Here is a 69,940-nt window from a genome sequence, read left to right on the forward strand (position 1 = left end):
GCCTTGAACTCACAGAGATCTGCCAGCCTCTGCCTCCCAAGTGCTGGAATTAAAGGCATGTACCACCACTGCCCAATTTATATGACTTTTCTTTTAATACAACCTTATAGTTCGGCATAGAAGCCTTGGATCCCATCCCCAGTACTCCAAAACAAGTCAATAGTAAATAGGCAGGTTTTTGTTGTTGTTGTTGGGAGTGAGGGCTTAGGGATGGGATAGGGAACTTTGTCTCTTGGGGGAGCATTTGCTTAATATATGCAAGACTTTGGGTCCCATTCCTATCTCTCCAGGGGAGGAAGGGGCAGAAGTCAAGGCTTGTTTAGTGTTTTTCCTACTAAGATTCTCTCAAAGGAGCTGCAAAGATAGATCAGCAGTTAAGAGCACAGACTGCTTTTCTAGAGGACCTGGGTTCAATTCCCAGCACCCACATGGCAGCTCACAACTGTCTGTAACTCCAGGATCCAACACCTTCTCACAGAATACATACAGGCAAAAACACCATTAAAAAAATAGGAATTAAAAAAACAGGTTCTCTCTAAGTGATGTCATAGTGTTGGTTAGGGCTACAATGACATTTCAGGCTTGACCAGGAAAGCAGTCACTTTCAAGTTCTTTACATTTATAAAATGTATATAGAATGGAGTACTTCAGTTTTGTATTTAATGTTCAATAAGAGTACCCCTTGGTCTAGCCAGCCAGTCTCTAACCTTTGCCACTTAAGATGCCCCAAGTCGCCAGGTATAGTGGTGTATGCCTTTGATTCCAGTACTCAGGAGATGGAGGCAGGTGGATCGCTATGAGTCTGAGGCCAGCCTGGTCTGAAAATCAAGTTCCAGGACAGCCAGAGCTGTTACACAGAGAAAGCCTGCCTGAGGGGTGATGGGGGGTAGGTGCCTCAAGTGGCTGCTTGCTTACCAAAAGCAGCAGAGCAGTTAAGAGTCTCCTCAATAGATGGTTATTTCATCTTATCTTTAACATACAACTATGCTACATATAACCTTGACAGGAGTGGATTATATAATGAAAGCTGTGAAACACCAAGAAGTGGAAGAAAAAGAAGCCATCTCTAGTGTGTGTCCATTGTATTGTTGTTTAATCCTCAGGTCCATAAAGAAACGTATGTTTTTGTGGGTGACTTGAGGCAGAGTGTCACTGTGCAGCCCTGGCTGGCCTTGCACTTACTGTGTAGCCCCAGCTGGCCTTAGACTTATAGCATAGTCCTCCTGCCCCAGGCTTTCATAAAGGATTTGGGATGTCATCTATGATCCTGGGAACATACAGACATAATCAATGGATTAGATACATCCTAGGCCATACAGATAGATCTTTCTTTTCCCTGCTTCCCCCCCCCCCCTTTGGCAGGGTCTTGCTTGCATATAGCTCAGGCTAGGCTAAAACTGGATATCCTCCAGCCTCAGCTTCCCAAGTGATGGGATTATAGGAATGTTCCAGTGGTGTTGGCTCTTTTTTTCAGTTTATTTATTTATTTATTGTTACTTTTTTTTGAGTTAGGGTCTCAGTGTGTAGCCATGACTGACCGGAAATTCTCTGTGTAGACCAAGGTGGCCTTGAACTCATAGAGCTCTTCCTGCTTCTGCCCCCTGAGTGCTAGACTGAAAGGGGTTTACCACCGTGCCTCGCTTTCCTTCACTTTTCATTTATGCCATGTCACCATACTTTGTTGTAATTCTCCTTTAATTTTTTTTTCTTTAGTTTCAATTTTAAATGAAAGAAAAAGAGAGAAATTCTTTCTGGAACAATGTATGGACACAAATCTATGTATTTATGGAAAAACAAGTAAATACAGACGGAAATTAGAACAGAATTTGTGAGAGATTAAAAGAGACACTGTTTGAAGAGACAGATGGGGAAAGGGGGCTGGAGAGAGCTGAAGCTACATGAGAACAAAATAAATACAGCCATGGAGGGGTGAGGGTACTGGAAAGAGACGGGAATGGAAGGAGCATTTAGTGAGCTCCTACCTAATATCAATCCTATAGAACTTGGTGTCATTTTGAGGTTGCAGTTGCTGGTAGTAGCTTCATTTGGGCATGAGGCTAATTCATAGCAATATGAACTGAGCTGCCCATGGCCTTGTCACCTGGATTGAACTCATTTCTCTGTGAACATCATGGTCCACAGTATGCAGCCAGTAATTGTTTATCCATCAAATAGAGTATAGTCTGTTCTTTCCCCCAAGGACAGAGAACAGACCCTTATTTCAGCCCACTGAGTCAATTTTCCTTGTCTGGTAATTCGACAGCAAGGTCTATTGCCCTAGCAACTGCCCTTCGACTGCCATGGCAACCGCCAGTGCAGACTTCAGTTCTGGGCTTTGCACCTTGGACATCTCCATGACGATGTGCAGGATGAAGAGAAGGCCAGAGCCCCAATTCTGCGCCTGCGTAGAGTGACAGGAGGGGGTGAACAGGAGGGGGCCAGGCTCCTGGATGTGCGCAGCCGCAGAGCTCTACGGCTGTGCCCACTAGTCCCAGCGCTGAGCACTTGACAGCCAGTCAGTCCGCCTGTCCGGAGCCCGGCTCGTTGGGGCAGCATGGCGGGGTCGCCGCTGCTCAGCGGGCCGAGGGCCGGGGGCGTCGGCCTTTTGGTGCTGCTGCTCTTGGGCCTTCTGAGGCTGCCCCCTGCTCTGTCAGCGAGGTCCATAAAGGTGCGACTCCAGTCAGCAGGGGATGGGGGTGGGGAGGAGGGTGGGGGAAAGTGTTGGTGCGGCATTCTTGCAGGTATGTGCATAGAGATTGGCAAGAGTGCCCTGGGGTGCAACTGACAGTCCACACTTAGGCCAAGCGCAGGTTCTGGGTGTGAGGGTACTGGGTGCGCACCCTGACTGTCCCTCAGCATGTGGGGCCTGGTATGACCTCGACCCGCGGTGGCCTATGGCGCTGTACATGGGAGTAGGTAGGGCATATTCAGAAAAGATGTCCGTGTCTTTGGTTTAACTGCCCCTGAACGTCCTGCAATACTGGAGATTCTTATGTTTGACGTTTTTGTGGGCCTGATTGCTTTCTCAGTGATACCATGTGCACATTTGTGAACCCTTATGTGTAATGACGTAGTATATGGGCGTATCTTCCTGTGTACTTATGTGCTTCTGTGTTCGGATTTTTTTTTTTTTTTTCATTTTGGAAGACGTGGTCCCTCTACCTCAGGTTACATATTTCGTGGTGGCTTGGGTTGGGTTTTTCCATGTGTGTCCACGAGATGGTTTCCTTCTTGCTTCTTTGTGGAGCTGTGTCATTGCAGGGAAAGAAGCCATGATGTCTCTGTTCTGCACTGTGTTTTTAAAAACGATGCCTCTCCTTGCACCTGGGTGGCTCAGAGAGCATAGCAACACATCATTTCTCCAACAAGGGATGTGCATACAGGCACAAAACAACCACTTCTATGTACTTTCTTGCAGCAGATATGGCAGTGTTGGGTTGCATGTGTAACATTTCAAGGGCTCCATGTGTGGGGGTGGGGTGGGAGGATTGCTGGGGTGTGATTTCCCCAGGGGCTGAGGGTGGGGTGGTGGATGCTGACCAAAGGGAAATGGATGGAGCACCTTGCTCCTCTACCTCTTCAAAGCTGTCTGAATCACAGAAAAAGATTTTTAAAATCCTTATCTGTTTAACATATATGTGAGTTATAGAGAATAATGGTAAAATAATCACCTTAGCATAGCCACTGTTGAGCTTAAGAAATAAAGTATGACCAATACTAGGAATCCTTGACTAGTCTTACCCTCTGTTTTCCCTCACATTGATTCCATTTATTTGTAGCTAATCTTTAAACAATCCATTGTTTAGTTTCTGCTTTTGGAACATAATAGATATGGAATCAAGCTAGGCATCTGCTTCCTGGTGGTTTCACCAAGAAGTCCTTGGTGTTTAATAGTCTTAGGCTATCTACAGTGGGATTCTAGAATTTGCTTTTGTGTGTGTGTGTGTATGTGCATGTGGTTTTGAATCGAGGCCTTCATGCTAGCCCCCAGAACCTTTTTTTTTTTTGTTCTGCTTTGGTGAGAGGTTCATTTATTGATGCACATCATATCCTATGAGTTATCATGGGTATACTAGTATGTCATAGTATATTTACAGGAATTCCCTGTAAATTCATTCCCCCTACTTTTATGCTATTATAAAATACTACTGTGATGGTTCTAGACATTTTATGTTCAGTAGGCTTTGAACACCCTAGGAGTGGACCATAAAAAATTGTTCCTTTTAGACATGGGCAATTTCCCTTTCAAAATGATTTTTGAATTTTGTTTTGTTTTTCCTGACACAGTTTCTCTGTGTAGCCCTAGCTCTCCTGAACTTTATTTGTAGACCAGGCTGGTCTCGAACTCAGAAATTTGCCTGCTGGGCATGTGCCACCATGCCCGGCTTATTTTTGCAAATTTGATTTCCAATAGCAAAGTATTCTATTTGGGGTTCTATGGGGACCTTAAAGACGATAGGAATTTTGGAGGGGCCCAATAAATGTGGTGGTCATTTAAAACCCATGGAGCCCCACCCCTACTTGGGCGACTCTGGCTAGAGAGACGATGACAATATCCTCACCACCACCCCCTTCATCTTTTCGCAGGAGCCCCGCAGTCTGAGCGCAGCATCCGCGCCCTTGGCTGAGACTGGCACTCCCCGCCGCTTGCGTCGGGCTGTGCCCCGAGGAGAGGCGGCTGGTGCGGTGCAGGAGCTGGCGCGGGCGCTGGCGCACCTGCTGGAGGCCGAGAGACAGGAACGCGCGCGTGCCGAAGCACAGGAGGCAGAGGACCAGCAGGCGCGTGTCCTGGCGCAGCTGCTGCGTGTCTGGGGCTCCCCGCGTGCCTCGGACCCACCCTTGGCCCCGGACGATGACCCGGACGCTCCTGCTGCACAGCTCGCACGCGCTCTGCTCCGTGCTCGCCTAGATCCCGCAGCCCTCGCGGCTCAGCTTGTCCCTGCGCCTGCCACTGCACTGCGCCCCCGGCCCCCAGTGTATGACGATGGCCCCACTGGCCCAGATGTCGAGGACGCCGGTGACGAGACTCCTGACGTGGACCCGGAGCTGCTGAGGTGCCCGTTGGGGCCAGGGGGAGGGAGGGCAAGGGCTGCGGGACCTGCTTCATAGATGGGAACCGAGATCACTAAAGCGCTGTGCGAGCATGAGAAGTGAAGTCCTAGATCCCGGGTACAGGGGACAGGCACCCATATACCTCCTCTCTGCCTGGAGAGGTCTTTGGGGAAGGCATTTCTGGGATGGAAGGTGGGGACCTCTGACTTCCTCTGAAAGTAGTGAGTACCCCAGGCTTCAATGGAGGTTGCAAGCCATATGGTGTCACAAACTTGTGTTGTCCGGGCTGGGGACTACAGAGGTGATGCCTAGCCTCATCCTCACTGCATTCCACTTCATCATGCAGGTACTTGCTGGGACGGATCCTCACCGGAAGTTCGGAACCAGAAGCTGCTGCAGCCCCGCGCCGCCTCCGCCGAGCTGCGGACCAGGATTTGGCTCCTGAGGCGCCTCCCGAGAGTGTGCTGGGGGCACTGCTACGCGTGAAACGCTTGGACAACTCTTCGCCCCAGGCGCCCGCACGCCGCCTTCTGCCTCCCTAAGCGCTGCCGCATCCCACACGCCCTGGAACCCAGGAGCGCCCCCAGCAACCCTGACTTCCTGCCAGCACGTCCACAGCCTCCTACCTGGCTACCCTAAGACCCCCCCATTCCCTGAACCCTCAATAAACGCAATCTATAGCAGCTCTTTGAGTGGCGTGTTCTAGGGGGCAGTAGGTTAGGTGAGAGGTGGCTGTCTATTTGGGTTCTCTACAGACAAGGAGCCCATGCCTAGTGTGTGTGCTTTACTTGCCAGCAAAAAAGCACCTACAGACAATAGCTGTGTCATTGCAGTACTGACCTTCTAGGCTTCACTGAAGTGGGGTTCCCTGGGAGGCTGAGGTCACTTTCAGAGTCTGCCAGGGGTCCATGGCATTAAAAGTCAAGCAGCTATGACTACACTTGTTGCCCACCAGGACTAGGGGCTTCTTGTCCTAGTATCCAAAACAAAGTGGGGCAGTTTCTCAAGTAATCTTCCTCTAAAGTCATTGAATGAAAATTCAAGCAACATTCTCCCACCCACATAACACTTGGTATGAAAGCTGGGTATAGTATACACACCTATAATCCCAGCACTTGAGAGGTGGAGACAGGAAGGAGTTCAATGTCACCCTGGGCTACATGAGGACCTGTCTCAGATCAAAACAATCCTTGGCATGGTGGCACATAGCTTTTATCCGAGGATTGAAGAGGCATGGGCAGAGGCAAGTAGTTCTCGGAGTTCCAGTCAGGGCTACATAGTAAACCTGTCTCAAAACAAACAAGCAACCCCAAAAAGACTTAGTATGAACAACATTTATTCCATTTTTGCATAGAGCTTCATAAAACACAGCCAATGCTGGACACCCCATTGTTCCCACCTAACTCCTCACCAAATGAGAATAAAAAGGTGTCCATGGTAACTGTTATTTGGTGGGGGAGGGGACACATGCCAAGAGAATTGTCATCTTGACATGACAAGAGAAGGGTCAATTTGCTTGACTAAGATCTTCAGGCTACAGAGCAGCCACAGCTACACACAGCTTTGTGGTGTCGGGTCTTCTCCCTGCTTGGCTCAGCCACAGCCTCCTGGGCCCTCTGAATCTCATGGACAAGCAGAGCAAAGGCTTCCTCTACACCTTGCCGTGTCTTGGCTGAGGTCTTCACGAAGGGGGCTCCCCACTTGTGAGCCAGGATTGCTGCAGCAGTGTGAGCATCTCCAGCAGTCGTCGCTAGGTCACACTTGTTGCCCACGAGTACCAGGGGCTGCTTCTGATTCGGGCTCCAGGTGGACCATATCTGCTGCAGTTGGTCCAGAGATGACGGGTCATCAAGAGCAAAGACTCCCAGCACGCCATCGCCAGCTGCTAAGCACTGGTCACGAAGGGCCCTGTGGATATCCTGCCCGGCTGTGTCCAGCACATTCAGTATGTAGCCACCATTGTCCAGGGCCACCTCCTTCCAGTAGGAATCCTGGATAGTGGGGTCGTGGTCTTTCACGAAGCAGTGGTGGGTCATCTGGATAGTGAGAGCACTTTTACCAACACCACTTGCACCCACCACCACTGCCTTGTACTCAGGAAGCTGCCTGCCAGCATCTTTGCATTGTGCCCACGCCTCATGGCTTTCCTCTGGAGATCTGGTGCACTGTGTGTTGAGGCTCAGGTCCAGGATGCTAGACTTGGTTGGCAACGCCATTCCCCAACAGTCAGCTCAAGAAGGGCTGTAAACAGCAGGTGCTGAGAGTGAGGAGAGAATGCTAGGTCAGGTGAGACTGGTTGGAAGAAAGGAGACCCCCAGCTGCCATTGAATCAACATACCTAAGAACACCATGCTGTTTTCTCCTTGTTTGGGGGTGGGGTGAGGCAGGGTCTTAACATCTAGTGCAAGCTAGCTTGGAACTCGTCCCACAGGTCGTGCTAACCTCCAAGTTTCAGCAATCCTCCTGCTCATTAGAAGCAAAATTGCCTTTTATCTCTGAAGGAAGGAAAGAAGCATGGCATGGTGGGACACACCTATAATTCTAGCACTGGGAGGGCAGAAACAGGATTGCTGAAACTTGGAGGTTAGCCTCTTTGGTTCAGCTACTCCTTCAATACCGAGTGGGGATGTTTCTTTTTCATATATATCTAATTTTAAAATTGCATTTATCTTGTGCATGGAGGTGTTAGATTGGGATCGATGGAAATGACGTAACCCTTGCAGGGATGGGGTTGTGCATGTATGCTATAGCATTTGTGTGGAGGTCAAAGGACAATCTATGGGAGTAGGTGCTTTTTCTGCAGGAAAGGTGTTTGATAGCAAACACCTTTATCTCTGAGCCATCTGGCCTGCCCTGGGATTTTTCAAGCACTCCTACTACTGATATTAACATGCATCCCAGGAAGTCCACCCAGTTAAAAAGTGAGACCCTTGTATAACCATCACTATAGTTTGAATTTGAAAATGTTTAAAAAATCTTGAACATCTTTATCTTCTGGAAAAGAATCTCTATATCCCTTAGCAGTCTCTCTCCATTGCACAAGGAGAGGGTGATTTGGTTTGGTGATCTTTAAACTCCAGCTTGTCACAGCAGTGCCTATCTGGTGATTGGCTGGATTCCCATCCACTACGTTCTAAAAGAACATCTCAATGCAGAAAGATAATAAATCAGGGCTGGAGAGCTATAGCACAGTTGGTTTAGTTCTCACATAGCATACATGGAGCCCTGACAGCAATTCTCATAAAAAACAGTCTGGTAGCTCACACCTATAATATCCCAGTATTCAGGAGGTGGAGGAATGATCACAAGTTCAGAATCAGCCTCGGTTCCATAACACATTGTGAACCAGGCCCTATTTCAAAGAAAAGAAAAAAAAAAGGCAAACCAAATCACATAGTCTAATAACCTATATTTTGAGGCAGAGACATAGATATACACAGAAAGTAAAACAAGACTGAGGATGTGGGTCAGTTGGTAGAATGCTCACCTAGCATCCATGAAGTTCTAGATTTGATCCTCAGTACAACATAAAATCAGGCAGAGGACCAGCAAGACATCTCAGTGGGTGCTAACGCTTGCTGGGAAAGCCTAGCAAGCTGAATTATTTCACTGGACCCCACAGTGACCGACACACAGCTTTAGTCCAGCACTTAGGAAGCAGAGGTAGGTGAATTTCCATGAGTTCCAGACCAGCCAGGACTCCACTGGGAGACCTTGACTCAAAAAAGCAAAATCACCACCCTTAACAACAAAAAAACTTCAAAACAGCAACACCCCCAACAAAAACATTAACCGCTGTGAACAATACTTTCGATATTTTCTCATATTTCACACTGTTGTCTATAACCTCACGTTGTTTGGCACCAGATAAGTTGTTAACTATTGTTAGGTATTTCATTATTTAATATTAGCTAATTAATTAAAAAAAATCTTCCTGTATGCCAAGCATTGACATGGCACAGAACAATACAGACTGAACTACCGGGGCCTTGGAGAAAGTCTACTGAAAAGAGAGACAATAAATATGATAAGTAAGGAAATTATCTTCATAGTAGAAGAGGTTAGGCACACAGCAGGTGCTCAATTTGTGTTAGCTATTAATAGCAAGTCATTAACTCACTGAATGCACCTCCATATCCGGTTGGGGAAGGGCCCTCCAAGAGTGCACCATAATGGTGGTTACCACACTTTTCACTAGAAACCAGGAGGAGTGGCAGTTTGGGGGCAGGTGGTGGGTTCCAGGGATCCCTGGCAGATTCTTTAGAGTTTGGGGAAGTAAGGAGGGATGGGGGTTGGGGGAAGGGCTTACCCACAAAGGGATGAAAGTTAAGAAGAAAACTGAGCAGAGAACAGAGCTTTGGAGTATGCCAGAGTCTGGGGACCCAGCCAGGAAAAAGTTTGTAGAGACTCGGTGAGAGAAAGAACCAGGATGGCCGGAGAAGGAGAAGAACCCAGGGCTGGGGTAGTGGAGGCGGCGGTGGCAGCCGAACAGGTGGAAAGGAGAGGACAGGTTCTGGTTTATTCTGAAGGTGGAACTGAACAGCTCTCTTTTTAAGATTAAAAAGACAGGAGATCGGGAAAGAATGACTCTTAAATGTGGGACTGCAGTAGCTGCAAATCTAGGGGTGCTGTGATCAGAGGTGGGGATAAATACGAGAAGGGTGCCTCCCGAAGGTACTGGCAATTACCACAGTGGAGTTAGGAGCTGCGGGGAGGCCGAGAGAGTCCCCAATATGGCCACTCAACCTAATCTTTGCGATACCCCAGGAAGGCTGGGGCTATAGTCTCCACGTCTTATTTTCACAAGGGACACAGAAAAAGAATAAGGGGATTGGCCCCAATCCCCTCAGCAGGGACGGTAGAGACATCACAGATTGGGGCTTCAGCTTTCTGCTCAAGTTACAGAACTCCTAACTGTGTAGAGTGCTGCTGGAGCATCCCCAAAGAGCTCTGGGGACCCTGTGGTCACCGGCCTGAATCAGTCTTCTGGACTTGCATCTCCCACCCAGGAAGGCAGGAGCCCCAGGAAGGCGAGCAGAAGCAGGCTGGGCATACGGGGTCAAAGAGAGAGGGAAGGGTACGGAGTTGCTCCAAATAAGAGAGCTTGTGGCCCCTTCTCGGGGTTAGCTTGGACAACTCGCCTGGTCCCTGCCTGCACTTTTCCATGTTAAGAGTCAGGTGTGGTGTAAAGCTCGGGGTTGGGGAAAGGCGACCCTAATCTATCCCTAAGTTCCTCCACTTCTGACTCAAGTTAGTCTGGTGGCGGTGGCGTCCCAACTGCTCCTTTCTCCTCCTCCTATACCTCGAGAAACAGCCCTGCTTCCCGCTCACGCACGGTAGGCACTGGACTAAGGTGAAGGGAGTGCGAGGCTCGCTCCCAGGACAAGGCAAGGATGGGGAAGAGGCCCCTGGAACCCTGCGCCAAAAGATGCCTGGCTCAGGAATGCCAGGGTCCAGCTTACCTGTGTCCCCGGAGTGGCGGTCTGCTGAGGGGCAGCAAGCAGCTCTGACTGGACACTCTGGGGGTTAGGATGCTCCCTACCCCCAGCAGCGGCAGAGGGCGGGGATGTGGGCTTGCCCCCTCCCACCTGCCCGACCCCTGACCCCCTGCCTTCCTTCTCCGCCATCGCACAATGTGGAGAGCAAATGTGGGCGGGACCTCCACCTGCCCCTCTTTACACAGTACCCCCCTTCGGCCCGCCCCTCCCTCGCCTGAATTGCTTGCTTTAGGGTTGGTTCAGCTTGGGCCATTTGTGTGTGTATAGTGCTGTGTCAGGATTTGACCTGGAAGACCACATTTTGGAAACCACTTTGAGTATTTTTTTGACCCACAGAACTTGTACAACTTCAGCTGGGTTTGTAGGTAGCTCTGGATGGAAGGTTGTGTTTGTCCTGAAGGGAAACAACTGCAGGGGAAAGGCTATTTCATGAGGACAGAAGAAACCTGATCTGAGGCACAAGTGCAAGTTATAAATCCCTCAGACTCTCTTGCAGCTATGACAATCATAGTCTAGAATTCTAAGCAAGTAAGGTGGGGGCATTTGTAATACTTCCCCAAAGGGACTGGACTGGCTTGAGACAAAGCTCAGTTGGTAGTGCTTGCTAGGCAGGCAGGCACTGCCTTAAAGGTATCAAGTAGCACCCTGCTGTCACTCCAGCATCAGGGAGGTAGAAACAGAAGGCTCAAAAGTGCAAGGTCAGGACTGGAGAGATGGCTCAGTGGTTAAAAGCACTGACTGCTATTCCAGAGGATCTGGGTTCAATTCCCAAGCACCCACAGGACAGCTCAAATCCACCTGTAACTCCAGTTGCAGGGATCTGCCACCCTCTTCTGGCCTCTGTGGCACCAGACATGTACATGGTGTGGAGACACACATGCAGATAAAACACTCATACAAATAAAATTTAAGTGGGATGTGCAGGGCCTGGAGAGAGGTCTCAGTGGCTAAGAGCACTGACTGCTAAGTTTGATTTCTAGCACCCATATGCAGCTCACAACTATCTATAACACTGGTTCCAGACGACCTGACAACCATGGCAAAACACCCTGAATTTTATGAGTTATATGAGACCCTACCTAAAAGGAGTGGAGGCAAAGCTGCTCTTTTCTCTTTGACAAGGTAAGTCTAGGAACAAAATCCCTAAACATCAGTCAGAGGAGTTTTCAGAAGTGGAAAAAAAACTCCAGAAAAGTCGTACAGTCATCCAACTCTGGTAAATGGCACTGCACTCTTCCCCCCAGGATGCCAACCATAACCACTACATCCAAGTTAAAATTGAGGCTTACCCTCACCAAGCAAGTCAATGAGATAAGACGGGTAAACAGGCCCAATGAGGCTACTTCCTGACAGTTTTCATGTCCTCTTACCCTAGAGGTCAGCCGTGACAGGCTGAGACCCTTTGTCTTTTGTTTTCGGTCCTAGAACTTTGCTATGTAGACCAGGCTGGCCTCCCAAGTGTGGGGATAAAAGGTATGTGCCACCATGCCTCGCAAGACTCCTATTTCTATGGTGGGCACTTATTTTCTCCTGAATTTTATTATTTAATTTTCAGTGGAGCCAATCTAGCTTCCTGCTTCAATTTCAGATTTTTTTTGGGGGGGGCAATGGATGGACAGTTGACTTGATGAAGACCCCCCCCCAAGTTTCTTCTTCCCTCCCTTCAGTTGTGCTGGCTAGAAATGAGGGGTTTTTCAAATTAAAAAAAAAAACTTTCTTCAGGTTTTGTAACAACTTAAAACTTTATTAAATACACAAGCCTGCTATAACTGCCATTTGTGCCCTTCAATGTCACCCTTGTGATATTTCAGATCCTTTTTAGGGCTACTAAATTGTCCCTTTTCCTTCTGGGGTACAACAGTGGTGTTCCTCAAGCAGGCAGTGAACAGGGGCAGATCTACAACTGAACATTCTAGTCCTTTTAAAAGGATTTGCACTTAAAGAAGCACCTTGCAAAGGATATTCAGGTTAGATTTAAGTGAGGCCACCCTCATCCAAGGTACAGGTTGCAATGAACTAAGCTGCTCTGTCTGGGGCCTCAGAAAGTAAACAGGCAGCAGTGTGTTCTGGGACTTAGTGTGAGTGGGGAATGTCCTCCCCAAACTTGTTCTGGTGGGCAGCACTCTTCACATCTTGGAGATCCTGAAGAAGAAGCAAGGACAAGGTAGGTAAAAGCGAAGGTAGCTCTATTTTAGCTACAAAGAGGCTGTTAGCACTGTAGCTTCAACTACCGCATCTCATAGACTACTCATACTCCTGCAAATACTCATGGGGCAGCCATGCAAAGGAGTCTGTATTCTCCTCTTATCAAATGACAGAAGGGATACGGGGTGGAGGGGGACAGGGCTCAGTGGACATGGCTTAAACACCCTGCTCAGGCTCACCTGGTGGTGGACATAAGCCTGACAGAGATAACACCAGGTAGACAGGTCCACACAGCTGAGGACTAGTGGATGTTGAGAGGCTTCATGGTGGTGGACCATATGGGCATTGACATAACGACTACAGTACACCTGAGGTTGAAAAGTGAGTGTCAGAGTTGCTTGGCACCAGCTGAAGTTTGCTGCTGAGCCAACCTCTACCCAATTCCTTCTTTTGCTCCATACCTGATAGCAAGTCAGACACACCCAGTTCTCCTGGAGTGTTCCACAGGTCTCACATGGTTGGGATGTATCCAGGCCTGCTGCAGGAATGGGGCATACTGCCACCAAATGGGGACACCAGGATAGTGGGGTCACAGCATAAAATACATCCTAGAGTGGGTAGGTAAAACTGAGTAAGGGAAGAGTTCCACCTCTCCACATACATCGCATGCTCCTATCTGGAGGCATGAATGGACAAGAAGCAGCAGTCATAACCCAGGCTCTCACCTGGGCATTAAAGTCCCCAAATCCTTGTGTCAGCATCAAGCTGTTCATATCCTGACCTCCAGCTGCTTCTGCTAGTAGGCCCTCCTCGGATTCAGGGGCCTCCTAGAAACAGAAGGAAAAGATGTATGTGAGAATGTCCAGACTCCCCACCCACCCCACTTCTACCCTCTTCCTAGGAGTAGCAGGCTTTACCTGCACGCCACTTCGTAATTTCAAACTGCTGAGTCTCCCAATCAGCTGGTCAGGGGCCCGCTGGGCTGTGGCTCCCTGTATAGGGGACGCATCAGTAGTCTGCTTGTCTGCACATGAGGCTAGAGGAGTTTGGATTGGCTCCGCTTCTTCCACAGCCTGCTCTGAGGTGGTCTGCTTAGGTACATTTTTTGTGGCTGATGCTGAGGCATGCTGGTCAGTAGTGCTTCCTCCCACAGGCTCATTTGAGGTGGCCTGGTCCAGGGTAGCTCCCCTAGCAGCTTGTTTTGAGGACTGGCCCTGAACAAGCACTGCCTTAGCTGTCTTTGATTTAGCATCGCCTAGAGTAGATTCTACTGCAGATACTGCTGCTTTGGGTGTGGTCACTCCCTTAGGTGACACAGGATGGGTCGTTTTGGGCTTAGAGCTGGAACATTCTTCCTTGTCTTCCATCTCTGGAATGATGGAAAGGATACTTGAGTGTGGACACCACTCCTTTCCTGCCTCTGATCCACCCTCCCTTCTCTGAATTCCCTTATTTTCATTTTCTCTTTCTCTTTTCTTTCTTTTATCTTTCCCTTTTTAAAAAAAAAAAGTTTTTTAAGACAGGGTTTCTCTGTATAGCAGTGGCTGTAGACTAGAGGCTGGCCTTCAAATCACAGAAATCTGCCTGCCTTTGTCTCCCAAGTGCTAAGATTAAAGAGGTATGCCACCACCGCCCGGGCACTCACTCATCAACCGCAAACTTCGCCAGTATCTGCGATGGACTTGGATGGTCTCAGTGATTGAGGCCAGGGCTCCTGGCTGTGGTGGTCGGAGCAAGGCAAGCGGGGGTGGTGGGTCTCCAAGGAGGGAATGGGTGCAGGCAGCCATAGATTCAGAGATAGATGCCAAGTTGTAGCCACCCTTTGCAAAGGAGAGGGAAGGGTACAATGAGGGGGTCATCAGAGAATTTGGAGGGTTAGATATCCTAGCTCTCCAATTCGTTCTCCTCCTTGTTTTAGGCCACTAAAAGTCTAGAGTGGTACCAGGAACAAATGAGTATAACACACATGCGTACAATGGGCAGTACTCACTGTGTGAGGTGGTTTTGAGGGAATGTAAATTGCACTGTCAGGTGCAAGGTAACAATAACAATACTGGTAATAGTATTAACAAACTATAGCTTACATTTATTATTTGCTGTGAGCTTAGACCCTATTTTAAATATTTTATACATGTTAACACAATCTTCACACTGACAGATGCTCAATCTATACAGAAAAATGCCCCTATGCCACCTGTCTTCATATTGTTCAGGAACCCTAAACCTTACATCATAGAAAGCACAGATTTGACCCACACAAAAATGCATGTGGCAGATCCAAAAAGAGTCCCTCTTGTGACCCGGTACAGGAACAACTAATATTCTCTCTGTCTGATCCCCTAACTTGAACTTTTTCCTACTTGATAGAAACCTGTTTCTACTCCTTTTATACACAAGGAAACCAAGGCCCGGTGTAGGTAGAAGGCTTATTTGAGGTCACAGCAATTGAAGAGGCAGTGCTGGTGTTCAAATCTGAGCTGACAAAATAGTTCAAGTTGTTGCTAGTATTACCAAGGAATTGAGCCTAGGCCCTTGGTTCATGCCAGAATAATTCTACCACTCAAGTATAAGCTCTTCACACTAGTTAATGTTCCTAACCCTAATCTTAACCTTCCATCATCAGTCCTGGGCAAACCTAAGGTGGGACCTTGTGTAAGTCAGTTAAATTCCCTGTGACTTACTGTCCTCATCTAGTGTACCCAAGTTTTCTGAGAGGGTTAAGTTAATGTCTGAAAGATGTAACAGTAGGAAGACAGCCTCTCTACAGTGCACGCTATATACCAGGAATGCCTCCATAATGAGCCAGCCCCATCTGTAGATCAAGAAACCCAGGCACATGGTGGGGGCACCAGTCACTTAATAAAAGGTCAGTGAGTTTACTTTGTCTCTCTAATGTGTTAGGAGCAATTCAGATGTGGTAATGAGCAGACTGCCAGAACCAAACGTTCAAGTCTCAATTCTGCCATTATTAAATGCGTAACTCAGACTAATTATTGTTCCACTCAATTCCCTAATTTGTTTTTTTTTTGGGGGGGGGGTGAGGCAGGCTTTTGAAACAGGGTTTCATGTAGCCCAGGCTGGCCTCAAACTGGATATGTACCTGAGGATGACCCTGATCCTCCTGCTTCCTTCCTTCCAAGTGCTGGGATGGTTATGTGCCACTACAACCAGATGGTCCCTCTGACCTTGAGAGGGACATAAGCTAAACAGACTCTACCTCGCAGGACAAGGAAGCTTGCAAGCCTGACATAGCCAACTCTTCCAAACTGCCCTCCCTCCCTGGGAAGAGCAATCAAGAGAGTTACCTCTAGGATAAGGATAACACGGCCATTGGCAAGGCCCATCAGCAGGTGGGTAAGGTGGGCATAACCCTCAGGTGTCACTTGGCAGCCCCCCAGTGGGTCCCCTTGTGCAGCATCAAAGCCAGCTGAAACCAACACCAGTTCTGGGTTAAACTGCAGTAAGGAAAGAAGAGACACATGGGCATGAAGGCTTAAGAAGGCAGTAAGCAATGGAAACAAGGACCAAAAAAGGCCTGGAAATGCAAGTCAGAAGCCAGAGGACGTGAGGACAGGGATCTGAAAATGAGGAAAAGAAGGCAGGGAAACAAGGAGAAACAAAGGGTATACCCGCCTGAAACTCAAGCTATTGGGAGAAGGGGCTGGAGAGATGGCTCGTGGTTAGGAGAGTTGGTTGCTCTTCCAGGACTGGGGTTCACTTCCCAGCACCCAAAAGGCAGCTCACAACTGTCTAACTTCAGGCCCAGGGGCTCTGATGATCTTTTCTGGCTTCTATGGGCACCAGACATGCATGTGATACATATGCATGCAAAATACCCAAACACATTATATAAATATTTTTTTTTTTTTAAAAAAAAAAAGGATATTGGAGACACTATAAATTGACAGAAGGGGGCACCAGATAGAGTCATAAGATAGATATGGATCACAGAGACAAGGATACACGAGACTCAGGTGGCAAGAGATAGTGGCAAAAGAAATGGAGTCAGAGACATGTTCTCTCTCTCTCACACACATGCACACACACAACAAGGGTCAAACATGGGACATGCATGCACATGATCCAGGCTTTTCTACACAGAACACCCCCACTCCCAATCTTAGAATCACACACTGGCAGGACTGCAAATCACACCAGTTATACATACATGCTTGGTTTCATGTGGGGACAATAATGTACAGCCACCCCTGCATTGGCACAATGTGCATACAGTCACCACAGATAGAATGATTATACAAACTGTTCATGCCCACAGGAGGCAATCACTTGCACACAGTTGGACAGACACATACAAGGTAGTCTCTGCCACCTGTTTATAGTCGCATGCATGCAAGTCCTAAGTACAGACTTGCAGAGTTGGACGCACACGCCATTGGTCCTGCCCCCAGCTTGGCCACATAGCTAGGCCAGCCCTGAGTCAGAGCACTCAGAGAGACCTAACACATAGACATCTGGACCCAGTCAACCAGACCTGGATGAAAGATCTTACTACAGCCTCCCACATTGAGGAGGTCTCTTTCAAGCTATCACAAGACAGACAGCAGCATTCAAGGGCATACAGTATCACACCTATCACATACAGAAAAATAACGACAGCCACTGTGCAGCATTACATATATATATATATATATATATATATATATATATATATATATCTCCAATTTCCTGGCTCCCTTGTACACACAGTTTCACAGAGACAGTATCTCTTACAGATACCCTTTCAACCATGCATTCACAATGGCAGACATATCCAGGAGGTACACACATGCATACACATATAGCCAAGACAGTTGCTCACATATAAAATGTCATACAGAGAGACCACACACATGCAGCCATATGTGCACGGTCAGACAGATAGATACATAAGGCCATCACTGCCACCACTGTCCCAACAACCATCCAATGATCACTCACTTGGTAGTCAAACACACATGCTGAGGAAGCAGGTATGTGCTGCCACCTACAGATATCACATAATGACCAGAACCTCACCTCATAGGCAATGGGAAGTATCAGACGATGCCAGGTTGTCAGGTATTCAGCATCTCCCATTCGGGGCCCATTCCAGGGCACGTTGACAGTGAAGCCTATACCCGCAGCTCGGCCTACTTGGGTACTGGCACCTTCATCCCCCATAGGGAAGAAAGTGCCACGGTCATATCGGTGCAGGGACATGTATAATACACTGCCAGGGAGAGGACATGATGAGAAAGGGGCCACAATAAGTTAGGGACTACAAACATCCCTTCAAGGATGGTTCAGCACCCTCCCATACCACATTCTTACCCACAGTCCCATCACTCACCTGGGGTCATCTTCAAACATGTGCTGAGTTCCATTACCATGATGAACATCCCAATCCACGATCAGGATCCTGGGGTAGGGAAACAGCTCCTTTTAGCAGCCTGGGACATTTAGCTCTAGGAGACAGAGGGCTCTGGCTACCTAGATTTCAGAAGCATTTGTTGCTGGGTAGCAGGACCATGGGTATCTTGTGAAAGCCCTGGCCATCATTTTAAGACTGAAGACCCAACCTTGGTTTCCAAAGGCTTTACTATGGGCCTACACAAGTACTTGAGGCTAGGTCCTAGTCTTTTCTGAGGACTCACTAGGGAACAGGGCTCTGGGTCTGGTTGAATAATATAACATGCCAAACCCTAAGTCTTTTGGAGTAAGTATGGGGAGCCTGGGCTTGGGTTCTGTTGGAATGACCTGATCACAAATGTATAATACCCTGGATCCTAGTTTATCAAGCATCTAGCTCAAACGCTCTGGCAACACTAATACAACCCTCCTGTCTCTTTTGTAGTCAAGTGCTGCCTAGTGGACCCTTGCTTGCTTCTGTGAAAGTTCCTGGGGCTGGACCATAGATCTGCCAAGTAAGACTGAATGGGGTTGGGAGTAATGTCCACAAAGGTCAGGTTTGGGGGTATCTGGGGAGCCCTTACCGCAGGGCACGCCCAGCAATGGCTTGGGCATGGCGAGCAGCCACAGCTACAGAGTTGAAAAAGCAGAAACCACAAGCAGCATCTGGTTCTGCATGGTGTCCTGGAGGACGCACTATTGCAATGCCGTTCAACACCTGCAGAGAGGAGCAGTGAGGAAGCCTGGATCTCTGGCCCTCCCTCTTGTCCTTTCCATTCTTCCCTTCCCTTTCTCCTGTCTACTCTACCAGTTCCTAGGGCAGCCACTCTGGGGGTGCTCCTCCCAGCACAGACTCTCCTATGGCCTCTGTCCACCTAAGTAAGGACAGGCGGTCCTCTCTATTTCCTCGGGACCTCATCTCTCCAGGTAAACTGCACTCTGACACCCAGAGAAGACACACCTGTCCTGAAAGCACAGCTTCCACCAGGCGGCAGGCAGCGCCTGTGGCAAGCTGCGCACAGGCAAAGGTGCTGGGGCAGATGTAGATGGAGTCAAAGTTGGCACCTTCCCGGTGCAGCTCCCGGGTTTTCATCTTTTCTGTGGCCCGGACACGCTCCACGTACTCAGCACTGGAGACAGAGAGGAACAACTTGCCACATGCACATCCCCAGAGAAGAACTTGGACCTCTCTAGGTGGGCAGTAGCTCCATCCACCTTGGAGGAGAGCCCCAGGCCCTATCCCTAGAATGTCCCTAGAGCCTGCACCTGGCCTAGCCCTGGCTCTGGGTCTGACCTGTGGCAAGAAAGAAGCTCAGCATCCATGGCAGGCCGCGCAGGTAGGATGACACAGCGTGCTGCGAGGCCCAGCTCCTCCAGGTGGCACATGATCCTTAAGATGCGCTGAGGTGTCTCAGGGTGATGACTAGTAGTGGGGGAAAAGCAGCGCCAGGGGTTAGTGACTGAGCTGAGCAATCCCAGCACTTACCCAGCCCTCTGACTACATACTTGTCCCATAGGTTGCAGTGACTCATCATCTTTTCATCATAGACCAACCCAGTGCGATCATGCAGCACTGGCCATGTATCCATTGGCAGTCCAGCAGTCTCCCAGCGGCCTTCCTCATCTTCCTCTTCGGCCTTGTCTTCCTCTACTTCATCTTCCTCCTGGGGATCAACTATAAAGAGGGGCTCAGATCACCCAACTTGCTGAATCTGGATCTCATCATATTTCGAGACAAATGTGGGCCAGACATAAGGCCAAAAACCCACACAGCCCTCCCCACCAAGGCACCCCACGAAAGCAAGAGAGGATCTGGAAGGGAATATTCCCAATAATTTATTCCATGTCTGACGCTGGTCATGCCCATCCCCCACCTCCTACCTGATCTTACAAGGATCTCCCAGAAGGGTTCAAGGGCTTCTAGCGTGCAAGAGATCGAAGTCTGGGCACTGGAGGTGATGGAAGCAGAAATGTGATGAAATGGCTCCCAGGCAGGCAATAAAGGCTCTCCTTTCCCATTTCCCCCAGGCTCACCTTGCACAAGGTACACCAGGGGACTCCAGCATGGGGCAAGGGTCTCCAAGAAGGGTGTGGAGTGATGCACTGACACCCTTAGCCAGGGAATGGAGGTTATAGCCGCCCTGGGGAAGGAGTTGTTGGGGAAGGCAAAGCAGAGGGCCAGATTTTACCAGAGAAGGATAATGATAACAGTAACAATATTTGGGTGCATATTATATGTCAAGGAGCAATACACTTAGAGGGTGACTTCATTTCATTTATTGGACAATAATGTAAAGTGATTAGCAGAGGCACCAAGAATTATGAAGTGGTAAGGCTGACCAAGGAAGAACTTTACAAAAAAAAAAAGCACATTAAAGAAATTTTTGAGAATCAATTATTTACTTCATGATTATGAACATTCTGCCTGCATGTGTGATTGTGTACCACACGTGTGCCTGTTAGATCCCCTGGAACTGGAGTTATGGATAGTTGCAAGCCACCATGCTGGGAATCGAACCCAGGTCCTCTGCAAGAACAGCAAGTGCTCTCGGCCACTAGGCATCTCTTTGGCCCCCAGGAACTTCTTATATACATGCAAGCTCTTGTTTTGCTTTTAGTGGTGCTGAGAATGGAAGCATTATACCTTTTAAATCCATCCCCAAGGTCCAACAGATTTGTTCTTGAGCCTCCAAGTGGGCCAATGAGTGGGATCACAGGACAAGAGTGCTTACCACCAAGCCTGATAACCTGAGTTCAATCCCCCAAAAGAATCTACATGGTGGAAGGAGAGAACCAACCCCCATAGTTATCTTCTGACCCCACACATCATGGTACATGTGCATAGTGTATGTACATATACATACAAAGAATGAATAAACAAATATAAAACTTCTAAGCCCTTTGGGATCTACAGAGTTAGATAAAAGTGAGTTACTCACCTCCAGAGACATAATCAACTTGCCTCCTGCCAGACCCATGAGAAAATGAGTTAGGTGGGCAAATCCTGCTGGAGTGGCGGCCATCTCTCCCTGAGGGAACACAAAGCTCAGTGTACTCCCCTTTGCCTACCTAAAAGCCCAGAGAACCTGCCTTACCTTGGGGTCTCCTCGGAGGGCATCAAATCCAGCAGCCACCAGAACCAGCTGAGGCTGAAACTGAGGAAGGGTACAGACTATGTGAGAACACCCGCCTTCACAGGTCATCCCTCAATGTTGCCCCTCACCCCCAAATTTCCTAGATCTCCCAGACCTCAAAGGCAACTGGCAGCAGGATGTGCAGGAAAGCGGCAATGTAGTCAGCATCCCGCATCCCCACCTGCAAACATAGAAACATTACGGACAGTCACCTTTTTTGAGACTGTGGGAGGGCAGGGCTAGGTTCACTTTAGGCGGGAAGATACTGACCTGGTTCCAAGGTACATTAATGGTATATCCCTGGCCTTGGCCAAAACCTATAGTGGACCAGTTAGAAGCCTTGAGGTGGGGCCAGAACCGACCCTGCTCATAGCGGTGGATGGAGAAATAGAGGACACTAGAGGCAGAGAAAAGAAATGTTGAGGGGTTACATAGCATGTGTTAACGCAATCCCCAGGATAGAAAAAAAATAAGGGAATTAAAGAGTCAAACTTAAGGCCTCCAACCTACAGCTGCAAGGGTTTATTCAACAAGGTATTTTTTGTTTGTTTGTTTTGTTTTTACCAACTACTCAATTCATTCTCTCCCTAAGTTTTTACAATTCTCAGTCAGTACTTTTTTGTTTTGTTTTTTATTTTTTCTGTGTAGCTTTGGAGGCTGTCCTGGGACTAGCTTTTGTTGACCAGGCTAGCCTTGAACTCACACAGATCCACCTGCCTCTGCCTCTCAAGTGCTGGGATTAAAGGTGTGTGCCACCAACGCCTAGGTTCAACCTACACTCTTAATTCTTCCATTAGTTTACCCTTCCATTCATTTACCAACTTAGCCATTTCCCCATTCATGAATCCTCTCCCAGTGGTTTGACTGATCTCCCACCAGAACTTCTGTCAGTAAATATTGCTGCCTTTTCAATGTCCACCCAATTTCAGACTCAAGTCTAAGGTCTCAAGAGCTACCAGTCAACCCAAGAACCTGGACATGATGACCCTGTGAGAAACTCTAGGTCACGTCTTCTCACCACTCCCCCAGTGTATTATCCCTAGGTAATAACAACACTGAATACTGGGGGTCCTTGGGGGTCTTGGGGGAACTTATCTGCAGAGGCCAGTTAGGGCTGTAAAGAGCCTCCAGTCTATGCTGGAGAACTTAGTGATTCCACTAAGAAGTGGAGAAATGCAGAAGCCAGGAATGAGGAAAGATGGGGCTTGGTTTTGTGTGTAGAGCTAAAGTAAAGGATGCTATCTAAGGTAAAGGATGCTATCTAAGACTACCATAAAGTCAATGAGGACATTCCTTTTCCCTTAATACTTCACAAAGCCACATCTATCACTTGTATTTCATAGGTGAGAAAGCACCCACAGGGGTGAGAGGGACCAACACACAAACTGATGCTGAAAAGCCACAATGTGCAAGCTGACTACAAAGATAAAATGTGCACATTCAGATTGAGAGGACATATGTACATGTTCTGGATGAAAAGACAAGATGAACAGATTCTAGCTAAAAAGGCATGACAATCAGGTTGAGACTAAAAGTATATGATGGACAGAATCCAACAGAAAGCACATAGAGGGGTGGGGGGAGTTAACTTTGCTTGGGGGAAAACAAAATGAATAATCTATCATTTATCTACCCATCTGTCTATCCAGTAACCATCTATCTGATCAACTACTCCCTGCCTTGTTCCAGGAGGATGAGGTGGCATCCCCCCTCCTTTTTATGAGAAATGAAAAATATTGGTGAGCAAAAAAATCTAGACTAACTCAAGAGAGACATCTTCATATATGTTGATAATATATAAAGCTGTGGCGTTTAAAAGGCATAAAAAAGATACTTAAAACTGAGGAAAAGTAACATGGAATTGGAAAATGAAATCTTCATAAAAAGCTTTAGTCCTGAAGTGATAATCACGGAGCCTGCACTGCATGGTTCTATGCATATATTTTATGGTTATTTAGCTTAGAGTTCTTGTGGGACTCCTAACAGTGGGGGTGTCTCTAATTCTTTTGTCTGCTCCTGGGGCCCTTTTCTTCCTACTGGGTTGCCTTGTCTAGTCTGGATTTGTACTTGGTCTTATTGTAACTTGTTATGCTGTGTTTGGCTGATATCCCTGGGAGGCCTGCTCTTTTCTGAAGGGAAATATAGAAGTAGAATATCTGAGGAAGAGGGGAGGTGTGTGTGTGTTGGGGGGGCAGGATGGAGAGGAGTGGTGGGAGGGGAAACTGAAGTAGGCATACAATGTATGAGAAAACAAAAACAAAAAAGCTCTTGTCTTTGAGTGGGTACAGGATGGTTTTTTTGTTTGGGTTTTGACACAAGGTCTCTATTATGTAGTCCTGGCTATTCTGGAACTTGCTATGTAGACCAGATTGGCCTTGAACACACAGGGAACCACCATGCCCGGTCTGAATTATTGTTTTGTTAAGCGTGTTATTTTACATTTCTGACATTGATAAGTAAATATTGGCTTCAAACTTTCAGCAAAGTAATGAGTAGAGAAAAATAACTATACTGGAGAAAAAGAATTTTCCTCAGGGAGTTAAGTAAGCAAAGACTTTAAAAACCAAACTCCACAAGAGCTCTCAGTCAGAGAAAACAAAAACTAGCACACACTGTAATACCAGCACTTGGGAGGGAGAGACAGGCAGATTTCTGTGACTTCAAGGCCAGCCTGGTCTACATAGTGAATTCCAAGACAGCCAAGGCTATATAGAAAAATCCTGTCTCAAAACAAACAAACAAACAAACAAACAGAGTAAACAGAAGAGGATTTTGTAAACTAGGTTTATAGGGTAAACAGAAGAGGATTTTGTTTTGATTGATTGATTTTGTGTGTGGTACTATATATAGAATTGAGGGCTTTACACAGTCCAATGCATGTGTGTACGTGTGTTCATGCATGTGTATAAAAGTCAAGGACAATCTTGGGTGTTATTTGGCCAGACCATGTTTTTTTGTGGTAGGGTCTTTTATTAGCTTGGAGCTCATCAAGTAGGTGAGGTTTGCTGGTCAGTGATCTGCCTGTCTCTGACACTCCAATACTTGGGATTATAAATGTGTACCACCATCCATTACTTGGGATTATAAGTGTGTACCACCATTCTGGGCTTTTAAAAAATACAGGTTCTAGGGATCAGACTCAGGTTCTCATAAGCAATTTACTGACTGAGCCATCTATTTCCTCAGACTCCAAAAGGTTACTTTACAATAAGTTCAAACAACTTCAAGTACGACAATGGACTGATAAAATAGGTTTACTCTTTACCTTTCTGACATCCCATGCACAGGATAGTAAAGGTACCAGCTATAGCGATGCACATATATAATCTCAGCACTCAGGAGGCTGAGGCAGGAGGATTGAGAATTTAAGGATAATTTAGGGTATATAATGAGACCATATTTTACCTCCACCCCCCAAAAAGCTTATTAAAGTCTTATTCATTTTCTCACACATGATATTGAGGCTAATGCTTTCTTTTAAAATGCTGAGATGGAACCCAAACCCAAAATGTAGAAATAGTTCTACCACTGAGCTATACCTCTCCAATGAGTAATACCTTCTCTAAAAATTAATCCCTAATTTTAAAAGATGCATTCTAGAATTTATGCAGAAATAAAACAGGAGTAGAGTAGTGGGTGTAGACATGGATTAAAAAAAAATGGCCAATGAATTTCTTAATTTAACGAGGAAGCCACAAACAAACAGAATAAAGAATGCAAGTGGAAGAAATTTTAAAAGGTAAAAACAGAAAATTTAGTAAAGTAGTAAAATAGTAACATTGACAGACGAGATTAGAAAAATAATCGAGTAGCTGGAGAGATGGCTCAGTGGGTAAGAGCACTGACTGCTCTTCAGAGGACCTGGGTTCAAATCCCAGCACCCACATGGCAGCTCACAACTGTCTGTAATGCCAGTTCCAAGGGACCTGACACCTGCTTCTTACATCTGCAGAGTCATGCACACCCATGGCATATATACATGCACTTAGGTATACACACATACACATAAAAATAAAATTAATTAAATAAAAGATGTGCACCCTCTAAACTTCTCCAAAAAGAGAAAAAGAGGTATTCTTTTTTTTTTTTTTTCATGGTATTTGCAAAATCCAACCTAATGCCTGGATCTTTTCCCACAGTCCCTAAACTTGAGATCTATATCAGCAGACATCCTCTGTTGCCATTCTAGGAAATGCTTTTCAGGAACACTGATCTACTAATAGCACAGCACAGTAATCTCATGATGGCCCCAAGAACAGCCCTTCAATGTAAGGTATAAATAGCCAAAAGAAGACATTTGAGGAAAAGCACAGATACAAAGAGAAGAACTAAGAAGATAATTCAGTTAGCTTCAGAATGAAGAGACATAACAACATGGAATGGAAGACAACTTAAGGCACTTCGATTTCTTTTATGTTGTTTTTTGTTTTTGAGACATGGTTTCTCTGTGTAACAGTTCTGGCTTTCCTGGAACTCACTGTGTAGACCAGGCTGGTCTTGAACTCACAGAGATCCACTTGCCTCTGCCTCCTGTGTGTGCCACTACCACCCAGCTCTAATTCTTATTCTATAAAAGCAAGCACAGGAATGAGTGGACATAAAAGTGAGAAAGAAAGAAAATCCTTGTGCCTATCAAAAAAATGTCTTACTAGAGAGGGTGGCACCATGTCTTAGCACTTGAGGGGGAGGATCTCAAGTTGGAGGCCAGCCTGGACTACAGAGAATGAGATCAAAGCCCACTTGAGTTACACAGTAAGACCCTGTCTCAAAAGAAAATAAAAGTCAGATTACATAATTCAGTGGGAGGACTTACAAACAAAATTAAGGCCATCTCTCAGGACACTGAGCAAAAGTAAAACGAGATACAAAAACAGGAAATAAGCCTAATGGGAGGAGAGATGCCAGCAGTTAAGGGGGTTTTTGTTCTTCTAAGAGGACCTGCATTTGATTCTCAGTATACATGACAGCTTATAATTGTCTATAAAGTAAAGTTCAAGGGATCCAATGCCCTTCTTTGGCTTCTGAGGATACTAGACATGCACGTAGTGCACACATACATGTAGGCAAAACAGCCACTTTTAAAAAAGTAATGATTTCTTTTTTTTAAAAGCCACACAGGGCTGGAGATGCAGCTCAGTTGGTAGATTGCTTTCCTAACATGCATGAAACTCTAGGTTAGATATCTAGTGTCATACAAACTAGGCCTGATGGTACATGGTATAAGCCCACCACTCAAGAGGTGGAGGCAGGAGGATCAAGAATTCAAAATAAAAAATCCAGACCATCCTTTAGGATTGAAGGTTTAGAGCAGAAAGTCAGAACTGGAAAGGCAGAGAAGGGAAATAAAAATTAACTTAAAACTATAAGAATCGGGGCTGGAGAGATGGCTCAGAGGTTAAGAGCATTGACTGCTATTCCAGAGGTCCTGAGTTCAATTCCCAGCAACCACATGGTGGCTCACAACCATCTGTAATGAAATCTGCTCCCGTCTTCTGACCTGTAGGGATACATTCAGATAGAATACTGTATAATAAATAAATAAATAAATAAATAAATATTAAAAAAAAAAAAAAACTATAAGAATCATCCCAGACAGTTACATACTTGCCCTGGCCCTGGGGTATCAAAAGGAAATACCTCTTGTCCCCACTTAAAACAATAGGTCATCCTCAGCTACATACAGAGTTAGAGGCCAGCCTAAGCTGGAGACCCAGTCTCAAAAGTCAAATGAAAACAAAACAGAATCCCATAAAGTATCACGTCAGGAAGTTTAACATCTAAAAGGAGTCTGAGAGAACAGAAAAAATAAAGTATTTATCAAAGATCTAATGTAAGAACACATGCAAAGATAGAAGGTATAAGGCTGCAGATGTAAAATGTCAGCCCACTGCTAAAGAGAAGTTAACAGAACCTAGAGTTTGTGTGGGAAAACATATGGGAAAAAGAGAAAAGTCTAAAGCCCTTCAGACAGCAAAGCAGATAACTCAGAAAGAAGTGAAAAAGACAGTTGCCATCAGCACTAAATGCTGGAAAATAGTAAATAAAGCAATGTTTAAAGAACAAAGCATCTAGATGGGACCAAGGGCCACAAGAGCAAAAGCAGATTCTATGTAATCAGTTCAATGGAAGGCCAGAGAAAACAACTACTATTTACAATATAATACCCTTAGTGGCAAGGAGTTAAATCATTTTCTATAGGAAGGATAAACTGGTACCCTTCTGGAGTAAAGTTTCATAGCATATACCAGACCTTAAAGCATGTTGAACTGACTCAGCAATTCACTTTTAGAAATTCCTTATATAGATACACCTAAAGATGTAAGTTAAATATTTATAATACAGAAAAGAAAAGAAAAGAAAATAGCAGGGCGTTGGTGGCCCACACCTTTGATTCTAGCACTTGGGAGACAGAGGCAGATGGATCTGTGAGTTCAAGGCTAGCCTGATCTACAGAGCTAGTTCCAGGGCAGGCTCCAAAGCCACACAGAGAAACCCTGTCTTGAAAAAAACCAAAAAAATTAATAATATTATTCATAGTAGAATTGTCTATAATAGCAAAAACTAGGAAGTATCTTAAATGTCCCAGGATTAAATGACCAGAAATACAACACAATGAAATACTCTACAGTGTTTTCAAGGAATAAGATGCTTTTGTAGCACCAACATTTTAAGCGTGTCGTCAATCTGGTTAGAGGAAATAAAGTTGCCAAAGAGCATAGGAAAATTATCCCATTGGTAGTATAATAGTGAATATTTACATGTAAATAAAAATGTAAGGCTAAAACCTAAACTGTCAACTTATTTTTATTTTGTTTATGTGTATAGCTGTGTCCATGCTATGGTATGGATATGGAGGTCAGATGATAACTTGTAGGACTTGGTTCTGTCTCCTTCTACCATGTGGGTGCTAGAGATCAAACTCAGGTTGTCAGCCAAGTACCTTTACCTTCTGAGCCATCTTGCTAGCCCTCTATTTAACTTGAAAGAATAGTTTGAAGTACTATCATAATTAAAAATAAAGTTTTGATTTGAGGTCCACTCCAGCTTGGGGGTCAATTGTAGAGCAAGATCTCCACGTACTTATAAGTCAAATCCCACCTCTTTCACTTCTTTGCATGACATTGTAACCTGTAAGGATCAGTTTCACCATCTGTAAAATGGGAACTCCACAGTTCTTGCTTCAGAGTAATAAGGAGACAGCAGACAACCAAGAACCAGTACATTTCCTCATTCCAGGCTAACTCAATGAACATGAATGCTCCCTCCCCTTTCCTAACTCCTATGGCTGGGCCAAACAGTTAGAAGTAGTTAGAAGTCTGGTATTGAGAGTGGGACTTGTGATATACCTGGGGTCCTGGTCGAAGATGAACTGTGTCCCTTGACCGTGGTGCACATCCCAATCCACGATAAGAACCCTGTGAACAGGAGAGAGGGGAGCTCCGTGCAAGGGAATCAAGTGAAATATAGAGCCAGGACCACGGTACCCCCATTCCATGCTACCCCCATTCCATGTGTCATTTGCTACTGACCTCTGAATGCGGTGCTTCTTTTGAGCATAGCGGGCAGCCACAGCCACATGGTTGAACATGCAATACCCATCCATAAGACTGTGCTGGGCATGGTGTCCTGGAGGCCTAAGCAGGAAAGGAAAGGTACAGATTTGAGAGTCTTCCTCACATGCTCCCAATTCTTCCAGCATAGCTCCTGTGAATCTGCCAGCAACCGAGGAACTGTGGCTTTTGAAGCTTCAACCCCCCAACCCAATGCACTCTCATCAGAGGAGATTTAAACATAACCATTACAATGTACATGCGCCAGGTGGTGGCGTACACCTTTAATCCCAGGACTCTGGAGGAAGAGGCAAGCAGATCTCTGAAACTGAGGCCATTCTCATCTACAGAGCTAGTTTTAGGTCAGCCAGGGATACACAGAGAAACCCTGACTCAAAAAAATCAAGAAAAAAAGTGCAGTTTGGAAGCGAGTGCTTCATGTGCTTACTGCTATTGGTGATTGTGATTAAAGGGGGACTGAGAAGGGCAAAATCTATCTTCTGCATTTGATCAGTTCTAGGAAGTCAGCTGTGAAGAGATGTGCTATGATTTTCCATGGCAACAGCAAAACAGCAAATGCTTTGACTAAAATTTAAGATGTCATGGTTTGTTGGCTACAAATGGATTTCAAGATGTTCCAGATAGAAAAGAAATATATACCTGAGAATCAGTGAACTATGATACTTATTACTTACTAATAAGACTATCTGTGAGAGGATACAGAAGTTACTGGTTACAATGACTACCTATCAGGAGCTTATCCACAAGGATAGGAGAGAGGATTTTTATTGAACTCCCCTTTGTATCATTTGACTCTTTGACCACATGAAGACATTGGACCCAAGTTAACACATTTTACATTTGAGGGAATGATATTTTTTTTTGAGAAAGTATCTTATATAGCCTAGGCTGGTCTCAAATTTACTAGCTTTGAATTCCTTCAACATCTACCTCCAAAGTACTGGTATTACAGACATGCACCTCCATGCACCACTAGGTAGAAAGATTTGTTAAAAAATGTATGAAGCTGCTAGGTATTGGTGGCGCACATGTTTAATCCTAGCGATCAGGAGGCAGAGGCAAGAAGATCTCTGAGTTAGCGGTTAGCCTGGTCTACAGAGCAAATTCCAGGACAGCTAGGGCTACACAGAGAAACCCTGCCTCAAAAACCAAATAAAATAAAATAAAAATGTAACAAGCCAAATGCTTGAGAGTCCTACCTGATGACGGCCATGCCATTCCGAATCTCAGCCCCCAGGACAGCATCGACCAGCCTGAGGACAGAGCCTGTGGCCAGGCAGGCACATGAATATGAGTTCTGCAGACAGTGGAGGGTCAGAGAGAAAGAATGAGAAAGAACTGTCCTATCTATTTTGCTTCTTTTTCCCACAGTGAGGTTGCCATGGATATGGGTGATCCCAGAATAGCTGCCACACCCTGACCTCCGTTCTCATGCATACCGGATGCAGATAAACTGAATCATAGGTGTCTGCTAGTATGCGAAGTTCTCCTTCATTCATGTACTGGGTTGTTTCCATCAGGTCAATGTATTCCAGGCTGAGGACGCAAGATAGGGGATAGGATTTGAAGCCCTGTTCCCTCCCCAGCAACACCTTCTACAAATCAGGCCTTTGGCCAAATCAGGCCTCCAGTCAACCTAGGGGATCACCTGGGATGTAGGCCACAGTCCCAATTATTTTTCTAGCCCCCCCCCATCTCCAGTTATGTATTTTGTTCCCTGCAACAGCCCTCTGCCTTTTTTTGTCTCTTGGAGCTCAGCTCAGATACTCTCTGCCAAGCTAGTTTTGTGTGAGTCACACTGTACCAGGCCTATTCCTTTGAGTTCCTACAGCCCCCAAGTGCCCCCTGACCACTCTGCCAGGCATCCACCATCAGTTAACAAACCAGATTATAAGAACACTAGCCCATCACAGGCTTAGGATCTGCAAGATGCTGTCAGGTATCTGACACACATACTGACCCTCCTGAAGAACTTAAGATTTTTTTCTTTAGGGGGTGGGAGGCTTTTTCAGACAGGGCCTCATGTAACCCAGGTTGAATTTGCTATGTAGCCAAGGATTGTCTTGAATTCCCAATTCTCTTGTCTTCATGTCCCAAGTGATGGTATTATAGGTATCTACCATCACAATTGGCTGGAATTTAGTAGGACTTTTTAGCAATGACAGATTCAGAGAGGCTCAAGGACTTGCCCAAGGCTGGCCACAGTGTCTATGGGATTCTTTCCCAAAGCATCCAGTCTGTCCTGGTTGGGCCAGAACATCTTCCTCCCCACCCTACCAAGCTCCCAAGTTTTCACCTGTGAACCAACATCAGCTCCTCCTTCTCAGCAAACCGGGCCTGGGGAGACATGAGGAATAAAGGGCTAGAACCCAGGCCATGCCTAGGTCCTGCCGGTTCCCTGCCCACCACCCGAACACTGGTTGGTAGAGGTTCACCTGAAAGGACACACAGCGGTCCAGGAGGCTCTCCAGGATCAGCTGCTCTTTGATGGCATGGAGCCTCTCAGGGCATTCAGGGAAGCTGGGGAGGTGGAGATGCAGTCATACATACACACACAAACAAGCAAGGCACTAGGGAGCAAATCACATCTCTCAACCCTACCCCATAGGTGCTCACTCCTTACCTGTGGCACCAGCCTTTTCTCTTGTCATTTCTGCAGCCTTATACTTCCCCCCCCCCACTACCATTTATGCCACCAGTACCTCCAGTCAAAGCTGTCTATCACATCATCCCTGCTACTACACTCACTCCAACAGTCCCTTCTGTACACAGCAGCCAGTGGTGAAAATTCTAGTACTCAAAACCCTTTTATAACTCCTACTCTATTCACAGTTGGAGCTAAAATTTTATCACACCTAAAAGGCCAAAAAAAAAAAAAAAAAAAAAAAATCTGTCCTTATCCTTTTTCTGACCTGTATCTATGTATCTATCTTTCTTCCTTCATTCCCTTCTTTCTTTCTTTTTTCGAGACAGGGTTTCTCTGTGTAGCTGTGGAGCCTGTCCTGGAACTCACTCTGTAGACCAGGCTAGCCTCGATCTCAGAGATTTGCGTGCCTCTGCCTCCCAAGTGCTAGGATTAAAGGTGTATGCCATTCACTGGCCAGCCTGACCCTGCTTATCACATGACTCCTCTTTCACTTTGTTTCACCTGCAGTGGCCTCCTTGGTCTTCACATACCTTTCAGCCAAGCCCATGGACTTTAACATCTTTTACCTAGAACACCCTTTTCCACAATGACTCCATGGCTCACTCCCTTAACACCCACCTGTAATTTTATGCAAACTCAGCAATGCCTTCCCTGACTGATGTACAGAAAAACAGAAGCACCCTTCCACTCAAGCTTTATTCTCCCATCCACCTTAGTTTCTTCTGGATAGCATTGCTCTGACACTCTTCCTGATGACTTTTGAAGGCAGTTTAGTTTACTGCTGCATCCCTAGCTCCTCAACCAATGTAGACGGACCATAAATGAAACCTTTCTCACATCATTAGTTTGTCTTAGGTCAGCATACGGGAGATAGCTACTATATTTGTAAACATCAGTGTAATGATTAACAGACAATGGCAGAGGCTAGTAAAATATCTAAGATCACATGGAAGAAAGTTAGTGGCCAATGAAAGGCTTTTGTGAGAGTCTCAATAGTTGTGAAAGTTGAAAGAGAGATCAGCCAAGGGTAAAGACCCAGCTAGAGGGTGCCTGGCCTGCTGTAAAAACAGCCAGGAGACCAGTGTGGGTGAAGTGAACTGAAGCAAATGAGGAAAGAACTGGCTGAATAGGTCACTTAAGGGTGATGTGGAGCCAAATCACGTGGAACCTTGGAGGCCAGGATAAAGAATTCAGACTTTACCTTGAGAGCTCTGCCCTTGAAGTACTTTAAGAAAGGCTTCACTATGGAGGCTAGAAGCAGGGGACCGGTGAGGAGAAGTCAGATAATGAATATATTTTGAACACAGACACAAAAGGTATAAGCAGATTCTTTTGAGAGGTAGAGCAGATGGGAAGTATGTTTTGGCATAAATGTCTCTTCAGGCGGCCTCTGGGACTCTGCTTGCTAGCTACTCCAGGGCCATCTAATAAACACTCTACCCAAGTATTCGAGCTCATGCCTGTAATCTCAGTAGTCAGGAGGCTAAGACAGGAAGATCATCAAAGGGTTGAGGCTGGTTTAGCCTAAATAGTGAGTTCCAGGACAGCCTAGGCTACAGAGTCAGCTTTTGTGTAAAAACAAAAACACATTGAATTCCTAGTCACTCTGTCTCCATTAAAGACTTCATGCTGCTGTTGGCTGTTTAATGATCTTCCCTCATACTTACCAAGAGCTGAGCAGGGACTTCTCCATTTTGTTAACATGTATCACCAACTCTTGGCACACAGTAGACACTTTGATACATATGTTGGTTTAAAAGAGAACTCTTTCAAGAATGACCCCCCACTCCCTAAATCATCTGCTTCCAGACAATAGGCTAGAATAAGAAAAGCTTCACTCTTGCTTGGGGAGACAGGGGCAAATTTGGAAATGTTCTACTCTGGGGACAATCTGGAAGTCCCAGCCTCACCTGTCATCCCAAAGGCAGTGGAAGTCATTTAGTTGTTCATCAAACACCAATCCAGTACCAATCGATACTCTTGTCTCAGGGTTCAGCTCCTGCAGGGGAAAAGAAAAGGAACACAGATTCATTCAGAGCCCCAGTCACAGAAAACACTGCATACTGTCTAACACGGGAGAAATCATTGTTTTGTTTTGTAAAGAAGACCAAATTGCAGCCAGGCATCTCTCACCAAGCCTTGAAGCCCCACGATCAGGTCTTCTTCAACTGCTTGGCTGAGCTTCTTCATTTTGCCTTTCTTCTTTACCTCTGCTAGATTGGGGCTGGAGTGCAGTGCAGTACCCTTCTTAACACCTCGCTTCTGCCAATCAGAGAGAAGGATCAGAGTCTGGACATGGCTGGCTGGCTTTCCCTCCCCCCTCATCAGGGCCCATCTGAGGCCTCACCAAGGTGGCGCTGGAGTCCTGAGGGGATGACTGGGGATTGTGCCTACTCCTTCGTTGTCTGGTAGAAGAATCCTGGCCAGTGGAGGTCATGGCTGAAGAGCCTTCACTCCTGGCACGGCTCTAAGAGGGGGTGTAGTTGGCGGTGAGGCCCCTGGAGTGTCCAGAGGACCCCACATCCTTGTCCCTTACCAGGTCCCGCCCCTATTCTAGATCGCATCCTTCACTGTTCCATTCCTGTGCATTCTAAACCCCGCCCCTCAAGGCCATCTTCTGTCTCAGAGGAAACCTGGTCTCGTCTGTTTGTTCCCCTGGACCTCGCTGCTTTTTATAACATTCTCCTCCTTCATCTTGCCTTTGCACTCAACAAGGTAAACCCAGGCTCAATGCGGCTCTTCTAAGACCTACCCTTTCCAATCACCGCTCCCCTCCCCTCTACTTCCCACACCCTTTCATTCCTCTAATCCTCGCCCTGAACGCTTGGCTTCTGAAACCTGCCCTCTTCAACCTATCTCCCAGGCTAGTCACCGACCCTTCCAGTCCGCCAGGCCAAGCTGCGGCGACCTCGACACCACCCTTAAAGACTCACTTAACTCCACCTCCTATAGGCCGAACCCGCACCTTCCGCACCCTCTGATCTCGTCCCGATCCTTTCACTGTGCCCCGCTGCTCAGGGGACTGCCCCTTTCGATCAGAATCCATTAGACCCCACCCCCTTCTCAGATGCTGAACGTTTAACCAAGCTCCCTCCGCCACTTCTAAGCCTCCGCCCCCTTCCCGCCCGGCCATCGATATTAGCCAATCCTTTCCCCCCACTACTTACTGAACGCTGCCCCTTTCTCAAACTCCGCCTTTGGCTCGCACCGCCAAATTCCCGGCGACCTGTGTGGCCTCGGGCACCTGATTCCTTCTTTTCCATTGGGCTGAACGTTTTAATTTGCCCGCCCACGTCCAGCCCACAGCGCGGATCCCCAACTCCTCTGGCTCACACCACACCTCTCGCGAGCTCACCAAACTGACGGGCGGGTCATACTGCGCCTGCGTAAATTGTGACTCAGTGGTTCGAGACCCGGATCTTCCCCTAGCGTTACACGCCCCCCCCACCTCCACTCCGATCCACTGCCGCGGTTGTTCTGATTGCTATGGCTACCATTCTTAATTCCAAGCCAGTCATCTTAGGAACCCAACGGACCGGCATCCGTTGTACTGTGCAGTGATTCGAGAGCGAATCAAAGAAGCTAGGGCGTTCAAAAGGGATTTCTCGGGTTTCCTGCGCTGCGCTTGGCGATGACGTAGCTAGGGCAGGCAGGTGACTGTTCCGAGATAAAGACTAATAATGTACTATAAACTAGTAGGTACTATGGCTGCTGGTATTCAAAAATAAGAGTGGAATACATGTTGAAGATTTTCTGAGTTAGTACTCACTGTGATAGAGTACGCAAGCATCTTCAAATGTTAGCTATTATCATTCTGTAAAAATGGGTAGGGGCGTGGAAGGAGTCTCCAAGTGGCACATGGTGCCAGAAAGCCACACTTCTGTGATATAGTTCGCATTATTAAGGCTGCTTTGCAGAGGGACTTAGACATACGATCTTGGACAAGTCACAGCTCTGCCCTCGATTTCCTTATCTGGAAAATTGTGATGGTTGTACCAAGACCAGAATGGATTTGTGAGGGATGTTTTCCTGGATGTCGGCTCAACCTACCTGCCTACATGTAGTAGACTATGGAGGGAAAATTGTCCGTGTGAGTCTTTGGGACTCCCACTCTAAGTATCATTCCCACTGGAGGACAATTTGTCCTCCTGATTACTCCACCCACCCCCATTTCCTACTGGGCTGTATGCTGAAGCTGGAAAGAAACCTTTTGGAGTTCTGCATCACTGACTAGCAAATAGATTGACAGTCCCAAAAATCAGTAGCCAGACTCTCTGACCCTCTTGCAAATGCCAGTTTCAGTCCCCCACATTGCCTTAAGGGCTATGGGTCTAAGTCTACACATTAAAGAAAATATATAATGATAAATAATATTCTGGGGTGTGATACCTATAGAGCAATATATTAAACAGTCAAATATCATTTCCTGCACAACAGGAGTCATTGATTTTATAAAGGGCCAGATAGCAAATAAAGACATATCAGCCACATGGAATCTTTTTGTTTGTTTGTTTGCTTGTTTGTTTGTTTGAGACAGGGTTTCTCTGTATAACATCCCTGGCTGTCCTGGAATTTGTTCTGGAGCCCAGGCTGACCTATAACTTACTAAGATCCACCTGCCTCTACCTCCTGAGTGCTGGGATTAATGGCATGTGCCACCATGCCCACCATGCCTGTGTGTATGCCAGTGCCTAAGGAGGCAAGAAAGGGGTACTGGATTTTCCAAGAGCTGAAGTTACAAGTGTTTGAGCCTTTTTATGTGGGTGCTAGGATTCAAGCACTGAGCCATCTCTCTACCTCAGCAACCATTTAAAACACTGGTTCTCAACATGTGGGTCACAACCCATTTGCCAAAAATATTTACATTAAAATCCATAACTATAGCAAAATTACAGTTATGAAGTAACAACAAAAATAATTTCATGATTGGTAGTCACCACACAACATGAGGAACTGTATTAAAAGGTCATAGCATTAGGAAGGTTGAGAACCACTGGCTTAAAACCATAAAAATCTCTGCTGCAGAATTCTTGGTTTCTTTCATCTGGCTGATTTCTTTTACAAAATGAAGTCAAATGTGTTGGACAGTTTTATGTCAACTTGACACAAGCTAAAGTCATTTGAGAGAAGGGAACCTCAATTAACAAATTGCCTTCAACCAGGCAGTGGTGGCTCACACCTTAAATCCCAGCACCTGGGAGGCAGAGGCAGGTGGATCTGTGAGTTCAAGGCCAACCTGATCTACAGAATGAGTTCCAGGACAGCCAGGATACACAGAAAAACCCTGTCTCGAAAAACCAGAGAGAGAGGGGGTAGTGGGGGGAGAGAGGAAGAGGGAGGGGGGAGAGGGAGGGAGGGAGGGAGAGAGGAATTGCTACAAAAAATAAACAAACAAACAAAAAAAAAACCTAAAACCATAGGTCTGGAGAGATGGCTCAGTGGTTAAAAGCCCTGGGCGCTCTTCCAGACCACCTAGGTTCAATTCCCAGTACTCACATGGTGGCTCACAACTGTAACTCCAGTTCCAGGAGACCCAATGCTCTTCCACAGGCAAAACAAAGCACCAGTGTACATGAAAAATAAATAATTAAAAAAATATTTTAAAAAGCCAAAACCAACCAAAAGACTAGACACAAATACTCGTACTAAGGCTGGGTGAGGTAACCAGTAGGAGGAAAAGGGCCCCAAGGTCAGGCAAAAGAGTCAGAAATAACCCCACTTCCCGTGTTAGGAGTCTCAAAAGAACACCAAGCTACACAACTGTCACATAAATGTAAAGGACCTAGCACAATTCCATAAGGCTCCCTGCTTATTGCTCCAGTCTCTGTGAGCTCCTATGAGCCCTGCTTAGTTGATTCTGTGGGACAGGTTCTCAGGTTGTCCTTGAACCCTCTGTCTCCTATAGTCCTTCCTCCCCCTCTTTTGTGGGGTTCCCTGAGCTCTGTCTAATGTTTGGCTTTGGGTCTCTGCATCTGCTCCAATCAATTGCTGGATGAAGCTTCTCTGAGGATTGTTGGGGCTACACACGGATCTGGTTTTCTGGCTGGCTGTAAGGCATTTTCTTAATTAGTGATTAATGTGAAGGGCTCAGCCCATTGTGTGTGGTACCATGCCTGGGCTGGTGGTCCAGGGTTCTATAAGAAAGCAGATTGAGCAAGCCAGGAGGAACAAGTCAGTAAGCAGCACTCCTCCAGGGCCTCTGCATCCGCCCCTGCCCTACATGAGTTCCTGTCTTCACTGCTTTTGATGATGAACCATTATGTGGAACTGTGAGTGAAATTAAGCCAAGTTGCTTTTGGTCATGGTGTTGCATCACTGAAAATAGTAATCATAACTTAGAAACTGGTACCAGGAGTGGAAACTTGTTGTGACGTACCTGACCATGTTGTTTTGGGGAGGATTGTAGAAGGACTTTGGAACTTGGGGCAAGAAAAGCCTTTGAGTGTGCAGTGCTTGTTGAGCTGTTCTGTAGGAGCTTGGAAGGTAAGAATGTTGTATTGAGGGAAATGCAGAAGATGGAAAAGCCTGGCTTGTGAAATTTCAGAGGGAAGTTTGTGTGTGTGTGTGTGTGTGTGTGTGTGTGTGTTTTATTTTGTTTTAGAGACATAGTTTCTCTGTGTAGCCCTGACTGTTCAGAGGGAAGGGTAAAGACTTTATTGGTGCCATTTGTTATTCTGAATTAAGATTCTGTGGTTCTCGTTAGCTGGGGCTGAAGAATCAGCTGTGATTAACAAGATACCGGAACTACTAAAGTGAAACCTTAGCTTTGCTGGGATACTCAAGGCTGGTCAGTTGGAGCTGAGAAATTAGACGTGTGGGAAGTATTTCTTCACAGTCAGCCCACAAGGGCTGTGTTCCAGATGTAGTCAAGGTCGTACCTTGTGCCTATAGCTGAACTTGGTAGTGTAAGCATCACCCAGGTGGTACTGGTTTTGAAGGGGTCATGGAGAGACTGAGGTTTGTCACTGTGAGAGGCCAGCAGAAGCAGTTGGTGAAGGTGCAGCCTCTGTGGCAGTTGAAGGCCCAGGACTAAAGGATCATGCAAAGAAGTTGAGGCTTGGCACCATGAGGAGAGCCTATGAGAGGCTATTGGTAAAAACACAGCCCAGTTGCAGCAATGGACCCTAGAGTTTTGGAGATGCCAGGACCATGGGATGACCACCAGCAGCAGTGATGGAGTGGAGGCAGCTGGAACCTAGAAGATGAGCTGTGTGTGCTGCAGAGGGCTGAGCCAGAGAAGTAACCCAAGCTCCTTGGAGGAACACAGAAGATTGTGAATGAATCCAGACATTGAACATTGAGGTATTTACACTTTTGGAGTTTGGTTTTACTTTGATTGTGACCATGCCCTAGTTCTTCACCCTTGAATTAAAGTATCTTAATTTTAATTTTGCAGGAGCCCACAATTGAGAACTTTGGATTTTAAGAGAGATTGGCTATTTTAAAGAGAATGAATTTTTAATGTGTTTGAATATATAAAGATTGTGGGGTTTTATATATTTGTTTTATCCAGACAGGGCTTTTCTGTGTAACCGCCCTGGCTGTCTGGAACTTGCTTTATAGACCAGGATGGCCTCAAATTCACAGAGATTTGTGTACCTCTACCTCCTGAGTGCTGGGATTAAAGTCATGCACCACCATGTCCTGCTAGTTGTTTATATTTTTAATGTGAGTCCTTGAGGATGAATGAAAAAGAAAAGGTTGTGGCTTAATGGTGATGTGTTTGTGTGTCAAGTTGACAAGGGGTCAATTGTGCTGGATAGTTTTATGTCAACTTGACACCAGCTAGAGTATTCCGAGAAAACAGAACCTCAACTGAGAAAATGCCTCCATAAGATCAGGTTGTAGGCAAGTATGTAGAGCTTTTTTTTTTTTTTAGAGATTGATGGGAGTAGCTCTCATTGTGGGTAGTGCAACCCCTGAGATAGTGGTCCTGGGTTATATAAGAAAGTAGGCTGAGTAGTCCATGAGGAGCAAGCCAGTAGAATAAGCCGCTCCCCTCCATGGCTCCTGCATTAGCTCCTGCCTCCAGGTTCCTGCCCTATATGAGTGAGTGCCTGCCCTCCCTGCTCTCGATGATGAATTGCTTTGTGAACTGTGAGTGAAGTAAACCCTTTCCTCCCAAAATGGCTTTTGGTCATGGTGTTTCATCACATCAATGGTAGCTATAACTAACATAACAAGGGTCCCAATTCTCATTGATGACAAGTTTTCCTTTTGTGAGGAAAGAGAATTCTGGACAGGGTTACATCAATTCTGCTATTCCTATTTTATTTATATATTTTGGTTTTTCATGACAGGGTTTCTCTGTGTAGTTCTGGCTGTCCTGGAACTCATTCTGTAGACCTGGCTGGCCTCGAACTCACAAAGCGCCACCTGCCTCTCTCTCTCTGCCTGTCCAGTGCTGGACTTAAAGCTGGACTGCTATTCTTTATTGAGCCAAATAAATGTTACTGGGAAGTACAAGGACAGGGACTCTTCTTGTAGATTTGTCATTTTACTGAGTCAAACAGGCTCCTGTGCAGAACAAGACCATGGTTTCTAGAGAGCTCTCTATGAAAGTTCAAGATGAGATTTCTTTTGTGTGTGTGTGTGTGTGTGTGTGTGTGTGTGTGTGTGTGTGTGTGTGTGTGTGTGTGTACATGGAGGCCTGAGGTCAACTTTGAGCATCTTCACTCTCCACCCTACTTTTTTCAAACTGCCATATTAGTTGTGTGTCTATGAGTGTGGTTTGTTTGCGTGGTGTGTGCACATGTGTGGATGCCAGAGGAGGTTGTCAGGTGTTACATGTCACTTTCTGTCTACCTTATTCCTTTTAGACTGGAGTTCTCTCTGAATCTGGAACTCATTCATGTTGTTTTGCTATGCCAGCAGCCAGCTAGCCCCAGTGATCCTTCTTCCCCCAACCCCTATCCCAGCACTCAGTTTATAGGCATTCATGAAATGGGACTCAGCTTGTCATATGAGTGCTTATATCCAAACCCAGGCCCTTATGGTTGTGTAGCAAGTACTCTTAACCATGAAGGTATCTCTCTTGCCCCCTCCACTTTATTTTTTGAGACAAAGTTGCTTTTATTGGGGGAGTAATAAGACAGGATCTTTCTGTGTAGCCCTGTTGTCCTGGAACTCACTCTGTAGACCAGGCTGGCCTCAAACTCAAAGATCAGCCCACCTCTGTCGCTTGACTGCTGGGATTAAAGGTGTGGGCCACCACTGAATGTACCTAGTGAGACAGTCTCATGAGCTTTCTGACTGAACTGTACTGACTGGCCAACAGGCCCCAGGAATCCTGTTTTTGCCTCCCTGGTGCTGACATTACAGGGACACGCCACACTTAGCTTTTTAAAATCGCTGGAGAGTTGGCTTAGCAGTTAAAATTGCATTTTATTCATTTTGTTTCTGGATGTGTGTGCATTTGTGTATACATGGGTGTGCCATACCATACTTGTGGAGGTCAGAGGGCAATTTGTGGGAGTTGGAAGGAGAAATTCTACCATGTGAGCCTCAGGGACTCAAAATTATCAAGGATTTGTGGCTGGCACCTGTACGTGTTGGACCTTCTCCATAGTCCCTGGCTTTAAAACAATGTAACAAAACAAACAAATCAAAAACATGAGTTCAGGGGATCCAACTCAAACTTTCATGTTTGCTACAAGTACTTTATTGCCTGACTCAGGATGAGGTTTCTTCAGCATTCTGACAGGTTCCTAAGATGAACTCGGGTGGTCAATTTCCAGGTCATCTAGGTGCTTTCTGTATAAGTGCCATGCTTGTGTTCACAGAGACATTAGTATTGGGACACTCTGAGGGCTGTAGCTCAGTTGGTAGAGTGCTTGCTGAGCATGCATGAAGCCCTACTTTTATACAGCTGTAATTCCAGCACTTGGGAGATGGAGGCAGAAAGTTCAGAAGTTCAAAGTCATCCTTGGCTACATAGTAAGATCAAGGCTAGCTATGCTTTAAAAAGAGGGGGGCTATTCTTGCATGGTTTCACATTAAGGGATTGTTATTAATTGAGCTTAATATTATGTTATGTTAGTTGTTATGAGAACCTCAAGTGCTTAACAAGTATTTAGTTGTTTTTCATATAATATACAATCAGAATGTGTAACAGGAATAAATAAGTGGCCCAGAGACTGATATTGGGGTTCAAGCTTCAAGCTGGGTATCAGAAAAGCAAAGCAGCTGGTCACTAGCTCTCACCTCTAGCTCAGCCTGAGTGGGCTGATCCTGTCTCCCTGAGCTCTCACCAAGTCTCAGACTGTAACCTCTCCTCAGAGTGGCTGGAGAATGAATGCCTCTACTAAATACTTGCTCCTGTCTTATATGCTTCTCTAATGTTGGGATTAAGGTTGAAGCTATAATTCACTTTTAGACTGATTCACTCTTGTGTAGATATGGGTGGCCGTGGACTCACAGAGATCCATCTACCTCTTAATCCTGAGTGAATCCTAGGATTAAAAAGGTGTGGACCACGGCCTCCTAGCTTCTGGCTGCTGGGATTAAAGGTGCATGCCTGACTTTGCTTTCTGAATCCTCAGTCAAGCTTTAATAAAGCATAAATAATATATCACTCCAAGAATGCTGGTTATCCATGGATCCAGAGAATTTCATTTTATGACCTATTTTTCTCTATGTACTTGGGGTTATCACTATTTAGTTGGTAGATGGAGAAACATCAGTGGCTTGCATGGAAGCTTTTGTAGCTCAGACCTAGAAGTAGTAGATGACACTTTTGCATGTAATTAAGAATAAATCTTGCACAGTAAGTCTAGTGGCTTAAAAATCATAGAGACTCATATCTGTTTTCTTTGATGCAGTCCTGGGCATGAGGCCCAGAAGCTCATTCATGCTGGACAAGTGTGCATTGCTACTGAACTACACGCTCAACCATGACGCAGAAACTCTTCTACTGCAAAGGTAAGAATTTCTCTCTGGGTTCAAGTTAGTGTTTCTTGCCTTAAGTCAGGAGAATGACACTATCAGGGGTAAGGCATTGGAGACATTGTCAAGGGATGTGTGAAGCACCATATAGATTTAAGATAATTTCTCTTAAAGCCAGAAGAGTTGCTTTCTGCAGTTAGTCAGGCCAGAGGATTGCAGCTTAACGGGCCAGGTGCCACGTATGATGACAACATTAACCCAGAGGGTGACAGCTCACTGTCCTTTGACAGATAGATGTTCCTCCTGTCTACTCCTCTGGAGAGTAAAATTTGCGTATGTTTCTGTTAATACCTTCTCCCATTTTGTTTATGCCTCTTCTTGCATAAAAACATACTGTTGCTCACTGACCTGCAATATTTGCCTTCATGGGCCATCCACAGTGCCTCAAGACACTTTCAAAACTTTTGTGTCCAACATAAACTAGTTCACAACATGGGCATTCCTTACATCCCACAGGGACAGGCTAGTGTAAAAATATCCCATTGGTGTGTCAGACACTAATTAGAAAACAACTAAGGTATTTCTCTCTACAGCATTGGTGCTAAGTTCCTGGAGATAATAGGGATCATGAAATCGTGTATGTGTTACAACGCTAAAGGTTCTAATACAGGTTCCAGACATATTTACGGCAATTCAGATTGTGAGTTACATAACATTTTCCCCCCTGGCATGCCTGTATATATATTTGTATGTGTATATTACTGTGAGGTGAATGTGTATGTGTGTAAAGCACAGAGCACAACATCATGTCTTGTTCTCAGGCACAGTGTACTTTTAATGCCTCAATGCAGAGTCTCGTTGGCTTGGAACTTCCCAGATAGGCTAAGTGGGGTTTGCAGGAAGCTCCAGGGGTTTGCCTGTCTCTAGTCTCCATCAGTGCTGGGATTATAAGTATGCTTCCCCACAGTGACTTGTTTTACCTGGGGTTCTTGGGATCAAATTGAGGTCCCGCTGTTTGTAACACTTTTACCAAATGAGGGTTTGTTTGTTTGTATTTGATACATGCTTTCTCTTTGTAGCTTTGGAGCCTATCCTGGCACTGTTCTGTAGACCCAGCTGGCCTCAGACTTAGAGATCCTCCTGCCTCTGCCTCCCAAGTGCTGGGATTAAAGGTATGTGCCACCACAACCACCCAGCAAGTTTTTTGTTTTGTTTTAGAGTGAAATATTACCATGTTGTCCAGGCTTGCCTCAGCCTCCTCTGTGAGTATCTAGGACATATTCTAGGAATTTAGCTTATTGTAAAATTTACCTAGTGTATACTAGCAGAAAGGATGGAGGGGAGATATTTTTTGCAAAGACATTTTGATTACTTGGTAGAGTGTTTTGCAGAGCACATGTGAGACCTTTGCTTGCATCCCTGGCAATATAAACAGTAACAACAAAAAACCATCAACTAAATGGTTTGTATTTCAGGTCTGTACCATCATTCCCAGATTGAAATATGGATTATTTAACAAGAACAAGACAGGTTATCCAACGGTTTAGGCAGTTTCATAATGATTCATTCCTTAGGTTCCTATTGAATTTAAGGGTTTCTTAAAGGGTACCAGTTCAGGGTTGAGGTGCCTGCTGGAAATCATAGTCCTGTGCAGAGTTTGGACTTTGGTTACTTCCAAGACCTTGGTTCTTGTTTCTTCTGTTGGTTCATGACAGTGGGCCTGAAGGGCAATGATAGTGCACACCTTCAATCCCAGCACTTGGGAGGCAGAGGCAGGCAGATCTGTGAGTTCGAGGTCAGCCTGGTCAACAGAGTATATCAGGACAGCTAGGGCTGTTTCACAGAGACACCCTGTCTCAAAAAAGTGGGACTCCATGTATTAAAGCAGGGCTTTCAGGATAATGCCATGACAAGAGTAGCTCCAGAGAACCCCGTCCATCAAATTTTTATGATCCTCTTGCTTCTGACTCTAAGTGCTGGAATTACAGGCATTTGCCACTATGCCTCTTCGTGTGTGTGTGCAAGCATGCGTGCATGCATACATGCATGTGTATTACTAGGGATTGAACTCAGAGCTAAGGCAAACACTGTTTCAACTAATGTACATCCCTGTACCTTCTTGCTTATGTATTTGTACTATTGATTACTAGTGATTAACACGGCTAACCAGTTCTGTGGCTTTTCATTCCTGGCAAGTGCTGTTTCAGTGAGCTTCATTCCCAATAGAGCATCTCTAGAGAGAGTCAAGGTGGCAGTTCCTAGGACAGATCAGATCACAGATTTCTGTAAATGAATAGAGTTCCTTTGTTAAAAGAAAAAACGGGGTGGGGGCGCTGCAGAGATGGCTCAGCAATTACAAGCCCTGGCTGCTCTTCCAGAGGACCTGGGTTCAATTTCCAGCACACACGTGGCAGCTCACAACTCTCTGTGGCTCCAGTTCCAGGAGATCCAATGCCCTTATACAGGCATACATGCAGGCAAAACATCAGTGAGGAAGGAGGGAGGAGAAGGAGGGGAGGGACGGAGGGAAAGGAAAGAAAGTTCAGAAAAACATTTTCTACATAGTCTGGTCAGATATGTAGAAAGTTGGAAAATCAGACTTCTTGTCAAGGTCAGGACAGGGAGCCCTGTGAGGAATCATCACATAGCAGCGACACTGTAAACAGGAAGTCTTCTGCCAGGTGAAACCATAGTTCATATGTTTATAAATAAGATTGGCAGGGTTCAAAGTAGAGTCAACATAGGTATCCCTGCTACTACTTCTGGTAGGATCTTGCCGTATAGACAGGCTGGCTTTTTGCAATCAGTTAATTCATTTTATGTGTATGGTGTTTTGCCTATCTGCATGTCTGTTCTCTAGTTGCATGTCTGGTGCCGAAGGTGCCCAGAAGAGTGTTAGTATTCAGGTATCTGTACTGGCCTGCCCTTTGGGGTTTGACAGGATATGTCCTCAGCTGCAGCCACTAAGAGCACCACCAGTGTGCATTAACTACATTTCCTTATAAAAAAAAGGGCCCTACCCACCTCCCATCTTTCTTTCTCCCCCCTCTCCTGGTCTTCCCTACCACTCTTGTTCCTAGGGACTGCTCTCTGCCCCTTTTCTGCCTCTTCTCTCTCCTCCTCCAATAAATGTGAGTCATGTTGTATGGCATGCCTTGTCTTCGTGGTATTTTTTTTAAAATTACAACAAAGAGGGTATCAAATCCCCTGGAAATGGAGACAAAAGTACTTGTGAGTACTAGGAATCAAACCTGTGTCTTCTGGAAGAGCAGCCAGTGTTCTAGACTGCTGAGCCATCTTTCCAGCCTCCTGCCTTTTTGCTTTGAGATAGGGTCTCACTATGTAGCCCTAGCTGGCCTAGACCAGGCTGGCCATGTATCCATAGAGATCTGCCTGCCTCTGCCACCCTAGTCCTGGGATTACAGTCAAGCATCATCATGCCCAGCTAACAAGTTCCAAACAAAAGTCTGTGTTGCAAATTGGATCCTGGATCCCTGCTCTGATACCATGGGGTTAAGATGTAGGATTCACCAGGTAGTGGCCAGGGCTTGTTGCTGACGGTGAAAGCAAGGGCTTCTACCCATGATCAGAGTTTCTGTATAAGTTAAGGATGCTGGAAATTTCTATAGAGAAAAGTCAGGTCTGTAGAATCAAAAATGAGTTTATTACATGTGGATTGTGTTTAAGATGATTCATGGAGGACATGGAGGTTACCATTAGTATGCCAGGGATGATCCAGCCTAAGATCCACACAGGACCCACAGAAAGAATGAGGTTCACATAGAGGGTCAGGACAGCCATCACCTTCATGGGTGGATAGTACAAGGGCTATTTGCTGTGTGTGGTCTTGAGATTCCTAACTGGGCTAAAGTAGGGGCTGATGCTTCTCTCCAGGATCAGGGTGGATTTCCTGTGGATTATTAGAAAGGGGCTTCTCTTCTAGGTGTAGTGGCTCATGCCTGAAGTCCTAGCACCTGCGAGGTTGAAGCAGGAGGATTGCCCCGAGTTCAAGGTCATACAGAGTGAGACCCTGTGTCAGAAAAATCAAGAAAAACAAAACAACTAGATGGAAACATGAACTACATAGCTAGTGAGACTGGGGAGGGAGAGAGAGGGAGAGGGAAGAGAGAGAGGGAGAGAAGGGAGGTAGAGAGGAAAGGGAGAGAGGGAGCAGAGAAGGGATAGAGGGAAAACAAGGGGGAGGGAGGAGATAGGAGGGAGGGAGGAAGAGGGAGAGTGTGCCTGGTGCTGTGAGAGGAGAGAGAGAGAGGGAGGGAGAGAGAGAGAGAGAGAGAGGGATGGAGAAAGAGAGAGAGAGAGAGAGAGAGAGAGAGAGAGAGCGCTCAGACATGGGTTTAAGCCAATAGAAAGTCTTTATTAGCCTAGCCCAGGATCCCAGTGTTGGCTGAGCCTTTCTCAGGGGAGCTTTTAAGCACATAAACCATGTTCTGGGTTGATATACTACAGTTAGCCAGAAGCAGAACTACAGAAACTAAAAAGCAAGGTTAATACATTTAGAGACTGTCCCAGAACTACCGACTTTAACAGATTAGGTCTTTGTTTTCATTTTGACAAGTGGTGCTGTCTAGATGCTGAGTTTTATGGCCTGAATGGTACTTCCATCATGGAGTCAGTTGTGCTAAGATCTGGGAGACTAGGTAGGTTCTGGGACCCTGTTACAATAAGATATCAATACAGTCCTGGTTTCTTACTATCATTCTTTAATATGCAAATATCAAATTAATATGTGCCAGGCCTCATGGCACAGGCCTATAATCCCAGGCACTTGGAAAACTGAGATAGAAGTATGACAAATACAAGGCTACTTTGGGTAATTTGGTGAGACTTTATCTCAAAAGGGAAAATGATGGGAAGCAGATAAGAGAGGGTATGGAAAATGAGTAATAAGAATTAGTTATATACATGTATGTGTGAGTATAAACAAAATAAACAAATAGGCAAAAAAAGGTTAGGACTATAGCTCAGTATAGCTCAGTGGAGTGCCTGCCTCTCATGAATTAGCTTGAGTTCAATCCCCAGTATTATATTGTATTAGAATATTTGACTTTAAAAAATTATAGTTGTCAGACATGGGATTAAAGGCAGGCCTTTAATCGCAGCACTTGGGAGGCAGAGGCAGGTGGATCTCTGTGAGTTTGAGGCCAGCCTGGTCTACAAGTTCCAGGACAGCTAGGGCTACACAGAGAAACCTTGTCTCAGAAAACACATTGTGTGTGTGTGTGTGTGTGTGTGTGTGTGTGTGGCTCAGGACAACTTGCAGGACTCATTTTTCTCCTTCCATTATGAACCCAGTCATTGGGGACCTGAAGAGATGGCTTAGTAGTTAAGAGCGCTGACTGTTCTTTTTTTTTATTTTTTTTTTCAGTCTTTCATGTGATTTTATTTTCTCCCTTCAACCATAATAATATGATATCCAAATTTTGTCTTAACCGGTGGGTCCATAAACACAGGCTTATCCATCCCACTTACAGGCAAGGCAAATGCTGCTTCTTGAAATGGTCCTACCATGGACCCTCTGGTCATCCAACCCAGGTCAACCCCTTGTCTGGCTTTATCTTCACTATATTGTGTGGCTACTTCACTGAACCTCATTCCAGACTTTAACTTTTCCATGGCTTCCATGATTTTGCCATGTTTTTCACATAGAATATGTCTGACCTTTACTGCATTGCCACCACCTTTAGGGCCCTGAGCCTTCTTGTCAGCACTGTCACTCCCAGAGGCTGCACCTCCTTTCCCCCCTTTTCCAGAACCACTTTTTTTCCTTCGGCGGCATCTCTAAAGCTTGCCGTCCACTGACTGTTCTTTTAGAGGATCTGGATTCAATTCCCAGCACCCACATGGTGGCTCACACCTATCTGTAACTCCAGTTCCAGGGGACCCAACACCCATGGCAAAACACCAATGTACATAAAATAAAAATAAAAAGAGTTTAAAAAGTGAACTCAATCGTCAGACTTAGTTGGCAACAAATACCCCCACCTGTTGAGCCATCTTCCTAGCCCAGGCCTAAATATAATTCTTCCATTTTGTATTACCTATTTGTTTAAAGTAACATTCTCATCATTGTTAATAAAATCAAGATATAGTTTGTACATTTCAAGTATTCAGCCAAGATTTCTTTTGTATGTGTTTGGAGGTCAGAGGACAACCTTTAGTGTCATTCCTCAGTCACCTTCCACCTTTTGTTTGAAACTGACATCTTCCTAGCTTGCAACTTCACAAAGTAGGCTAGGCTAGCTGACCAATGAGCTACATATGTAGGGCTACAATACCTGGCTTTTTTACATGGCCTCTGAGGATTTGAACTTAGGTTCTCACATTTGCAAGGCAGATGATTTACTGACTATGCCATCTTTCCTGTTCCAAGATTTAATTCTTTATGTAAAAATAAGTATCTTGTTAGCAAGGCAGTGGTGGCGCATGCCTTTAATCCCAGCACTCGGGAGGCAGGCAGATCTCTCTTGAGTTCGAGATCAGCCTGGTCTACAGTGTGAACTCCAGGACAGCCAGGACTGTTACACAGAGAAACCCTGTCTCAAGAAAAACCAAACCAATAAATAGATACTAAAATTTGCTTTCATTTTGATAAATGATAAGATTATATATGTATTCTGCAGTACTAAATTATGTTTCAAATTAATATCTTCATATTTTTATCAGTAAATGATTTTTGTTTTAATTTAACTTCTGTATTTGAGAGTTTTACATCATGTACCCCAATTCTGCTCACCTCCATGTCCCCCCATATCTTCCCCTCACCACTGCAGCACCTCAACCAAATAAAACAAAACGCAGTAAGCAAACAAACAAAATCAAGACCAAAACAACAACAGAAACCCTCTTTGCTTCTCTCCTTCCTTCCCGCCCGTCCAACCCCTCTTTATTCACCCTGGTGGTGCTGGGGACCTCCGTGTGCCACATAGACCCTTTTGTCTATCAGCTTTACTAGCAAATGTCCATTGCAATGAGTTCAAGGCCTCTGGTTTCTAGTACACCATCATCACTGGATCTTTACAGGAACTCCTCTGGGATATCCTGTATACCTATTTTGTTTGGTTTTTGAGAAGGGTTCTGTGTATCCCAGGCTGGCCATGAACTTCACAGGCAGCCAAAGATGGCCTTGAATTTAGTATCCTCCTGCTTCTACCTTAGAAGGAAAGAGACCAGATAATCTTTGAGCAGACTACCCATTCTGGCTCTGTCCTAAGCTGTGTGGCCTTGGTTGAGTCACTTTACCTAGTTGTATTAGAATTTCCCTACTTAAAAGTATGTTCTCTTGTAAATGTTCATTAATTTCCTTAAAAATATTTTTAGGCCGGGTGGTTGTGGACACCTTTAATTCCAGCACTCAGGAGGTGGAGGCAGGTGAGTTCAAGGCTAGCCTGGTCTACAGACTGAGTTCCAGGACAGCCAGGACTGTTACACAGAGAAACCTGTCTTGAAAAAGCAAAAAAAAAAAAAAAAAAAAATTAAAGACATGTATTTTTTGCCATATGTGTATGAGTGTTTTGACTACACATGCATGTACACTGTATGCTTGGTCCCCTTGGAAACCAGAAGAAGGTACCAGATGACCTAGAGCTGAAGTTACAGCTGCTTGTGGGCCATCATGTGGGGTGCTGGGGACCAAACCTTGATTCTCTACAAGAACAGCAAGTGCTTTTTAACTGCATGGCCATCTCTCTATAACCATCCTCCCAACTTATGTTTCTTAAATGACATGTTTCACTTCGGGAAACAGTTCACCCAGTTTAATAGGAGTGTGAAGAGGTACCTGACAGTGTGGCATTCCCCATCTATAAGGTATAAAATTCACAGGCCATTTTTAAATTTTACATGTATGGAATGTTTTGTTTGCATGTATGTCTATACACCACTTGCATGCCTGGTGGTGCCCTGCAGGCCAGAAGAAGGTATATGATCCCTTGGAACTGGAGTGACTGTGAGAAACCACGTGACTGCTGAGAATCCAACAGGGTCCTCTGCTCTGGAGAGTGGTGCTGAGTTCTCTCTCCAGCCCCCAGAGCCTATTTTTGTGGTGTTGTTTTGAACTCTTGACTTGCCTGTTCCCAACCTTCCAAATCCTGAGATTACAGACATGAGCCTTTACAAAGAGCTTTATTTTAAGATGAGGTCTCAAACTGTATCCCAGGCAGGCCTCCCATTAGTGGCAGTCAACATACCTCATCCTTCCCTGAGCTGAACTTATAGGCTTGAGTTACCACATCGTGTTTCAGAAGATGTTCTGTCTCTCAGTCCCTTTATTCTTTCCATTTCCTACAGGGTGGCAGGCTGAGCTAAGGAGGACTGGCTGCCTCCCAGGGAACACATTTGAGCTTCCACTCTAATCTACTCATTCCTACTTTTCTTTCCTGAAGACTTGTCTCCTGCCCCATGGAGGGTGGTCCCTAACTCACAGTGGGAAAGTATGTATTTTGACAGCTCTACAAATGTACACAGAGCTGCTTACATTGTCAGTCCTTAGACATACAGTGACAAGACACATTCTATGTAGTACACACATGCGCACCCAAACATACATAGAGACTGGCAAAGAAATAACGGCAATTGTCAAAGCAGTAAAGACATTCTGAGACACACATCTTAGTCCAGTTTGAAAATGAAATGTCCTACACAAGCTCACAGTTTTAAACATTTGGTCCTTAGCTGATGGTACTATTCTGTGAGGTTGTGAGGTTGAGGTGACCTTTATGGGTTATAATACTCTCTACTCTTCTGTTCTGGCTGTCAGGTGAAGAATCTTGCCATAGTTCCCACCCCCATGCTAGCTGCCGTACTTTTTCTATCATGGCGTATTAGAATCCATTTGAAAGCATGAGCCCAAATAAATCCTCTTCATGGGAGTCACTACTATCAGGATTTTGTAACAGCAACAAGAAAGTGACTGTTGTGCATTGTCACAGCCATACTATTGTGCTTCACATACAGTTCTTACTCGGTGTTTCAAAGGCGCTTAGTCATCAGATTCTGTGCCCAGTTTAAGTGATGGCACCCTGTCAGAACCACCCCGAGTCATATACAGTCACACAACTACAGCCTCACCTGTCTCCTCGTCATCACTGTACACACATTTCTACCTTCTGTTATCTTGCACCTTGGTGACCCCCTTGCCATCTCAACACCACTTCATCCACAATTAGCTGGTCACACACCATTGCACAATGACAACATGGGATGACCTGGATGCAGTCCACAAAACTTCATATATACACAGTTACATCTGTGTGTCGTGATTTTCAGTTGTGAAGTATCATACCTGCCACCTCATCTAGGCTCATTTATTCATACATTTCAGTTAGATTCTGTCATCAGAGAACCACAGACACCACTCCACACCCCCACCCGACACTGGCATTTATTTAGCCAAACAGACTCGTGGCTCCAGTTTCAAGTCTTCGGTGGTTTTATTTTACAAAATCTCTGAAGGGACAGGCAAGGAGATGTCTGGGGCCCAGAGGTTTGGGCTGTGAAGAGGGAGTAATGGGTATGGTGGCAGATGCCTTAATCCCAGCACTCAGGAACTGAGGCAGGAGGATCTCACGTTTGAGGCTATGTTGGGCTATATAGGGAATTCAAAGCCGCCTGGGCTACAGGGTGAGACCCTGTCTCAAAAAAAACAAAACAAAACAACGAAACAAAACAAAAATGTCAGGCATGGCAATATATGCCTATAATCCCAGTACTTGGGAGGTAGAGGCAGCAGGATCAGCAATTTGGTGTCACCTTTAGCTACATAGTTGATGGTCAGCCTGGATATAGAAAATCCTGTCTCAAAAAAAAAAGCCAGGTGTTGGTGGCACATGTCTTTGATCCCAGCATTCGGGAGGCAGAAGCAAGTGGATGTCTGTGAGTTCGAGGCCAGCCTGGTCTACAGAGTGAGTTCCAGGACAAGTTCCAAAGCTACACAGAGAAACCTTGTCTCAGAAAAAAAAAAAAAGGGGGGGGTGGGGAGACACCTTCTCTGCCAAAAGGCCAAGGCCATTTTGTGTACCTTCAAGAACTGAGGGGAGCCACCACAGTGGTGCTGGTGGTGGGAGGCACAGGACCTGTGGGGAAAGAGGCTGTAGGCGATCCCAGTAGAGGTCCAGAGAAAGGCATAAGATGGCTGACAGGTCCTGATAGCACCACAGGTCCAAGGCCCTGGTAGAGATGGGCAGTACCTGCGGTGCCCAGTGTCAAGCCTGAGGCCACCTCCCCACAATTCCCAGTACTACTGCCACCAGCTACCACCATGAAGCCACCAGCTGATCCTTCAGCTGCTCCTGCTCCTCCCAGGCTTGACCCCCTCTTCTTTTTCCCTTTGCCAGAGGCCTTGCGGTTCCTAGTCTGAATTCCATCCTTGCGCATGGTCAGTGGTCGGTTCACCTGGAGAAAGGGAGAGCACAGGGTTGCCAGCTCCAGCCCTTTGTGTCTATGTGTCTGGGCTACAGACATACTCTCAACCCCATTTTCTGAAGACCAGGGAATGAATTCAGTGATGAGGACGGTATACCCAGGGTTGCCTGGCGTAGAGAACCCTGTTGTTGTGAGGCCCTGAGCTTAGAATATTGTCCTAGACCAGCAAGAGGTACCCAAGACTTAGAGCATGGGGGTGAAAGGTAGTAGAGGTGGCAAGAAGAGAAAGGGGGAAGAGAGAAAGGATGGAAAGGAGGCATGGATGGGAAGGGTGGATGAGAGTGAGAAGAACCAAATAGAGGACAATTACAAGAGGAGAAACCCGAGAGAAGGGAGGAGGCTCAGGGTGAGAGAGAAAGGTCAAAGTAGATCAGGCCTGAGTGAGGAGCAGAGAGCATGGGGCACCATCATGGAGAGAGGGACAGCAAGCCCCGTGAAGGAGAGTGTCACCTGGTGTAGCTTGTAGTAGAGGCCACAGGCGTTGCACACGGGATCTCCACTGGCATTTCTCCGCCAGAGTGTCGTCGTGGTCGTTTGGCAGTTAGTGCACTGAGTGCCTGCCCTTTTGCTGACAATCTGAGGGACAAAAGAGTGAGGTCAGGGCCTGGGGAGGTGGAAGTCGTGGACAGAAGCTTACAGGGCCCGAGAAAAGGGCTGATGTGATAGGAGTCACATTGAAGGCAAGGAGTTTATTTAATTCATCATCATCATTTTTTTTTTTTTGAGACAGGGTTTCTTTGTGTACCCTTGGCTATTCTAGAACTAGCTCTGTATACCAGGCTGGTTTTGAACTCATAGAGATCTGCCTGCTTTTGCCTCCACCACTGTCCAGCAAGGGTTTTAGTTTATAATCTGTGTGAGATGCCTTCCATCTCTGGTTTTCAACTTTGGCCACAGATCTGAATCTTTCGGAGGAAGCCAGGTGTGGCAATTCACACCTACAATCCTGGCACTCGGGAGACAGGCAGACCATAACAAACTAAAAAACAGTCTGGTATACATAGTTCCAGGTCAGCCAGGGCTACATAGCAAGGCCCATTTTTAAGCAAAAACAAAACAAAATAGAATGTCTTTGGAAGCTACAAATATTCCAGGATATCTGGGGATGTAACTCTACAGAAGAGGGCCTGCCTAACATGCATGAGGCCTTGGACTCCATCCCCAACACAAAAACCAACATCCTGTTGCCCAGTTCAATATAGTCATGACTTTTGGAAGAAGGGATCCAAGGAGATTACAATGTGAACCATAAGTAAAAAGCCCACTGTAAAGGATAAGGGGTGAAACTTTTCACACAAATTTGAGAACAGGGTTTCTGTTTGAAGACTCAAAGGGTAGGTAAAGTTTGGGGGTTCTACTTCAGAGCAGGGTTCTTCTATAGGAAAGCAATGAATGTTCCCCGTGAGGAGAGGGTGAGGATAAGGGCAAGTGTACTATGTGTTGGACACAGATATGAGACATGCAGGAGCTCTGTAGGATGGGAGAGAACAAGTATACTATGTGTTGGCAACAAATTTGGGTTCCTGTAAGATGGGAGAGGGCAAATAATTCTATGTGTTGGGGACAGTTATGAGTTGGTCAGAGGTTCGTGTAGGATGGGAGAGTATGGACTCTTGTTCTGGGCTGGAACTCATCTCCTACACAGTTCAGGCTAGCCTCTGGTCTTACCAGTCGCTTCTTCGGCCGAATGAGAGGCCTGTTCTGGCCATTCATCTTGTGATACAGGCCACAGGCATTGCACAAGTAGTGACCTGTTCTGTCCCGTCGCCACAGTGGGGTAGCTGTTGCTCCACAGTTCACACACTCTCTGGCCTCTGGTAGGTGAACAGAGAGAAAAGTTAAGCATTAACTTAGCTTAACTTGGCCTTGAGCTACCTAACCCAACCCAAACTCCCCTTCCCTTTTTGAGAGCCTTACCACAAGGCGCCAGAGGGAGGCTTCCGTGAAACTTGGGGGAAGAATAGGCTGCCGAACTGAGAGGGCTCCCAGTGGGAGAAAAGAAAGGACCAGAAAAGTCAGGTCCCCCATAAGCACTGCTGGTGGCAGGCAGTGATGCAGGAAGTGCAGTTCCCAGGGTCAGGAGATCTGGACTCAGCCGCTCTGTCTTCAAGGTTTCCAAGAAGGTAGTGCTGCTCTTCCCATCTGGGTCTTCCAGGGTCTGAGGAGGAGCATCCTCATGGCTGGAGCACACAGTTGAAGCAGGGTAGATCCCCGTCTTGCTGTAGGCCCAGCTAGCATAAGGTGAGCCCCCTGAGATTCCCTCCATACAGTTGAGAAGCGGGTATACCTGAAAGACTGTTGGAGGGGGTACAGGACGGGGAGGAGAGGAATAAACCTAAGGTACTCCTGCTTTCAGAGTGCTATGGTGTCCATCAGTCCCAACATGGCAGCTAGGTTTCCAATCTTATCACAACACTTTTCTTGATGCCGGGTGACTCCTGGATTTTAAATCCCTCTCTTCACTATAGAAATGACAATACCCTCCCATTCCTTTCTGTCTGGGGTTCGAATGACTACCGCTGGGATTGGGAGGCTGGCAGGTTAGCTGACGCCTAAGTGAGCTAGTACACATTTCCAGTGTGTCACTCTTAGTGTGTCATTCTAGTATGGCAGACAGGAGTACTGGTGTCCCTGGGGGGAGGGGTCAGTACATCCCTACACAGAGCTTCTAACTATTTCCAAGATGATCTCCTCGTAGAATTGTGAACTAGCTAATGATTTCTATGGCAACCCTAACAGCCTCTAGCCAGTGCCAAGGCAGTTACCTGGGGAGTGTCTGTAGGCCTCCGTGTCCCTGTAGTAGGCCAGTGCGGTGGCTGCAGCCGTGCCTGTGCTTGGGGAAGTGGAAGAAGCTGCTACATCCAAACCCTCAGGCCCAGAGAAGAATGGCCCCGGGTCTGGTGGTGACGACACCAGGGTAGAATCCACAAACTGTGGCAGTGGTTCTGAGGCCCCCAGGGCCCCTAGGCCAGGAAAGTCCATGGGGATACTGGGGCTTAACCTGTGAGGATAGAAAGGATGGTCAGACCTGGAAATCCTTCTCTTCCCTTTCTCCTCTCCAAGTCGTCACCTGGGACTCTGATTTCCCCGTTGCATCTCTGATTCCTTTCTCCCTGTCCTCTCTCCTCCCTTCTCACGCTGTCTTCTCTCCTGTCTCTCCTTCCATCCTCACTTCCTATTTGGCTTCCTTGACGCTCTTCCGCATTACTTACTGCCTCACTTGTCTTCCTTCCCTCCGCCTTCAACTACTCATCAGCCCGCCACTTATTCCCTCATCTTTGCCTTGTGGTTCTCCCATCCCTCTCATCTCCATGCCATCTTTCTTCCCGCTCTGTTCTTCCCTCTTTCCCGTTTCCACTGTCCCCTAGCCTTTCCTTTTCCCATTCTCTTCCCTCCTTTCCTTTCCTCCTATTCACTCCCTTTCATGTGCTATGTCTCTTCCTCTTTCTTTAGCTCCTCTTTCCTTCCTCCTCTTTCATTCTCCACTCTACCTTCCAACCTTCCTCTTTCTCCTCCTCCCATGAGCCTCCTCTTCTCTCTTTTCTCCTATTCTTCAAGTCTTCCTCCTCTACTTCCTCTTTTTCCTCTCTCTTCCCCTTCCTTTCTCTTCTCCTGTGGAGGTAGAGTGCACAACCAAGGTCCCTTGGACCCCTTGGCAGCTCCCTCGGGACCTTGGGGTTCACCCTTTAGTGCTCCCCAACTTCATCCCTATCTGTTGTATCTTGACATCTGACTTTCTCAGAAACCCCGTGGTTTCCGGCATTACCCCCTCCCCCACCTCAGTTGTGTCTGTAGACAGAGGGCCCCATTAGTTCCTCCCCGTTCTATGGGGGGGTCAGTACCTCTGCTTCCACACTGCTTATCTTTGCCATCCCCGCCCAACTTTTGAAATCACCCCAAAGCTACTGGCTTCCTCTGAGGAGAGTGACAGGTGGGAGGTGTTCCCACCCTGGTACCCTCCCTCCAGGGAGCAGGGTCTGTTTTCAGGAACCTTCCAAGTCACACTACTCTCACACCTCAGTCTCCCCATCTGCTACATTAGAGGTGGCATACTAAGAGCGGAGCAATGATCCTTTCCCTTTGTCTTAACATTGCACAACTGTCTCTTTAGCTCTCTGTCTCCCTGGGTCTCTCCGTTTCCTTTCACGGCTGTGTTTTCCATACACCTTTCTGTTTCTAGAATTACCTTTGGAAAAAAGATTTTATCTTTGCGTGTTTACGTAGTGTGTGCCTGTGTGCGCGTGTGTGTGCATGCGCACGCACGCGTGGAGAAGACAGAAGACAACCATGGCTGTTGATCCTCACCTTCCACTTCTTAAAAACAGGGTCTTTCATAGTTTCCTACTGTGTACTTTTCAGGGTAGTTTTCCAGTGATTCTCCTCCACCTCCCATTTCTCCATAAATATGCTGGGACTACTGCTTCACATGCTACTGTGTCAGTATAGATCCTGGGAATTTGAACTTCGGTCCTCACACTTATTCAGCAAGTAATTTATCCAGTCAGCCATCCTGCAACCTTCTAGGGTGTATCTTGCCCTCTCTTTCTGTGCTTTTATGAAGTTGTGTGCCCCCCCCTTCTATTGCCCATCACGCATATCTTTCTCTTTCTTTACATCTTTCTCGGCGTGCCTTCTATGGGTCTGTTGCTCTTGCTTTCTCCTATGCTCTATTGTTAAATGTGTCTCAATCTTCCCAGCTCTTTTTGCCTCCCAGACCTCTTCCTCCTAGTTCTTTAGCTGAGCCTTGGGGTCTCTCTTTATTCCTATTTGTCCCGATGTGCCTTAGTACACACAGCTCGGAAAAGGAGTCAAAAAGCTTGCCTCTGCCCCTGGCTGGTTGATGCCCTATCTGGAGGGAGACAGACAGAGTATAAGACCACCTTCTCTACCCATTGGGTAGCTTGGCAAGGGCGGGGCCCAGGGTTGGGGAACCATGCTGAGAACAAGACATCGTATGACTGTGTCCTCCATCACCTTCTTGACCTCAGAATTCCCACCTTTTTTGTACAGTGTGCTCTCCCTTGTTAGTTAACCTTCCCTCCCGTTCCTCCTTCTCTAATTCTTTGTTTCTGCCTCTCTCCGTGACTCAGTCTCCCTCCCTGAGTTTTCCTTCTCCCCTTTCTGGTTCTGCTTCTCTTGTTTCCTGTCCATGGCTGTCCTCCTTCCCCTCCTCTGATGACGCTCTTACTCGTTCTGTCTTACTTGTTCTTTGAGCCTCTCTTGCTTTTCCTTGTGTCTCTGTCTCTTGTTCCTCAGTTCTCCTTTTGTACCTCTCCCCTCTCTCGCTCCATCTCCTGTTCTCTTCCTCTGTCACGGTTCTCCATCCTCCTTACCCACCACCAGATTCTCCCTCCAGCCTGACTGGCTGCCCCTGTACCTCTCACCTTGGTGGGTTCAGAGCTGACCACCCCTCCTGTAGCGAGGGCCCACCCTCCACCCCAGTTATCACTCTCCCGACAGAGATAAAGTTTATCTCAAGGCTGGGGGATATGAGAGCTTCTTATCAGCTGCCTCACTAGAGAAAGTGCTACCCTAACCAGGAGGCACAGCAGCCGCACCTCCAGCTCTCCCTGGGCCCAGCCCCTCACCCCAGGTAACAGCCTATGCCCAGGCCTCAGCGAGGGTCCTATGGGGCCAAAGGAGTTAAGGCAGGAAGGGGAGCAGATGTAGTACTTAAGAGGTTAGAAGGAGAGTTTGAGAGTCCAATGGGGGGGTGTTGGAGTTAGAACTTTGGGTATGGCTATAGAGTTTAGGTGAAGGAAATAATGGGTTTGGGAAATAGAATGAGCTAAAAAGTTCACAGCCATATTTTGCATTAAAAAAATCGGGGGGGGGGGGTTAGGAAAAACAGCCGGCAATCAGAGGTGAGGTTTGCAAAGTTAAGACATGTAGTTTAAAAGTTCGAGCTAGGTTCTGAGGGGTTATGATAAAATATGAGAGAAAGTTGTTTGGTTTTTTTTCCCCCCCTGGGCAGCAATTGGGTTGAGGAGAGAGCTGGACTTTGGCAGACAGGAGCATGGCTGATATCTAGAGATGAATTCTGCGACCCCAGGAAGAGTGGAAGAAGCCAAGACAGAGTTGGAGTAGAAAAGGTGTGAGAAGAGTGTGATTAGGGGGCAGTTAGGCTTAGGGCTTAAGGGAGATGGACACAAGGCTCCTTGTGACAGAATAGATTTGGCGGGGAGCAAACGTAGTGTCTAAAGTAACAAACGCATTTTTGGCCAACGGGTAGGGGAAGAGGACAGTTTGGGGAAGTCAGAGAGAAGACCAGGGAGCAAGCCGGGGTCTGACAGGCAAAGGTGGGTTACAGCTAGGGTTCCGAAGATCGGCCAGGTGTGGTTAGCCAGGAGTCACTGGGAGCAGAACTATGAGTCTTGGGGAAGCCAAAGGGAGTCTTTTTTTTTCTTTTTCAAGAGAACAGAGAGGCAGAGACAAGTTTCAATTAGGGGAAATCAGATTTGGACAGAGATAAGAAGAACTTGGAGAATGAAGGCATAGGTTTTGGAGGTGGCGGCATATATGGAAGGTTGGCCTGGAAGTATGGGGAGAGAGTTAGGGGTCAGAGGATATCTTAGATATCTTAGAAGGGATGGAAAGACGTTGGGGGCAGATGGAGGAAGGTTTGGGGAAAGACATGGAGGTGGGAAACAGAAGTCCCAGGAGTTGTGGAGGAATTCCAAGATGACCCACACTTTAGGGGCAAGCTATGGGTCAGAAAGCCTGGAGCAGGCTTGGCCAGCAGGCTGGGGGGGTGCCTTGCTAGAGGCTCTCTGGGAATTGAGACTGACCTGGGCTGGTTGATGCAGAAGGTTCAGCCACCTTAGTGATGCGGTGAGCTCAGTGTGATCCCAAGGGGTGTCCTCACTGGCCTTGGCCTTTGAGGCTCCCTTCCTCCCTCCCTCCTGCCAGCCCGCCCTCCCTCCCACCCACCTTCTCCCTCCTCTTTCCTCCCCAGGGAGTGGCTGGTGCCTCAGTGGGTGGGGCAGTGCAGGGGAGGGGGGTGTGCCGCCTACTTGTGGGGGACCTCTTAGGCACTAGTAGTCCCTCCACCCTTCCTGTCTGTCCTATAGATTGTTGGATCCAGCTTGCCTTTGGCTTCCATGGAGTCCAGTGTCTAGTCAAGTCATATGAGCTTTAGTCAAGATACATGGAAGTAATAAATCCAAGTTTCGTGCACCGCTAGGAAAGCCCCTGCTCTGTGCCAGGCTGTGTGTGGGTTGGACCTGTATGTGTGTGAACCCTCCTGGATGCTGGGAGAGGAGTGATGTAGCTATACCCATTTTGCAGGTGAGAAGAATGAGGTTTATAGAGGTTTGGGAGTATTTCAACCAGAACCTGTGGGCCACCTTTATGAACTTAGTCTCGGGGACTACGCCAGGACCGGCGGAATGAGGGTATACTTCTTTAGTGTTTGGGGCTTGTGCCTGGGGCTTACGCCAGCTCTGGCCTGCTCTGGGGCAGCAGATAAGTCTTATCAGATGGAGGCGACTGTGGCTGTTGGTGCCGCAGTAACAGGCTGTCTTGGGGTTGGGGGGCAGGGTGGGGGATGCACACGGGGAGCAGTGCCTCAACTTCTTGCCCGCCATACGTTAAAGGCGGGAAACTGAGGTGACACCTAGAGTGGACTCCCTTGTGAGTCCCCCGAGGATTGGGATAAGATGGCAAATGGGAGGATAGTAAGTGACAGAGAGAGGCAGAGGCAGGAACAGAGATATACAGAAAGATGACAATGAGGAGCCAGAGAGAGGACAGCAATAAAAGGAAAGAGACAGAGAAGTGGAAGGAGGTGGGGGAGGGCACCTAGAAGAGAACGATGTTCAGAAAGCCTGAGATGTCAAATGTGTAGGGAGAGTCTGTGTAGGAAGAATCAAAGACAAGATGGGGCAAAGCTGGACAGGAGGTGAAGGGAAAACTGGAAATGACAGAGGAAGAAAGGAAGAAGGAAGTGAACGATGTTGTAGACAGGGAGAGAGATAGCTGGAACCAGAGAGGGTGACTCCGATGAGAGATGATCTAGGATATGTTCCATGCTGGTGGCATTGGCCTGAGGATGTGGCTGATGTGATCTGTGTGGCTCTGTTGTCAACCTGCATTAAGGGGACAGCCCTCCAACCCTGGTCACTGGATGCTTATAAATCATCCCTATCTTCCCTTGCTCCATCGCTGCCTCACACCCACATAAAACATCATCAGTAGATTCTGAGCATCATGTCTACATATAATCATCACACACACACATCTTCATAGGACTATCTATCATAGCCCTAGAAATCTATAGGATAGGGCTCTCCTACTAACCATACATTCTCCATCTGGGAAGACTGAGACCCATTGAAGGAAAGGCAAGGATGAAGCCATGAGTCAGAGTCAGGCAGCCTGCCTACCCGCCTCTTCTAGAAAAATTGATCTCACCGTGTTTCTCTTGAAAGCCATAGTCCCGATAGGCTTTTAAAATGGGAGGCTTGTGTTAAACTGCTGTGTGCCACTTTCCTTTGTGGATCCCTGTTTACCAAGGAACAACACAGATTCCGGACCTGGAGCTAGCCCACATTCTCTTCCAGACCCACCGAGGTACTAGTTAAGAGACCCAAATGGAGCTATTCATGAGTCACCATTCCCCCGTCTGTAATGGGGTAACAATGATAGCTAGTTCCATATTCAATTCCTATTCAATGAATTTGAATGTTGTTATCCAACTGACTCTGAGTTTTCATGATACCAAATATTCTATTATTGTTTATTGAGTACTACTCATGTGAGTCTGAAATCTCCAAGTAGACGATTTTGATTTGTTTCCTAGGCGCTTATTATATGCCAGTGCTAGCCCTTCTCCCTTCTTAACTAGCACTGCTGTGAATTCTAGTTATAATGCTAACAATGTGCTGACACCAATATTAACTCTAAGTTGATATGAGCTTTAACGCTGATTCTAATACTAATAGCACTGGTTGTCTAACACTATTTTAGTTGTAATCTAAGTTTTTGTAGAGCTAGGGATAGAACCTAATGCATCTCTCATGTTAGGTAAGAGCTTTACCACTAAGCAACATCCAGCCTTCAAACTATTATTCATTCCAATTCTAAGAACCTCCAATTCTCACTCCACTCCACCCTCATGCTAGGAATGGAACTCGGGGCCTTGCATACACTGGGCATGCACTTTGCCAACTGGGCTGCATCCCCAGCACCTGATTCAGCTAGAACTTTTACCAGCAGGAACATACCGATAGAGTACCAGGAGCAACAGCATTTGTTCGTAGAACCCATGCACTATGTACACTAAGTACTTTTGATGTACAATTCTGTTACATTATTCTCATTAGGTCTTTGTGGTATATCACCACTCTTGCCTGCCCAACTAGAGTAGGAGCACAGAAATGAGACTATCCAAGGCCTCTGGTACTTGTCTCAACTCTCACAGATTGACTGACTGCCTTATTTCTGGGCAGGTTATCCTGTGTACTTTGGTTGCATCACTTGGAAAATGGTTATTATCGTAGACTTTCCTTACCTCACACCAAATGTAACCGATCTGCACGGTGCCTGCCTGGCACACCATAACAATGGTGTGTGATCTAAACAATAACTCTCATCATTATTTACTATTGTTAGCAACAGAGTTTGTGACTCTGGGGGTGAGGTGTGGGGGAGCTTCATGGGGAGGGGAAGGTGAAGGACATGTCCAATAAAATGGTGTAGTGCTAGACTCACATCCCATTTCTTCATTCCTGGAGGTGACACAGGGCTCAGTAAAGGAAATGAAGGGTGGGGAGTAGGGTGCCTCTGAGGCCAGGCCTCACCCCATTCCCTCCCCCATCCCTGTGGAGGGGGTGCAAGCCCAGAAGTCTGTGGCCACAGTTCAGCCAGCAGGGAGGCAGCTGGGAAGGTATAGATAAGGGAATCAGCGGGGGCCAGGCTAGGCTTGGGGGAGCCCAGTGCGGGCGGGGGTGGGGTGTCCGGGTTGAAGCGACTTCTCTGCCAGGCTTCCATTTGAGACACATGCCAATGTCCTCTCTTCCTGGAATCCTTCCTTGACCATTCCCTCTCTCCTGGCATCTTTTGAAGTTCTGGAGCCTCTGTTTGATTCAAGCCATAGCACTAAGGCTATCTGGGACTCTTTGAGACTGGAGTTCACCAGGGTGGTATAGAATAGAACTCACTTTGGTAGCCCTGCCACAGAGAGAAGCAACCAAAACCCGACCAAGGAGTCATGGGTTTGACTTGGGAGTAAAACTGTTGGTTATTATCTCAAGACTTATTTTTAATCGAGACATAACCATTATAGATATTTATGGCACAGCATGATCATTTGATCCCTGCACATAATGCATAATGATTGAATTGAGGAGATTAGCATATCCACTTCCTTCAACACCAAACACCGATGGTTTCTTGGAAGGGGAAAAAAGTTGATTACATAGAAGGAAGACTAGAATAATGGTCATTAGAGGCTGGAAAGGGGAGGTTGAATATGTCTAATGCCTTACAGCCCAGTAGGGTGACTGGTTTGCAACAACAACCAATTAAATGTAATAATTTGTTATTTATTGATAAAGTAAATAACACAGAGGGCACGGTGGCAAATGTAATATCAATACTGGGAATAAAAACAGGAGTATCAGGAGTTCAAGTTCACCTTCAGTTACATAGTGAATTTGAGACCAGCCTAGAATATATGAGATCTTGTTTCAAAAAATAAGTGGGGAACTGTGTTCAATTCCCAGCACCCACCTGGGGGCTCACAAACATCTATAACTCCAGTTCCATGGGATTGAATGCTTTTGTCTCACTTTTGTAGGCGCCCATATGGTACATATACAGGCAAAACACTCATACATACATACATACATACATAATTAAAATGGCCATAGCAATGAACAAAGTAGTGGTTGTTCCATTTGTATTTGTATTGTTCCTAGTGGTCTATACTGTTTGTTCCATTCCTAACAGAATACATCTCTTTAATGCCAGGTCAAAAGTAACCAACCTTATACAGCCACTAGTGACTCATAGCTCTTCCTTTTTCTAATTTTTGTCATTTGTTTTAGAGACAAGGTTTCAGTGTGTGGCTCTAGCTGGCCTGGAACTTTCTATATGGACTAGGCTGGCCTTGAATTCGTAGGAATCAGCCTGCCCCTGTGTCCCCCACTGCTAGGATTAGAGGTGTGTGCACCTTACCTGGCTCTTCCTTCTTTTAAAAAGGGTTATTTTAGATTTATTTTCATTTTATGTGTACAGGTATGTTGCATGCATATCCAGTATCTACAAAGGCCTGAAGACATTGTGTCTCCTGGAACTGGAATTACAGGTGGTTGTGAGCTTCCATATGGGTGCTAGGAACTGAACCCAGATCCTCTGGAAGAGCAGTCAGTGCTCTTAACTGCTGAGCCTTCTCTCCAGCCCCAGATTCTTCTATCTTTGAGCTCATTTATAATATAAATTACAAGTAAATATGTAGGGTTTTTTTAAGAAAAAGAAAACGAAACGAGCTGGTTACAAGTAGTAAGTAGAAGATGTAGCTCAGGGGTAGAGGTGTTGCTTAGAACTTCTGAGGTTCAAGCCTCAATACTAAAAACAAAATATGGAAGTGATGTATTAACATGTCAGCATTAGCTGGGCGGTGGTGGCACACGCCATTAATCCCAGCACTTGGGAGGCAGAAGGAGGCAATTCTTTGTGAGTTCAAGGCCAGCCTAGTGTACAGAATGAGTTCCAGGACAGCCAGGGTTACACAGAGAAACCCTGTCTTGAAAAAATAAAAATAATAAATGTCAGTATTAATTGTGTTCAGTAACCAAAATTTCTTCCCTTTGCTTTTGTGTATTTTTTGAAACAATTATTTCTGTAAAAAACAAAAGATACCAAAGAGAAGCCATTATGATTATTACTATTATTGGTTTGAGATAAATCTCAATGTAGTCCAGGTTGGCCTTAAATACATTTTCTTGCCACAGCCTTCCAAATGCTGGGGCCACGTGTATGCAATCTCCATATTCTGGCTGTACCTATCCTGGCAGGAGCTGAGATACCTTAAACAGAGACAGTTCCTTCTACTATCAGGCTATTGAGAAAATGGAACCAAAGAAACTAGAATTTTCCTAGGACTCACACCCTAGAAGAAAGGCTGAGACTCTAGTGCCAGTTAAAGAGGAGCTTGTCTCCTGGAAAGAGTTTCTCAAGATTCTAACAGTCTATGAAGTAACCTTGTTTGAGAGACTACAGCCAAGACAGCCATGTGTCAGGGATGGACAGTACCACATGTCTGAGTAGACTGCTTAGTTCTGCATGTTCTTACACTCTATTTAAACCCAAACCTCTTGTGAGGAGCCTGGAAAAAGCCTTATGGGGGATAGAAGAACTGGGAATAAGGGATGAAGAAAAGGTCACTGAACCTCTTTGTTCTTTTCCCAATGTGGCCACGTTGAATAAATCACCTCTCTGTGACTCTCTAGCTGGCACATCAAGGATGATTAGCTGAGCCTGGGCTGTTCAGGCTGCCTGTGCCTAAGCCGTGACCATAATTAGACTCTGACCCTGATAATTCTGGGTCTTTTCTTTATTTTAGGTTTTTAAAGTGTGTGTGTGTCTGTGTCTGTCTGTCTGTCTGTCTGCCTCTCTGGCTGACTGAGTATATATATGTGTACCATGAGCATGCAAGGGCTAGAAGATGGTGTTAGATCCCCTGGTACTGGAGTGACAGACAGTTGTGAGCCACCTGATGTGGATGTTAGCAACTGAACCTTGGTTCTCCACTGAAGTAGCAAAACTGCCTTAACCACTGAACCATTTCTTCAGTCCCAGATCTTTATTTTTAATATGTAGTTTTATATCATGGGTCTGCTCTACTCTCTACCTTGGATTTTTGCTAAATTACTAAATGAAGTACAGAAAATATAATATCAATATTACTTGACACTCACTCGACAGTCTCAATCCTGCCCCACTCAAAATTTTAAGAGCTCCAGTGGTACTATTCAAATAACAATGACCAAGTACCACAGTAAACAGTGGAGAAAGAGACAACATTTGGAAAGACTTCAAATCAGGGATATGTAAACTGATGTCTTTCAGTCAAAACCTATTAGCTAGCACTAGCTTTGAGAACCAGAGTTCTTCATCCTTACTTTGAAGTGCTTTCATGAGGGGCTACCAACCACCATTAAGATCCAGGAAACAGCTGGGCAGTGGTGGTGCACACCTCTAATCCCAGCACTTGGGAGGCAGAGGCAGGCGGATCTCTGTGAATTCAAGGCTAGCCTGGTCTACAGAGTTGACAGGACAGGCTCCAAAGCTACACAGAGAAACCCTGTCTCGAAAAACAATAACAATAACAACAAATCCAAGAAATAAGACCAAAAGTAAATGGATTTTTTTTTATTAACACTTTCTGGCCAGTCTAAATCACTTTTCTATTTTGAGACAAGGTCTCATGTAGCACAGACAGGCCTCAAACTCTGTTTAGCTAAGGCTGGCCTTGAACTCTTGATGCTTCTGCCTGCACTTCCCAAATGTTGGAATTAAAAGTCTATACTGCCATGCCTGATGCAAATCACCTTTTATAGCAAGTTAGTACAACAACAACTCATTTTCCAAAACATTTCTTTCTTCCTTCCTTTTTTTTTTTTTTGTTTTTGTTTTTGTTTTTGTTTTTGTTTTTTTTTTTTCAAGACAGTTTCTCTGTGTAACAGCTCTGGCTATACTGGAACTCACTTTGTAAGCTTAGGCAGACCTCAAACTCACAGAGAGATGCCTGCCTCCCAAGTGCTGTAATTAAAGGCATGGGCTACCACGAAAAGTTCCAAAACATTTTCTATATTAGAAAAGTACAAAAAAGAAGTACATGAAAATAGCTGTTACTATGTGTTACTATGCCAGGATAGGCTCTAAAGCGTCACAGAGAAACCCTGTCTCGAAAAACCAAAAAAAAAAAAAAAAAAAAAAAAAAAAAGCTATTACTAAACAATGCGGGGGGGGGGTTGTATCTTCCAACTTAATGACAACGGGAATGCAATTGAGCCAGAGAAATAGGAGTTGAGCAAGAAGGGGGCATGGATCAGGAAACAGGAATGGAAAGTGGTGCTGAGTGAGACACCAGACCAGTTCTGTAAACAAAGGGTCCATGTTTTACACACACACTCCAACAAGGTCTCATTGAAGTCCAAGTGTAGCTAGAACTCACTATGCCCATGCTAGTTAAGAACTCCGTCCTGACTCATACTCCCAAGTTTGGAGATTAGAGGCACGATCAACACCCCCTTGTCTACCTTTTCTTTTTTTTTTTTTTTTTTTTTTTTTTTTTTTTTGAGACAGATCTCTATACAGTACAAACTGGCTCTGAACTCAAACCCTTCCTGCTATACCCTTTCTCTTGTTGAAGAGTCAGCCTGTGTCACCATACCAAATACCCTTTTTTTTCTCTCAAGCCAGAGAAGGTTGGGGTCTCCTGGTTTTTCATTAGCTATGAGTACCCATCTTCTTTTTTTTTTCCTTTCTTTTTTTTTTCCCTTTTAGGGTCTTTTTATGTAGCCCTGGCTAGCAGGGAACTTACCTCAGATATCAGGCTAACCTAGAACTTGCAATGATCCTCCTGCCACTGCCTTCTGAGTGCAAGGATTGCAGTTGTTCGACGCTATGTTCGGTCTTGAAAGACGTTTTCTCTGTGTAAGCATTTCGGTTCTGGAGGAGTGGGCTGTTTTCCCAGGAGCTGCTGCATTCCTGATTGTACATTCTGGCCTTGTGATAAGGGTGGCCCGAGATAACTGCTTACAAATGCATGAAAAAGGATGTCAGGGAACACACACTTTTTTTTTTTTTTTAAATCTAATAACAAGTTCAAAGAGCCCAGTTTTTTTGTGGGAAAAGTATATATGACATTTTCATACCTAATAGCAGGGCAGTCTGGCCTCAGATTTGCTATGTAACTTTGAATTCCTGATCCTCTTGGGTCCATTCTCAGAGACTGGGGATTGCTTGTACAACCATATCTGGTTTTTAGGCAGTTTTGTGTATTGACTCCAGCCCCCAGCATATATAAAAAGTATATATTTTTTTTTTACATCTTTTTTGGTGTTTTTGAGACAAGACTTCTATGTATAGCCCTGGCTGTCTTGGAATTCACTCTGTAAACAAGGCTGGCCTTGAACTCAGAGATCCACCTGCCTCTGCTTCCTGAGTGCTGGGATTGAAGGTGTGTGCCACCACCACCCAGCAAGTATAAACTTTTTACAATTTTTATTTTATGTGTGTTTTGTGTAGATGCTTGATGCCATGGTGTTAGTGTAGAGGCTAGAGGACAGCTTCCAGGAGTTGGTTCTACCATGTTGGCCCTTGGGTTTGAACTCAAATAGTCAGGCTTGGTGGGAAGTGCCGTTGCTTGCTGAGCTAACTCACTAGCCTTCTATTAGAACTGTTACACTGGGGGCTGGAGCAATGGCTCAGCAGTTAAGGACACCTACAGCTCTTGCTGAGGAGTTGCGTTTAGTCCCACCATCTGCTTGGCAGCTCACAACAATCAGTAACCCCAGATCCAGGGGATTCTGAACCCTCTTCTACACCCTCTTCTGGACTCTATGGGCACTAGACATGCACAGAGTACCCAGGTGAATCACCCCAACACATAAAATAAGTCTAAGAATGATTCTTAAAAACCCTTTAACCCTTTACATCAGCTTGGATGTGGTAGTACACACACCACCACCACCACCACCACCACCACCCAGGGCAAATTATGTACTCTTCTGCCATTATTCCCATACAGCACCATTCCCCAAGGTCACATCCTAGATGAACATGGACACAGGAACACATTCCTCATATTCAAAGTACTTTGTTTTCTCCATCCCACATGACAAAGGTGGTGTGGAACAGAACTGTGGAAAAATGGCAATCTTTTTCAAATTTCTTTATTGGCAGAAAAGGGGGCCACACAATGACAACAAAGCTGGGAACTAAACCAGATGACTTTTGCATGTTAGTACTCTACCAGTGAGCTACATCCCCAGCATCTGCTGGATCGTTGATTAAGTGTCACCAGTGGCTTGAGGAAAGACAAGTTCCATGCAAGCCCCATGAATTATTCTTTTGGCAGCAGGCAACCAGTCATCTTGCACCTTTTAAAGGTCACAGAGGAAGCGCTCCATGGCACAAGCATGGGGAAGGGGACAACTCTTGCTCAAGGCTTCCGGATAAAACCAGAGCAAGTGTTCTGGAACTTGAGATCTGGAAGGTAACTTCTAGAAACAAGTGGATTCCCAGGGGACACTGGAAAGCACTTAAATTTCTGATTTGTGGAAATTACTACGAGGTCTCTTCCTTGGCCACAGAAGAGCTCCTTTTTCTGGGGGGTGTTGTTGATCACCGACCCAGCTGGGAGGGTGCTAGGAGAGCCAAGAGAATAACACTGGAGGTAGTCAATTCAATTGAAGATCAATAGTTCAAAAGTCAAGAAAAGCAGGTTTCTTGGGCTGGTTTCCTACACACACACACCCCTTTTTTTCTGATTAAATACGAAAGCCAAAGACAAAAGCCAACAAGATCAGGAAAATGAGGGCAAAGAAAGTGGCTTCTCAGGCCTCGTACCGGCTGAGCTCCTTCTCGGTTGGGTCCTCTTGAGTTTGGCGGAGGGTCTCCCTCCCGGAGTGTTCTCCGTAGTGCGCACCTGGTAGAAGGCTTCAAAGTCAAACTTGGTGAGGAGGTGGCCAGAAGAGGCCCAACAGGTATAAGGAGGAGGACAGGGAGGAGCATCTTAGAAGGCTTGCCACGGGTTCACTCAGGTCCCGGTCACTGAGCAGACCTCATCATACTTGTGACCCATGGCTACTCAGAGCCACGCTTCCGAGAGGCCAGTGAAACACTGAACCACTTCCGGGTAGCACACACCTTAATGGCAATGGGGGTTGAGGCAGATGAATCCTTGTGAGTTCCAGGCCAGCTGGGGTTGCATAATGAAGCCCTGTCTCAAAATAAAGCAAAACAAAACAGAAAGAAAACCAAAACTTTTTCATATCAGGTTGGGGATGTAGCTCAATTGGTAGGGTGCTTGCCTAGCATGCATGAAGCCCTGCATTCGATTCCTAGCACTGTTTAAATTGGCTTGTTGGCATAAAACTGTACTCTCAGCATGCCTTGACTATACAGTAAGTTTAAGATAAACCAGGACAACTGAGTGCTGGTGGTGCATGC

At 46.0% G+C, this 69,940-nt stretch overlaps 4 protein-coding genes across 5 annotated transcripts; 1 reads left to right on the forward strand and 3 right to left on the reverse strand.

Annotated features, from left to right (window-relative positions):
* The first annotated feature begins 2,429 nt into the window (after positions 1-2,429).
* On the forward strand, positions 2,430-5,691 carry Pcsk1n (proprotein convertase subtilisin/kexin type 1 inhibitor). Its single transcript, XM_051179556.1, has 3 exons — positions 2,430-2,668; positions 4,588-5,054; positions 5,399-5,691. The coding sequence occupies exons 1-3, from the start codon at positions 2,555-2,557 to the stop codon at positions 5,592-5,594; spliced, it is 777 nt and encodes a 258-aa protein (XP_051035513.1). The 5' UTR covers positions 2,430-2,554; the 3' UTR covers positions 5,595-5,691.
* A 708-nt stretch (positions 5,692-6,399) lies between these two features.
* Eras (ES cell expressed Ras) lies at positions 6,400-7,306 on the reverse strand. The gene has a single exon (XM_051179560.1). It carries the CDS (start codon positions 7,266-7,268, stop codon positions 6,582-6,584), a length of 687 nt encoding a protein of 228 aa, XP_051035517.1. The 5' UTR covers positions 7,269-7,306; the 3' UTR covers positions 6,400-6,581.
* Positions 7,307-12,273: 4,967 nt separating this feature from the next.
* Positions 12,274-34,747, reverse strand: Hdac6 (histone deacetylase 6). 2 transcript variants are annotated; one of them, XM_051179557.1, is made up of 29 exons: positions 34,603-34,747; positions 33,783-33,902; positions 33,569-33,697; positions 33,346-33,434; positions 31,224-31,308; positions 31,085-31,125; positions 30,228-30,324; positions 29,988-30,085; positions 28,747-28,851; positions 28,564-28,632; positions 21,488-21,614; positions 21,333-21,398; positions 21,179-21,238; positions 21,023-21,112; positions 20,118-20,224; positions 19,965-20,032; positions 19,590-19,758; positions 19,378-19,506; positions 19,045-19,213; positions 18,668-18,801; positions 18,025-18,093; positions 17,712-17,904; positions 16,001-16,150; positions 14,341-14,515; positions 13,613-14,064; positions 13,421-13,522; positions 13,157-13,303; positions 12,935-13,063; positions 12,274-12,692 (listed from the first exon to the last, which is right to left on the reverse strand). In XM_051179557.1, the coding sequence occupies exons 1-29, from the start codon at positions 34,696-34,698 to the stop codon at positions 12,624-12,626; spliced, it is 3,534 nt and encodes a 1,177-aa protein (XP_051035514.1). In that variant the 5' UTR covers positions 34,699-34,747; the 3' UTR covers positions 12,274-12,623. The 2 variants fall into 2 exon arrangements, with proteins under 2 accessions (XP_051035514.1, XP_051035515.1); XM_051179558.1 differs by lacking the exon at positions 34,603-34,747 and adding an exon at positions 34,401-34,512.
* Positions 34,748-52,294: 17,547 nt separating this feature from the next.
* Positions 52,295-55,787, reverse strand: Gata1 (GATA binding protein 1). The gene is made up of 5 exons (XM_051179559.1): positions 55,525-55,787; positions 54,677-55,054; positions 54,428-54,573; positions 53,210-53,335; positions 52,295-52,729 (listed from the first exon to the last, which is right to left on the reverse strand). Exons 1-5 carry the CDS (start codon positions 55,739-55,741, stop codon positions 52,358-52,360), a joined length of 1,239 nt encoding a protein of 412 aa, XP_051035516.1. The 5' UTR covers positions 55,742-55,787; the 3' UTR covers positions 52,295-52,357.
* Between the last annotated feature and the right edge of the window lie 14,153 nt (positions 55,788-69,940).

Source organism: Phodopus roborovskii, unplaced genomic scaffold (genome assembly GCF_943737965.1).
Source record: "Phodopus roborovskii unplaced genomic scaffold, PHOROB, whole genome shotgun sequence".
Taxonomy (NCBI): domain Eukaryota; kingdom Metazoa; phylum Chordata; class Mammalia; order Rodentia; family Cricetidae; genus Phodopus; species Phodopus roborovskii.

Excerpts from the sequence above, each read along its gene's own strand:
- Pcsk1n (XM_051179556.1), top strand. The coding sequence starts at position 2,555 with ATGGCGGGGTCGCCGCTGCTCAGCGGGCCGAGGGCCGGGGGCGTCGGC. Across the intron at positions 2,669-4,587 it reads TGTCAGCGAGGTCCATAAAG|GAGCCCCGCAGTCTGAGCGC; the intron begins GTGCGACTCCAG and ends ATCTTTTCGCAG. Across the intron at positions 5,055-5,398 it reads GTGGACCCGGAGCTGCTGAG|GTACTTGCTGGGACGGATCC; the intron begins GTGCCCGTTGGG and ends TTCATCATGCAG.
- Eras (XM_051179560.1), bottom strand. The coding sequence starts at position 7,268 with ATGGCGTTGCCAACCAAGTCTAGCATCCTGGACCTGAGCCTCAACACA.
- Hdac6 (XM_051179557.1), bottom strand. The coding sequence starts at position 34,698 with ATGGAAAAGAAGGAATCAGGTGCCCGAGGCCACACAGGTCGCCGGGAA. Across the intron at positions 18,802-19,044 it reads AAGCTGTGCTTTCAGGACAG|GTGTTGAACGGCATTGCAAT; the intron begins GTGTGTCTTCTC and ends TCCTCTCTGCAG. Across the intron at positions 14,516-16,000 it reads GTGTTATCCTTATCCTAGAG|GGTGGCTACAACTTGGCATC; the intron begins GTAACTCTCTTG and ends TCCTTTGCAAAG.
- Gata1 (XM_051179559.1), bottom strand. The coding sequence starts at position 55,741 with ATGGACTTTCCTGGCCTAGGGGCCCTGGGGGCCTCAGAACCACTGCCA. Across the intron at positions 53,336-54,427 it reads TTCGGCCGAAGAAGCGACTG|ATTGTCAGCAAAAGGGCAGG; the intron begins GTAAGACCAGAG and ends TTTGTCCCTCAG. Across the intron at positions 52,730-53,209 it reads TCTACTACAAGCTACACCAG|GTGAACCGACCACTGACCAT; the intron begins GTGACACTCTCC and ends CCCTTTCTCCAG.